Source organism: Hippopotamus amphibius, chromosome 9 (genome assembly GCF_030028045.1).
Source record: "Hippopotamus amphibius kiboko isolate mHipAmp2 chromosome 9, mHipAmp2.hap2, whole genome shotgun sequence".
Lineage (NCBI taxonomy): Eukaryota > Metazoa > Chordata > Mammalia > Artiodactyla > Hippopotamidae > Hippopotamus > Hippopotamus amphibius.
This window is the reverse complement of record NC_080194.1, coordinates 56,662,641-56,734,729: the sequence shown is the minus strand read 5'-3', so window position 1 is coordinate 56,734,729 and position 72,089 is coordinate 56,662,641. Positions and strand designations below refer to the sequence as shown.

The following is a 72,089-nucleotide window of genomic DNA, read 5'->3' as shown; positions in this document are numbered from 1 at the left end:
CAATTAAAAAAAAAACCCCAACTTCCTGAAATTTCATAATAATTTCTTTGGGGTGGAGAACTCGTATCTTTACATTATTGAGTCATCCCATCCATCCGGGAATAGATAGTTCTCTACGTATATTGTCTTTTAATGCCCCACAGTGGAATAACAGTGGAAAACAGAGTTTTCTTCAAGAGATCCTACACGTTTCCTGTTAAAGGTATGACTATGTGTTTTACATTTTCTGTAGCTGTCTCGAATGGAATTATTTACCATCATATCCTATTTGTTGAAGGCTTTAAACAGGGAAGTGGCAAGGGAGCAGCTCTTCGGGGGATGGAGAGAGGTCGTGGCCTGGTGGGAGGCAGGGAGCCTGGTCTTGTAGGGCCTGCTGTCCCCAGGACGTGCTTTGATTTTCTGTGAGCTCTGCCACTTCTGTTAGCCCAGTGTTCTCCTCATCTGCAGCTTTGTCTTCCCTTGAGGCTGCTTTGAAGTCAATGCTTCCAAAGAGTGACCCAATGCCCAGTGCTTATTTAACACACACTCTGGAAATAGGCCTCTGAGGCCAAGAGTTAGACTTTCAAGGAGGTGTGAGTATTGAGGAAATTTCAGGATGACTTTAGAACCCTTCCCTCTGACAAAGTCAGAAGGTTATTGAAGTCCCCACCCTTTTTTCCTCCTTCCTCAGACTGTAGCACAGACAGAGACAGCAGCTCCCAGGAAACAGCTTCCAATGAGTCTCGGGCTATGAGGAGACATTTCTCTGCCTGTTTCTCCAAAGGAGGCTGTTTGAAAATATGGTTAGGTGAAAAGATCACCCTGGAGAGGGAGCCTGGCAGAGGCCTCTCTCAGGAGTGTGAACACGACTGCTCTCTTCCTCCTCTCTCCCCTCCTGGAGTGCCTCTGAGAACTAGGCCAAGAGAGAACAGGACATTTTAAAAACTGAAAATGAAAAACACCTAAAAGAGCTTCTGTGTAAAAAGATTCCAAGAGCTAGGATGTCTGTGGGAATGTGATTTAGAGAAAGGTGTGAAGGTTGCATCGCACCACCACCAGCATAAACAAAATGGCCGTTTTGAAAGACAGCTCCTGGGCTGGTCCTGTTTCTTCCATGTTCCTTGGACCAATGGCCCAGCGAAGAGGGGTCTGGGGCCAATATCCCAGCCCTCAGCAGCTCCCACTAAACTCTTCTCCCTTTCACTTGCTCCACCCTCTCCCCTCATGAGTGGTTCAATCTAATTAGTCCTACTTCTAAGAAAATGTCTCAAAGACTAGACAAGCCCCACCCTGGTCTCTAGTGGACATGCCAGTTTCCAGAATCCAGCAGGAAACTGACCCAGCACGGCCTGCTCCTGTCAGGACTCCCAGGCCTCGGGTCTTTAGGGCCCCACTTTTCCACTTGGGCCTGGGTGTGTGCCTGTGCCCAGGCCTGCCCTGGGGGCAGAGGACAGCCCTTGTTATGTGCCCATCATGGTGCTAGATCCTAGGGAGAGATGCAGGCTCTACCCCTGAGATTGGAGTTATAGCTGTGAACTCTCAGTGTCTAGGTTTTGTCTACCATGCAAGCAGCTTAGTATCTCAAGCCACACTGGTACTAGAGATTGTACTATGAATGTCTCTCTGCTCTGGCCCATATTTTTTTAAAATAATTTTTATTAGTTATCTATTTTATACATGTTAGCATACATATGTCAACCCCAATCTCCCAATTCATCCCACCACCACCCCCGGCTTTCCTCCCTTGGTGTTCATACATTTATTCTCTACATTTGTGTCTATTTCTGGCCCGCATTTATGCTAGGTAACCTGGTTCCTGGCCACTGTTCACTGGACTAGCTTTGTTTAACAATACAGAGGCTTTGTTGGCCAGTGGACCTATAAGATAATGCAGGCTCCTTTCCTGGGAAGACAGGAGCATAAATGAGTGACTTCTAGGTTTTTTGGGTACAGAAATCTAGTCTTGCAGAGGAAGTGAGGCAGATGAAGAGAGAAGCAGAGTAAGAGTTGGACAGAGGAAGTGTCTTTTAACTATTGTTAAGATAAATCTCTCCGCTGACAGATGAAAGGATAAAGATGTATATACACGAATATGTACATAATGGAATATTAGCCATAAAAAGGGATGAAATAATGCTGTTTGCAGGAACATGAATGGACCTGGAGATTATCACAGTAAGTGAAGTAAGTCATACAGAGAAAGACAAATATCATATGATATTGCTTATATGTGGAATCTAAAATAGGATACAAATGAACTTATTTACAAAACTGAAATAGACTCACAGACGTAGAAAACAAACGTATGGTTACCGAAGGGGAAAGTGGGAGGAGGGATAAGTTAGGAGTTTGAGGTTAACAGCTACACACGACTATATATAAAATAAACAACAAGGGCCTACTGTATAGCCCAGGGTACTATACTGAATATCTTGTAATAATCTATAATGGAAAAGAATTCAAAACTATATATATAGGGGGAATGAATTGGGAGATTGGCATACCAAATTGTATGCTCTAAATATATGCAGTTTATTGTATGTTAACTGTATCTCAAAAAAAAAAAAACTGTATATATATAAATATATAAAATTCACTTTACCGTAACCTGAAACTAACACAACATTGTAAATCAGATATATTTCAATTACAAAAAAAAAAAAAAAGGATAAACCTTTATTTCACTTGAGTTTCCATTAGTGGGTTTCTAACTCTTAGCAACCAAGAGAAAGCAATCCCTGTTGAGGCCATACCTATCTATTTCTCGACTCAAGCTCTGAGGAGCTAGGGAACCTCTTAATTCAAAACCAGACCTTATGATAGAACAAAACAACAGGTTTTCAAACTTTTCAGCAGTTCCTGCTATATGCTAGTAGAGGCAGGTAGAAAGAGAACATGGATGAAATCTCTACTATATGCTTGCCAAATACACCTTAATTTTTATCAAACCCCCTTACTCATCACTCTTGTTACTGTTGCTTCATAGGTGAGAAGTGTCAGAAGAGCTATTTCACATGAAGAGGAAGTCAAGCAAAGCAGTTAAGAAAATGGGGCGCAAATAAAAACTTCAAGGTTTGAATCTTGGCCCTATCCTCTTAAAGATTTATGACTTTGATTTTAAATTTCTCTTACAAACTCTAATTTCCTTGCTTATAAAACAGGGAAAATAAGAATGCCTGCCTTACAGGGAGAAATGTTGATTAAATGGATGCAGTACAAGCATATGTGGTACAATGTTAGCTAGTTAGCTTTAGTGAAACCCGAGGTGACAAAGCTGGGCTTCACATCCAGGTCCATCTGGCTTCAAAGCCCTGGCTCTTGGCACTCAGCATGCGCTCTTGAAGGGATTAGTTTCCACAGTCACACCTACACAAGATGTTTTGTTAGGAAGATGTTAGCCATTTTCGCTAGGAAGGTTGTTACTGGCTTTATAAATCTGAGAGCTGAAACTGTAGCATTTATGTGTCCTTGATCTGTGACAAGTTACATAATGTCTTCACATTGGAAAATATGAGGAAAACAGATACAGAAATCACTGATGTTGGCTTTACTCTGATTCTTCCTGAAACTATCAGGCTCAAATAGGTTATCTAAAATAAGTGGATCTGGAAGTAAGGGTGCACCTAAATTGGACCCCTGGGTAGGAATTATAAGCCTTTCAGGTGCTAAAAAGTTCATATGATTAAGTGCTGCTACTTCTTTTCCTCAAGACTTTACCCATAATCCCAAGAACACGTTTTGGGAATCTAAATAATGCTTCTCACTTCTATAAGCACATTTTCACAGTTTTAAGGCACTCATACGTTGCCCATCACATATTAAGGTTGATCCAACCACTCAGCTTGAATTTCATTTCCTTAACTTTGAATAACCCAGTATTTCCTTCCTACATGTGTTGCTATGAAGAAAATTGAAAATGAATGTAAAGGCACTTTATAAATTGTAAAGTTGGAGATAAAAATGTTTCAGTATTATAAAGGCATTAAAAAAATACTAGTCAAGGTATTCAAAATTATGTGTAAATTGCTCAGTTGGGGGAAAAAAAAAGGCAGGGTTTGGTGGTCAAGACATGGGCTACCATTTCAGCTCTACTCTTGACCCAGGTTACACACAACCCGTGTGCAAGACTCCATGGGGATCCTAGAGAAAGCGGTTTAAATAAACAATGATAACACATTATTTTTACTTTAAAAGTTGTATCTTTAACCTTACCAAGCTCAACATCATTCATAGCTGAAGAATCCTATGAATGGGTCTCCACCTGCAGAAGGCTCAATTTCTGGTCTCGCATTTTCTATCCATGTGACATCCTTAAAACGCCAGCCCAGGTTTAGGGAAACTTCATTTCCCAGCTGTGTAGAGACACTCCCATGTCCCATACCCATATCCTCCAAGATAACAAACAAACAAAATTCTATTTCCAAAGGTTTTATTTCATGTATTGTTTGATGTTAAACCCTCCTAGGTTTTGCATCTAATGAGTGTCAGTGTGCAAACTTTCATTCCAGAGAAACATGGCAGTTGGGTAACTAGAACACAGGTGAATGCCACATGCTTCCTAGGCATGCTTAAGGAGCTCTTGGGCTGAGAGAGAAGAAAGGGGCACCTGCAGAAGTGAGAGGTACCCCATGCTCCCTCAGACACACACTCAGGGTGCTTCCTGTTTGATGACACTCTTCCATACCAACAGGGGGTCCAAAATGGAATATAATTTTTCATCACACTTTTAAAAGACACAGAGGAGCTATCTGAATTAACTCACTTTAAGTCAATGTTATATATATGAGGAGAAAAAGTTAATACACAAAGAAATACAAAACAAAAAAGAAAATATGCAATGTTTTCTGAGCTGCACACATTTCAGCTAAAAGCTGGGGACACAGATTTGGCTATTTAGGTTATTAAAATATTTATTACAAGCAAATTCCTTTTCCCATATTAAAAAAAAAACACATATGACTGGAAATATTGAGATAGCAACTGGGTTAAACCAATTCCCAAGTCTTTTTCAAGTAAGGGATCAATGAAGGAAAAGATATTTTGGAACTTAAAATTAGAGAAGCCTATACACAATTTAGATAGGGGGGAAAGAGAAAAACAAACCAAAATAAAGTCATATCGTTTACATTTTACAGCCTTTAATTAAGCACATAAAACTGTACTATTTAATATATTTCTCCATGAACTTTTTGTGAAATTCAGATCGCAGTGTATCATTTACAAATCTTTTGTCTTTCTTCTGATCATCTACACCTTTTGCACAGTTCTTGAAAACAACATCGTCATCCCACCTGAAAGAAAAAAAAGAAAATAGAACAATCTTATAATGCTTGTATCAAGAAACAGGAAAACAGTGTGAACTGCAAAGCTTACTCATCATACAGAAAGATGCTCAACATGTATATCATTCGATGCAGTAATTACACCCAAAAGAATAAAGTAATTCTTAAGCTTACTTTTTCATAACAGGAAGAATAATCCATTATAAAAAAAAAATCCCTATATACTTAGAACATACACAACATTCTTATTATTTCTCCAGTGTTAGAAACTGAGTTAAAAAGCAGAAATTACATAAATATTTAATGTTTTCAGGTCTAAAACAAAGAGGCAGCACCTGGTACTACTCTGATTAGTATGGACAGCTCTAGATGATAACTGGGCAATTTACTATGGTTAGATTATGTGGTTTTAAGGATTTTATACATATTCTTTTATCAGCTAACATTCAGTAATCATTCACTGTAGTATTTACAATTTAGGACAAAAGAAGAAACTATTGGGGTATAACAATTAAGGCTCATACACTGGCCTACATCTACGTTAACCACAAAGAAAGAGCAGCTTAAAAGCTTAAAGGCAGGAAATCTCTAGTTTCTCCTGGCTGGATTTCATAATGTACAAGCTTAGGAAAAAAAAACACCCACAGATGGGCTTTTATAAAGTACATATTTTATAGAAAATAAAAATTATGATTTCAAAATACCATCTAGCATATAAAACACAAATCCACATATGTAATATATAAACTCTCACAAGCATATATAAAACGAAAGCCTACATAATGTGTATGTTTGCTTGTGGACGTATGCATGCCAGAAGAAACTGCATATGGAAAATAAGCAAAGAACGTGGGCATCTTTGAAAACTGTTTTAAGTCATCACTGGTGCAGTGCAGTGAAATGTGAAAAGCTGAGCAGAGCTAGGTCAAATGTGATCTGTATATTAAGACATTACAATCTCCAATTTTATCTGCATCCAAATAAGGTAGAACTACTATATAGCTTAATACAAATATAAATCAATGTAGTTTGTTTTTCTTTATCCACTCTCTTCTCAATTCACTCCCAACATGCTTTTACCCCTCCTTCTCAGCACCAACATTGCTCTTGCAGGGTCCTAACTCCAACGGCCATTTCGCAGCACTTGTTTTACTTGTGGTGTCATCAATATCTAACCTAGATAATCACTCCCCTCCTCTTGAAACTGTTTGTGTGGCTCCAAGACACCGACCAGCCTCTTTTCATTCATTTCTTCCTCACTGGCTACTCCTTCTCAGCCTAGTTTTTTTCATTCATAATTCATTTAATCAACATTTACTGAGTACCAATATTTACTGTTCCAGGTATAGGCAGCTAATCATCTACCCAACCTAGAAACAGTACCCATTACCCCAGGCTCAGTCCTCTGATTTCCTCTCTGGCTATACTCATTCACTAAGCGACCTTATCTAGTCTTCATGGCTTCAGGAAACTTCTGTAAGTTGATAGCTCCCAAATGTATGATCTCTAGCCTGGGCTAACTCCAGAACTGTGTATCAAGCTACCTACTCAACATTTCCACCTAGATGTATATATCATTCCAAAGTTACCATGTCTTCTATCTGTCCCTCCTCCTTCCCACCTTAGCTCACATTCTTCCCCATTTCTACCCTTTCCATAGCTCGGGTCAAATACCTTGGAGTCTAGTTTCTGATAAAACGTCACCTTTCCAGCAAATCCTCCCTTGACTACGCAGTTGCCATTGTAAAGACTTGTTTTTGTTTTTTAAAACGAATGACTGAGGAAGCCACCGGATGACTGTGATCTTTTATTTTAAGAGGATCATGATGCTGCTATGTTAAGAAAAAAACCTGGGGGCGGGGATGCAGAGGGTGGTGAGCATGCAAGCAGACCAGTTAGGGGGACTGCATCCCTCCAGGTGGAGACGGCAGCAGCAGAGGTGGTGAGAAAGAATACATATGGTTTAAATGTTAAGCCTACAGGGTTTCTCCATCACCTTACATGAAATAACAAACCTCCCATGAGCACTTCCTGTAAGTTTCTGTTTTACTTCCCTGCATATCAGCGTCTGAAATTCTATACACAGGACTGACTGCTTGCAATCTCTCCCTCTTCAGCTTTCCACTCCACCCCTCCATACACACACACGCACACAGTACAGGAAAGAGTGCACATGCAGGCCTGAGACTGCTAGCCTCAGTAAGGCAGCTTGCAAGGTTGGTCCCTGGCTGGCATGTGGACACCTGGATTTCAGGAATCCTCCGTCACTGTGTCTAGACTGTGTACAAATAATGTGGTTTATGAGTGCTTGATTTTCTTCCGGAAGTCTCAATTTTGGTATGTGCTAGGCAGAGGTTGCCTGTATAAGCAGCCAATAAAAGCCCTGGGAGTCTCCAATGGGTTTTCCTGGGCAGCAACACTGCACACATGTTGCTGCATTTTCATTACTAGGGAGAAGAATGGGCTCTGTGTGACCCCTCGTAGGAGGGACAGAGCATAAGTAAACACGCACACTTCTTTCAGTGCCTTTTCCCTTTGTGATCTGGCTGTGTATCTTCACTAGGTTAGTGATGAGACCAGCTACACGCTGAGTCCCCCAAGACCTTCTAGTCTCTGACTGTGAAGGATGGCCTTGGGACCTCTGACACATATAACTACAACGTAAGCTTTATAGGGTCAAGGTTTCAGCTCACTGCTCTGTCTCTAGTACTTAAAACAATCTCTGGTACACAGCTGGTTACTGTAAATACATACTGAAAATAAGTTTATTTTCTTTCATTCTCCATTATTTCAAAATGGGATGGAGAAAAATATCAGTGGATGGTGGGAATTACAAGCTTTACATAATATAGTTTGCTATAAAACTCATAATCTGTGTGTGTGCACATATATCTATATCTATATCTATCTCCAACCCATTACTGTATAGTACCTTCTTTTAACTTTGAAGTTGGCCTGAGGCTGGGATGGGCCAGTGAGATTAAGGAGAGGGTTTCCACTCAGAATGTTTTCCATACGAATCCTTTCTTCTTCAGCCTTTTGCTCTTGTTCCTGACAGCAAGAGGGGAAGATTCATATTTACTTATATTAACTCTGGGGTAAATCTTACAACATAACTCATATTTTAAAAGACTGTTAGGATTTTAAGAGGAAGATGGGATAAGCATTAAGGTAGCATTGCTTTGTCTTTGTCTTTAAGACATACCAGAAAAGTCTCACTTAGTGAGATAAAATAATTTGGCATTTTCATTATAATATTTCATGCTTGCCATTATACATTCATTAGTCTCTTTCTGACTTTGAAATTCTTGAGTTGTATATTTAAAACTATTTTCCTTCTTGAAGTACATACAAAATTACATAATTGTTTATTTTAAGAGTATAGCAATAAACATTTTAATAATTTAGGAACATAAACATCAAAAAGACACACTTAGCAAAGCAATTATTTCAACTTTTTTTTTTTCTTAGAGGACTTGACTTGTGTAAGAAAAACTTTAATTGGTGTTGCAAAAACATCTGTATGAAGTAGAAATTGGTTTCGATAACATTAGTTCTAGAAAGTGGAGGTAAATGGAATGTAAGATCCTGGCAGCAATTTAATAGAACGGTCCCAGATGGCTAGGCTGAGGCCAACAGTTAATGATGACAAAAGCCCTGTCTGTGGGAATTCTGGATGATACCTGGGGAAATATTACACTGTGCATAAACCAAATTGTACTGTTTTCACAGGCGTTGTCAAGTTTCATATAGTAAAAGGCTTTTTCTACATGCACTTCAATTTCTCAGCAAGAGTGGCATAGAATACCTAAACACAGAAGAGAGCATTTGTGCAAGATATTTAACTCCTTGATATAATAATGCATACAAATAAAGAGCTTAAAAAATAATGCATACAATTCAAAATGATTACACTATCATTTACATCTAGGGCTTTCCGCAACTACAAGGTGGTGGATATGGAAAGCATGGCCCTTGGTATCAATATCTAAAAAGCAGCCACCACCTTCTTCTATGTGTGTTCTTTTGTGTTTTTTCTTCATTTTTCTTAATCAACTCTGCTGTTGCTGCTTCTTAGCAAAACTGGTAAAAACAAAATTGTAATCATTGAACATAGCACTCTGGCAATTAAGACGTTTAAAACCTTCAATCTTCTGGGGCAAAGAAAGCACTGTGTGACATTTAGAACTCTGATTTACAAACAGGGTGGTCACAAATTTTCCTGGCTTGAAGACTTCCACAACTTTCCTGATCAGGTCACCACAGGAGGTCTGACTTAAGTTTGTTTCAAAGCTAACATAAGAAAATTCTGGTTCTGGAGTGATGTGAATAGTCCAATAAGTTCCATCCAATTTCATTCCATTCATTGACTACCCACAAGGATTGAACAGTATGGCATCAATGACAGAACCTGGTATCTGGTCACGAATTCCACTCTCACAAGTGATACCCTTTGCAGTAACACTGTCTTTCATGTAGAACTGGTCCATAACTGCTGTGTCAAGCTCACTCATCAGAATTTCCAGGGTTTGATCTGGCTGACTGATTACCCAACTCTCTAGGAAATCCAAATTATACAAGTACCAACAAGCAGAATTCATGCGTTTCATACGATATGCTGCTCCATTTAGGAAAACTGCGTTAAGAAACTCTGTTTCTTCCTGGAAATTCTGGTGTGGGTACCCTTGGTGAGAAGGCTTCATGAAATTCTTATGAGAATAAAAGAAGCTTTGAACTGAGTCAAACCCACTGAATTCCCTAGCAAGTTTCAACAGGGGAACCAGTGCTTTCAGCAAGAGGGTAGTACCAAGTCTTCAAAATGAAACGTCTCTTGGAGACAAACACGCTACTCTCACTGAGTACATAAGCTTCCTGCTTGTCAGTTTTTGTCACACTAATGATTGAACATTGCACATCCTTCAAAAGTACGTCCCACTCAGATCTTGGGATGGTGTGAAGATCCCCACATCCTTGGTTTGCATCAGGTTGCTGCCTGGAGAACCAAACCTCCAGCAGCTTCTCCGTCTCAAAAAAAAATGTGCAGCTTCCATCACGTGAGACTAGCGAAAATCAGCAACCACAGAAAATCAGCTAAATTAAATCTCTTCTCCCGCCGCTGCCGCCAGCGCTGCGGATTGTTCCAGCTGTGTTACTAAAGCTCAGGTTTCTTTTTTGCTATAATTTCACATTAACGTTTTTTTTAAAAAGGATTTCTAAAACTCCCCCCCGCCCCCCGCCTTTTCTTTGTGAGCGAAAGCTCAACGTGAGTCTGTTGGAAATAGAGGCAGACACAGCTCAGTCTCTTGTAGTCCACTGTTTCCCCGTTAGAGAGTAGAGTGACTGCTAGCTAATGTCACCAGTCATACTGTGGGAGCCTATTTCAACTTTTAAGGAAGGGTTATATACAACTGTGATTAAAAATAATTTTATTTTGAATTACTAACAATGAAAACTTGAATCTCTAGCACTGGTGACAAGTTATTATTAACCAAGAATTATCTCCGAAAATCAGACAAACCATCATGTAAAAAATTATATTCAGTAAACATGCATTTCTACTAATTTACCTGAGGTTTATCCATTTTATTCTTATGATTTATTGTTACTTTCTATTTTTGTATCTCTCATCCGTCATCAGTTACATGCTTGTCTTTCTTCACTTTTATTTTAGCATTAACCTCTTTAAATTCAAATCACCCTGTTTCCTCCTTAGAATTAGAAATATAAAATGTCTAAAATCCTTAGCCATAACTTCTAGATCTCCCTGATTCCATGCTATCTTAAATCAAAGGCAGATCCCAATTTGCTGTGTTTGGGGGATGACAGAAAATTGATGACTTAATATATCAAAGAAAAAAGGACTTTCTGGAAGTCTATTAAAGATGAACCTGTGTCAAGCCACTTGGAAAAATAACTTGATTTTCTACACAAGTCAAAGATACTTCATTTTAATAATCAAGTGTGAACAACAGATTTCATTTTTATGAGGCCAAATAATTGGGAGGTGAGAAAATGCAATTTTCTGGGAAGTTAATAGGAAAATTCCTTTAGTTCATTTTCAGACCTTAAGCAAGCGAAAGCCAGGAGCATCCACCATAGATTAAGAACAGAGAGCATTCTAAAAATTATATACTTATTTTTGATAAAATTATATTGATGCTGAAAGTAAAAAGACATATCTCTGAGACGCTAAACAAACAGGAGCTCAAGCATACAATGTATCCAAATTTATAACAACATATGTGATGTAATAAGGTCCTGGCCATTTTATATTTGGAGTATTATTTCCTTTAGAGTTACTGGTTGATTGCCCCACACAGCCTCAAGAAAAAAAGGTGCCAACTCTTTCCATACTCAAGTACCAGGTACACTGTTTCATGCCCATAGGTATAAAGGATGGACAGCCTGTGGTTTGGTCATATCTGAACCATCTTGTTTTGTAAGTAAAATTTAACTGGAACACAGTCACATCCATTTATTTATGTACTGCCTATGGCTGCTGGTACTACAATTAGCTGAGTTGAATAGTTGTGACGGAGGCTATGTGGCCTGCAAGCCTAAAATATTTACTATCTAGCCCTTTACAGAAAGTTTCCCCAGCCCCTGACATAGGCTGACTGGTTTGAAAATATTTTGGAACACCTCAAAAACCAGCCACTAAAACCTGACAGGGAAATAGGGAACAGAAGAAATAAAACTGTCATTCAACTCCAAAAAACACCAACATATTTTTGTACAAAGAAATCAGATGAACCTTGCAAAATTGCCAAGATCTTCTAAAATGTTTATACTCCTTAAAGGTCAACCAAATGCATTTAAATGTCTCTTTGTGTATCAGTAGCTGTTAGGGAGGCCAAAAGAATTTGGAATAGAACTACTGCCCTCTTGTGGTGTGCGAGTGTAGGAATGGTCTTATAATTCTACAGGAATTATGCTACCCTATGCCAAATTTTGACAAGAATTATATTTTTAAATATTTTTCTTCTTCCAATCTGAATCCTAGCAGTCTTCAAAGCCTGTCCCAAATTCTACCTCTTTCCAGAATTCTTCCCTGACCCTACTGACCCATATGAACTCTACCTCCCTGGGTTCCAAGCATTAACCTACATCAATCATTTCCCAAGTCTTTTCCCTCATTTTTTAAACAGAACAATTCTTGGTTCAAATGAAATCTTACACAGAAGCCCATTAAGAAAAAAGCTGCTCTGTTCTGGTTGAATGTGGAGGCAGGGACTTCCCTGGCAGTCCGGTGGTTAAGAATCCACCGCAGAGAGCACGGAGTCGATCCCTGGTTGGGGAACTAAGATCCCGCATGCCACATGGTGCAGCCAGAAAGGAAAAAAAAGCAAAGTGGAGGCAGCTGTATCTACTTGAATGTCTCACAATATATCAAATTCAGCATGTTCCAAACAGAACTCATCATTCTTTTCTCTCCACTGAAACATGCCTATCTTTCTGCATACCCTGAATTAGTGTATAGCATCAACATGGTCACTTTCTCTGGTCAATCTTATCTCGATAGCTCTATCAGCATCTGTTTACTTCTCTCAAACCCAACTCCTATCATGCAAGATTCTCATAACTGCACCTGAGGATTATTGGAACAGCCCTCTAAGCAGTTATTTCCTCTACCTTCCACACCTCAGCCAGAGTAACCTTTCTAAAATGCACACCCAACCTTCCTGCTGAAATTGACTAGTTCCGCATATCCTTTGGAAGAGAGTTCAAATTCCTTTAGCATTGGTCTACAAATTTCTAGTGCTCTGACGTGCTCTTGCCTCCCAAGTTTTATCTCTTATTGTTACTACTATGGGTAATTCACTCAAAGTTTAAAGGTGAGTACTACAGATCCTACTTAATTTATCTGTCTTTGAGTTAGACATTCTTTCCTGCCATTGTGTAAATGCAGAGACTGTGGGGACTCAGAGAAGCTAGGTTATATAAAATTTATTGACAGACAGCCTCAGCAAGTGCCTGGAAAGAAGGCTGGGTCAGATGACAGGAGAGAGATAAAGATGGCCTCATTACACCTGTGGGTTCTTTGCAGGCCACTACTATATCTTAATCATCTTTGATTCTTCTGACACTTAATAGACACTTGACTCTATGTCTGTTGAACAAATAATTGAATGAAGAGCATTCTGATGAGTATGTCTGAAGCATGTCTGAACTATTTGGAAAGAATTTCTAACATAACCAGGAGACTTAGGATGTCACAGAAATTACCAGATTTATAGACCTACAGATCCTATGATATCTAGACATGGCAAGGATGATTTCTAACACAAGGAGATATTACTTGAATTAAAAAATATTTCTACTTTAGTTTATGTGAGAAGATGGCAATATTTAACATGCTGGTTTTACCTTCCTGGCCTGCTCTTCAGCTCTTTCTTTTTTAATTTTTTCTAGCTCTGCAAGAAGAGCAGCAGTATCATCATCGTCACTCTCCTCTTCAAAATCTTCATCTTCCTCTTCCTCCTAAAGAAGAATGGTCATGGCCCAGGAGATTGGAGACAAAATAGAGATTATTCATTTTTCTTCCACAAAAATAGCGCTTATCAACTCTTTGAAGCAAGATTTTAATTTTCCTAGAGGGAAAGATAAATGTACCTAAATACATTTAAAATTAGCAACCACCACCAACAACAAAAAAAACCCCACAAAAAGGCTTACGATTACTTACTAAAATGCCAATTTCTGATGTATTTTAGACATTATAACAGCAAATAGTATAATGAGGTACTTTTCAAATTTACATGGTCAAACGGGAATTTACATATTTCTAAAATCAGAAAAGGAACACTTTACACTGATACACACTACATACTTAGACTCTGGGAGTTAAAATAATTTTATATAGCTCAAAACAATTAGGGATTAAGGATAATCAAAAGTACAAATAAAGGTGCTATATTCTCAGAAGAAAATAATTTCAAATGAATAATCACTAAATCTCACTTAAAATTGAGTTCCTTGTATTGAATTACTGAGTTAATTTTTAATTTAGTCTGTCAACTCTAGAATTACTAATATATATGCTTAATTAGATGTTACCCTGGAAAAGTCACTCAGATTTTTCCTCTGTGTGTAGAAAACTGCAAATTAATGAGACTATGTAGTCCCACTAAATTTTAATGTTAATTAAAGTGCCAATCCTTAAAAACCTCCCACTCAGATCATATTCCTCCCTAAGCACAGAGGGAACCATTAAGTGCACTGAACATCTGCAAGGGGCATCACTGGCAGCGAGTATAGAAAGGCCTGCAGGGGATGCTATCCATAAACAGCCCAGTCTGAAGAGTGCCCTCTGGAGGGGAATAACTAGTCCAATTTCCATGGTTTAATACAGGTAATTATTATTATTATTATTTTTTAATATAGGTAATTTTTTTTTTAATTATTTTTTGGGGGGTACACCAGGTTCAATCATCTGTTTTTATACATAGGTAATTATTTTTTAAGGAAGCATATCTTTTAATAGATCTCTTCCTTCTTTAGCTCTCCAGAGATCAAACTTGAAGTTTGATTCACCACAAGATAATGCTTTTTGTCTTAAAATAAACTATAAAGTTTAGCATTGAAGTCAGAGCTATAATTGAATAATAGTAGGTAAAAATAAATACAAATCGCTTCGTAAAGCCAAAAGAACTTAAAAAGTACTTCAGAAAAATGGCAACTAAATCACTACATGGAGATGAGAGGAGGAAGTAAAACATACATCTGTTAGAGGGTCGTCTGCATCGAGGTTGGCAGCAGGAATCTGGTCCAACCGAGGCTTCTTTGACACTGAAGAAGAGGTGGTATGTTCTGGGGGAAAACAAACATTATTTAGCTTACTGAACCAAATCCTGTACTTCTTATAAGATTTAAGGGACCTATGGGCACAAAGAGCTTAGGTCTTAAGCATGACAGTAGGGATTATAACCACAGTGCCTGGCAATTAAGTCCTTGGCAAATATTTGTTGAATGAATAAATAAAAGTATTGACTTTAATACAGGAACTGTAGCCTCTCTCAGGAAATTCAGGAAATAGTTTACATATGCTAGAAATAAAAATGGAAGAAATTCATAGATAGAAACCATGGGGTCTCAAAAAGTCTGGCTGCTGTAAATAGTCAAAATCTCCTTGATCTCAACTGAAACAATGGTTGCTAAATACTCCCAGATCACCTAGTTCTTTCTAATACAGAAGCATAAAAAGATGGAATTGGAATCAACTTCATTATCATCTCTAATCCAATCCAGTCTAATCTAATCTAATCCAGTCCAATCTAATCTTCCAAGACACTGTTACAGCTCACATCCATATTTAAAAGCAAACAAACAAAAACAGTAATCCATTCCAACTACCACATGAAAGAAAAACTACTGTCAACATAATGTTATAAGAGAAATGTCTGGGATAGTGCTGGCACCTCGGGTTGGCCGATCTCTGTTTTTCTCTCTTGCAGCAGCTCTCTCTCTCTCTTCCAACTCTCTCCTGAAGTCACGGTTCCGAACCTCTTCAGGGGCATCTTGAGTGGTCTGTCTAAAGCAGAAACAAAACGGCAAAAATACTTCTGAAAAAACACACAGCTGTAGAAATGGAAGAAAATTCATGAAAAGCAACTTTGTCCTGAGTCCCTAAAGCATAATGTTCCATTAGGGGTAACAGAAAGATCATTATCCTAAACTGAAGCTTTTTCTAACAGGCATCCTGTGATGCCTCTAATATTTCAAGAACCTCAAACTAAATCACATACTTTCTCATAATAAGGCCGCAAGTTATGCAAAAATGTCTTTACTTTTTGTTAGTATGTTAACTCAGAGCTTGTTACAGTAACACTTTTAATCTTAGTACTGACAGTGCCTGGTCCCTCTGAAGTAATGCATTAGTTGTTGTTCCATCTACATATGGAAATTCCTGGTTAATTGGAATTTCTACTTAAGGAATATCTGGTAGCATTTTACAGTCATAGAGCATAATTTTAGTGTCAGAAACACTACTACAGTCTACTCCTATAAAAATAGAAAAGTGATAATAACCCATGCATGCTACTATCTCATGACCATGTCACTTAACAGATTTGGTCGTGCTTTGTGAAACAAGAAAAAATAAAAGGCTTCATTACCTATATTTTATCTTTGTGTGAGAGGGTAGGTCTCTGCTTGAATATTGCTTTGAGAGTTGGCTCAAATCACCTTCTCCTTTTCCTCTCCCGCCTCTTGCAGGTTCAAAAGTTGGCCTAGCTGCTGTTGTCATCTTTTACGCTTTGAAGAAAAACAGTATCAAGTTATTTCCAATATGACAAATGTTCATTTTACAAAGTATTAATCAACATCCATCCTTGTGAAATAACTTCCCTAACTTATTCCACAAAACTTATTTAAAATAATTTCAACAGTTCTGAACAAAACAAATAATGAGGCTCGGGGTGTACAAGGAACATGGCAGATATTTAGTCTGTCATGAAAATACGAATTTGTGTTCCTGCTCTCCTTCTGGCTCTGTGACCTCCAGCAAGCCACCAAGCTTAAGTTTCTGTCATTTGTGGAATGGGGATATTCCTCATAGGATTATTAAGAACTTATGAGATTTAACATGTCAAAACCCTTGTAAAATACAGTACTGCCGTAACCAAGTTTTAAAAATCTCAGTTCAGCCTTACCCCACCAGACTCCTTAAGGTTCCCATTTTATCTAAACCTCACACAGCAGAAAATAGGCTAGTAACTACAAAACAAAAACGATATCTAAGAAAATCACTGACAAAGTTATTGAGTATCCTGGAAAAAAAGTGTGCTAAACTTCGATGACAGTTACATAGGCAAAGTTCTCCAACAACCTTTTGTTGATCCACTTTTCTTCCACAGCAGCCAACGTAATATAAATCAGATCTTTTGCAAATTACAACTTAAGAAATGCTCCAAACACAGCAACCCACTCCCAAAGGTTATGTTACTTTTGGCTTTGAGCAACTAAAGAATCCAGCATAGCAGATGTGGCTACTAAAATAGCCCAAGCGTCGGAAAAGCAAGTGTCTGGGGAAACTGGGGGAAATGTTATACTTCTGTAGATTTTCAAAAAAAAAGGGAGAGGGATGTGCCCAGAGAGGGAGAAACAGGGTAGCTGGCCTTTGGGGACGCCGCCGCCTCCCACACCCCCCGGGTTATCATCACTAGCGCCGGGGGGGGGGGGGGGGGTCACTTTCGGGCTGTCACCAGGAACCCGCAGGCTTTTCAGCCCTGCCCCGCTCGGCGAGGGGTGAGGGCGTCCAGACCCTGCTTAACGCCTTCACGCTCTGCTCTCTGCGGCCGGCCCAGGACTGGGGACGCTAGACAGGCACTGAGCTCCGCCGCCCGCCCGCCGCTCCGGGGCCTCCTCGGCCCGTGCTCTAGGTTCTCCGCCTCCGCCCCCAACCTCCCCTTCCCGCCCCATTCACAGTCTGTTTCCCTGCTGCCGCTCACTTCGGCCGAGCTCCGATGCAGCTCCCTCCGGAGATCATACAGACGCCATTATAACTCTTGGCTCCCAGAAACCTCTGCGCCCAGGGCCAAACCCCAAGACCCGGAAGCAAACCCCAACCTCTTTAGCCGCCCCTCAGAGCTGGAGGCGGGGACCAATCAGCGGAGGCCAAGGTGGAAGTCGGAGTGACGACAGCAAGGGGCGGGGCTTAAACGGCCCAGGGGGCGGGCATTTGAAATAAGTATTTTAGAGTAGACCCTAAACATCATTTTATACCTTCAAGAACCAATTACTTAATGTCTCTTCCGTCTTTTCCTTTCTCGACCCCCTCCCAGACTCCTTCATTCCGGTACTGCGTGGATGGAAAGCCCCGGGTAGCCGACACCACGTCCCCGGCTAGCGAGAGAGAGCGTAGAAAAGGATTACACCAAACTGTTTAAATCCAACGGCTCCTGCTTCCTTTCTCCTGAGCTAGACCCAACAAGCCTAGAGAGTTGGGCTGCGGAAAGACTAGTGTTTTCATTTAATTGGATATGAAGAAAGAACAAATATGTACGGGGGCAACCACGATCTTTATAAAGGTACCATTCCTGCAAAAATATTAGTCTTCAAAGCAAAGGTTGTATTCGTATTGTTTGTTAAAATTTTTAATTTTTAAAAAGCCTAAGTTCTAGCGGGAGGGGAGGTATCACTACTAGAGTTTCATTATGTATTAACCGACATTGAACGTTTAGAACGGTGGGCGCAACTGCCAGGAGCACTAGATGCAGTTTTTATTGTAAGATGGCTACTCATGCGTTAGGTGAAGTTTTAATAAGGCAACGAACGAACAGGAAAACAAAAAATCACCAATCGCCCTTAGTCTTATCCCCCCAAAAAGCACTCTGGGAGCAGAGATCTTGTTCGCTTAGTTCACCTTGGTATCTAATCACATATTCCTTGGCCACAGTAGATGCTCAATAAATAGGAGGGTGAGTCAAAAATTATCCGCACTCTGGCTGTGGAATTTATAGAAGTTTTAATATAACTGGAGTGCGGATAAGTTTGGACTCACCCTCGTATTTGTTAAACAAATGAAAATTCAATTCCCCCAACTTGGTTTCAAATGTAAAGAGCTCATAAAATTGAACGTAGAAAACCTCCCCTCCGCCCCTCCTCCCCCGCAACTCTTTCTTTGAACTTTACATGAAACAAAACAGTAGAAAAATTCCCTTCCCCCATAAAGTTCAAATTGCAAATCTTGATTATTCTTAGCAAAGCTATTACTCCCCTAGTCTTACACATTTCAGTAAAGGACACTACCATCATAATAGTTACTCAAACCAAACTCCCAAGGCTCCTGCTTAAATTCCTTCACTTTTCTCATCCAATTTATTTGCAAGTCTTGCCAATTCAACTTTCAACATATACTCTAAATTTCATTCCACTGCCCTAATCCAAGCCACCATCATTTTCCACCTGGACTGTAATTGCCCCATAATGATCTTCCTGCTTCCACTTTTCTCCCACAGTCAATTTTGCACATAATGAGAGTGATCTTTTAAAATTGTGAATCAGGTAGTATTACACTCCTGCATAAAAATCCACTGCACTTAGAATAAAAGTCACATTTCTTAATGTAACCTGAGGCTTCTTAGGGTCTGGTTCCTACCTGTCTCCCTGGCTTCACTTCTAATCAATCACTGTCCTACACACTAAGCTCTAGCCATAGCCAACCCCTGATTTCTGTTTCATAAACAAGATTCCTTTGCACTGGCTTTTCTCTCTGTCTGTGCCCCAACATAGCTGTATTATCATTCTTCAAGCCTCAGCTCAAATGTCACCCACTCAGGTTTCCTCTGACATCTACATTCACACCCCCATTCCTCCAACACACAAGTACCATCACATCACCCTGTTTTATTTTTTCATAGTACTAAACACTACTGAATTTATTCTGTTCATTTTTTATTGCCTTGTTTCTTGTCTTAGAGGCAGCATAGCAAAGTCATTAAGAGAAAGGGATCTATAGCCTGACTGTTTTGGTTCTGAATTCTAGATCTGCCCTTTCCTAACTGTGTAACGTCAGGCAAGTCCCTTTCTGTGCCCTCCGTTTCCTCATGTATTAAATGAGGATAATTTCTAGTCTCTACCTCATAAATGTTATTGTAAGGATTAAGTGAATTAATACTTATGCTTAAAACTGTCTCAGCAAATAGTACTTGCTAAACAAATGTTAGTTTTTATTATTATTAATATTATTTTTATTATTATTGTCTATCTTCCTGTATTAGAACATAAGTTCCAGGAAAGCAGGAACCTTGTCTCTCTTGTTCACTGGTGTATCTTCTGCATATAGAACAGTGCCTGGCACATAATAGGTACTGAGTAAGTATTTGTTGAATGAATGAATGATTGATGCACTATGAAGTAGAGGAATGACATAACAATGGCAAGGCGGCGACACAAGTATAGAAAATACCCTGGTTTTTATGTTCCAACTGCCCTTATCAGCCCTGAGTCAATCACCTGGATTCATTTATGTCCCATTCAACCACCTAATCTTTTGATCACCCACCATGATTAAATAACCACCCCTGTAATTTCATCAACACGAACATACAGTATAATCACTCCACAAGAGTAAAAGCTTTGACTTAAACAGTCTGAAAATATTAATAAGAAAAAGAAACTAAAAAGTTTACTTAAGTGATTTTAAAGTACTAGTAAAAAACCAAACCAAGTTTTTTACTTAAATGGCTGGAAAGTATTAGAAAAAGAAAATAAAAGTAAGTAAAAAACTTAATTCACCCTATCAGGTGACAAAAAAGTATACATAACTTTCCAAGAAGCCTTATTTTAAGCCCATTACCACAAAAATCTAGTCAAGCCCTTAACTCTACCTGCCAGTCTTCTCATACTCTCCTAATTTTTTTCCCACTAGGCAATATTATAATTTCCCACATTCCCCTCTTTCTTCAAATCTATGCACCTCTTCCATGCTCCTTTCCCTCATTTTCTTTCCCAGGGATGGATGATCTGACTTCTCTGAGAAAACAGAAGCTCTTTTTCTCAGAGGACTCCTCATCTTCCCCCAGAAGATCTACCAGACTGCCTTTGACTATGTCCTTACATTCAGCTTTCCATGTGCTGGTAGACATGAGGTGACCCTAACCCTCGCCCTTGTGTTCTGGGTCCAAATCCCTCCAGCCTTCTTAGTAACTGGCATCCTGCTATATTTTCTATCTCTCATAAGCTATGAATCCACACCTTTCAGATCATTCTTGTCAGTTTTCAGATATGTATCTTTTAACCTTAAAAAGTGCTTCTTCATTTTAATATGACAAAGGTAGTATTTTAATTCAATGTGAAAAGGATTTTTTTTAAATATATATAATAACTGTGATTACAACACTGACTATTCTTATGGCAGGGTATAATGTAGGAATTCCAGCTTCAAAATTTATACAAACACTACAGCCAGTTGAATTAAACACCCAAAAGGGAAGAAAGAAATCATAAAAACCTACAAAGAAAATTTAAGTGACTATTTGTACTACTTGGGTTTGTAAAGAACTTTTGATCAAGGCAGGACACCTAAGAGCTGCAAAAGAAAACTTTTAAAATTCATCTATATAGAAATTTAATTTTATAGCAGAAGATGCCCAGAATGAAGTCAAAAGATAAATGCTAGATTAACGGGTAAATCTCCTATACTGCCTATAGCATATAAAATATTACTACTGCTAGTACTACTACTATTACTACTAATATGCATAATATAAAAAATACAGCCCAATTAAAAAAATGGGCAAAGAGTATAAACAGGCCTTTCAGAAGAAGCAATTCCAAGATAATCAACATGAATGGCACTCAACCTCTCTACTAGGAAAATGAAAGTAAATTAACAAATCATCACATTATAGCATCAGGTTGGCAGCAATTTTTAAAAATTAATAATACAGTTGGATATGATTGGGAGAAAGGGGATCCAGTCAGACGGTGAGGAATGGGCTTCCATTCTCTCACAATAAAAATTAAAGGTTCTCACAATAAAAATTAAAGGTGCTCACATGACCCATAAAGCTCTCCCCTACCTAGTTGACCTCCTCTCTTGCTCATACCTCTCTGGGCTACAAGCCTTCCTGGTGTCGTTTGAGTATAGCTCCTGCCTTCGAGCCCTTGCACTAGCCATTTCCTTGGTCAAGAACACTCTTACCTGTCTTCTAGTGTTTGGTCAAATGAGGTCAGCTAACCATGACAGCCGTAATTAAAGTTGCAACCATGCTCCTACTTTGTCCCTCCAAATCTTGCACACCTGCATCCCTTATCTGGCTCAGCTTTTATATGTAGCACTTATCATCATCCATGATCCTAAGTAATTTAGCTATGTATATTATTTCTTTATCTATCCCATGCAGAATATAAATTCTTCAAGGATAGGAATCTGTTTTGCCTGGTGAGGTGGACCAAGCATCTAAAACAGTGCCTGACACCAACAGGTGCCCTTAAACTTTTTCCAAATGAGTGAATAAATGAATGAAGGAATGAATGAGAGAGTGAATGAGCTTTAACAGGGAAAATAATCACATTTTGATGTAAAAAGTTATTGCCTTAATCTCTTCTATATTTTAAAGGAGAAAAAAGTAATTTTCATTCTGTTAGTCTGAAAGCCAGGTTTGAAATGAAGATACGCCAAGACCCATTAACATGATTTCTTTTCAAGAAAATGAAAAATCATGTGATTATCAGGCTGTATATGTATTATCAAAATTCTGGTTCAGTTAGCCCACCCCTAATCAGAGCACAGCTCTAATTTAATCAAATCTCCCTCCTCTTCCAATTGAATCACTTCCCCAATTTTAGTAAACCCCTTACTTACAAAGTTACCAGCCCATAAAGTGTGAAACTTTTGCTTGAAAATGGAGGAAAAATCCCAATGGTCACAAGTCAAAAATCACATTTTAAAAGTAAATATAAAACGGCATCTGTTTAAATTTTTAACCTGAAAATGACCAATTTTCTAATATAACAGTTGGTGCTTTAATCTGTTTTGAAAAGTGAAAAGAATAGAAAAATAAAGTAGCTTGCTTCTTACCAACAAAATTCTGTTTTTAAATGAAGATGCTCTAGAGTCCAATGATAACCACAAGGTGAATTTTGCTGATGGTCCAGGCTAGATTACTGAACAATATTATAATTGAATCACTTCTTACTTAAGCTACCTCATTAGCCGGCCAGTCTGTTATTACTAAGACAACCGAAAACAAACATATTAAAAAACAGTTAAAACTAAACAACTAAAATATAGAAAATAAAGGGATAGAAAAAGACATGCCAGGCAAATTCTAAACAACAATTTTCTGTAACAATATTAATTATCAAAAGTATTCTTTAAATAGTGTAGCATAACAAGGACATTAATATAGGCGTCTTATTGCATCACAGAAATCCACTAGGAAATTATTACAATCATGAACATTTATGCAACTAACTACATAGTCTGGAAAAAATATGAAACAAAAGTAAAGAATTAAAAGGAAAACTGCAAATCCACAATCATGGTGGGAGTTTTTTTTAGTATAAACTTCTTTCAGATTGATAAATCAAGCAGACAAGTTAACAACACTGATACACGGAAACAAGATTGTGTATTGATATGTATGCTTATTACATTTATATATGCATGTATGTTTATATTGCATTTATATACGTATATAAAATCCTTCAACCAAAGCAAGAGAATACACATTCTTTTCAATAAGCAATGAACATGTACAAAACTTAAGTATAAAACCCCCAAATAAATTTCAATAAATGCCTATGTATTCATTTTTAAATGATAATATTTAATCTTGCCAATTTTTGAACTTTATATAAATGAATCGTGTTCTTTTGTGTTTTGTTTTTTCCCTTAATGTGTATTATGTGTAGCTGTGGTATAATACACAGAATTTCATTGCATAAAAATGCATAGTATAACTTATTTATCCTGATAATTATGTTTTCAGTATGTGTGTATTACAAATAACGCCACCATGAGCATTCTTGGAAGTGTGCAGAGGTACATGCATATACATTTTGTGTACAATTTTAGCTCATCTGGTGGGTATATAGTGATAGCTAATTGAGGTCTTAATTTGCATCTCCTTGAGTACTAATCACCTTTCATATGTTTATTGTCCATTTGGATTTCTTTTGTGAAGTATCTGTTCAGTCTTTCTATTGAAATTTTTTTCTTACTGGTTTCTATGAATTCTTAATACTTTGGGCATCAGTTCTCTGTCATTTATTTGTGCTGTGCATAAATCTTTCACTTCTTGGCTTCTCTTTTGTTTTATTTTGATATTCAAAAATTAATATCAGGGTAGTTCGATTTTTTCATCTTTTCCTTTTTGCTTAGTTCATGGTATTTCTTGATTAAGAAATTCTTCCCTACTTTGAGGTTACATTGATATTCTCAGATATTATCTTCTGAAGGTTTTATTTTTTCACAGTTCTACCAGGAATTCACTTTTGTGCATGGTATAATAGAGGGGTCTTGAAATCTGGTAAAGCAAGCCTTCTTTTATGAGTGCTTTGCTATTCTCTGCCCTTTGCACTTCAATATAAAATTTAAAGTGTCATATTCTATGGAAATACTTTTGGGAATTTGATTGGGATGATGTTGAATCTGTAGATCAATTTAAGAATTGACATTTCTACAATATTGAGTCTTCAAATCTCTTAACAGGTTATGTCTTTTCCATTTATTTAGGTCTTCTTTAATTTCCCCTAAGTAGATTTATATTGTCTTCATAGAACTCTTGCAAATTTTTGTTAGCTTTAGCCTTAGATACTGCTTAATTTTTAATGCTATTGTAAATGGCATCTTTTTAAAATTTCAGTTGTCTAATTATTTGTTGCCGGTATGTATAAAGATAATTGTTTTTTTATATATTGCTATTTTAAATTTGAGACTGTTCTAAATCCTCTTATTAATTAAAATAGTTTACTCATAGATCTTTTGGATTTTTTACATATACAATCACTTCTAGGAATGACAACAGCTTTGTTTCTTTCTTTCTGATCTTTTCCCCACTCCTCCCTTTTTTTCCTTGCCTTCTTACATTGGATAAGACATCCAGGACAATGTTAAATAAAAGACGTGATCACAGGCATCCTTGTCTTTTTTCTGCTCTAAAAGGGTAAACTTTTAACTTTTAATTACTAAGTATGATGTTTACTAACGGTTTGGGGTAGATGTGCTTTATTCAATTCGAAATTTCCCTACAATTTTTGGTTTGCTAAATGGTTGGCAGATTTTATCAAACACTTGTCTACATCTAATGAGATTGTCTTTTAATCTGTTACTGTGTGTTACTATATTTATTTAACTGTCAACTAACCTTTTATTCCTGGAATAAACCCATCTTGATTATGATGAATATATGGCAGGAAATAGGTTTACTCATTCTATTTAGGACTTTTGCATCTATGTTCATAAATGAGACTGGCCTATTATTTTCCTTTCTCACGATGTCCTTGTTGGAGACTTGTACATACAATTTGTATCATAAAATATGCTGGGAAGTATTCTTCCTTTTTCTGTTCTCCAGGAAAATTTGTCTAAGATTGAAATTACTTCTTCCTTGAATATTTGGTAAAATTTGCTGGTGTAGCTATTTGGGGTCTAGAGTTTTCTTTGTGAAAAGAGTTTTGATTACTGCTTCAATTTCCTTGATGGTTATAGATACACTCAGCATCCTATTTCTTCTCATGTCAATTTCACTATTTACATTTTTCTAAGAATTTATTTCATCTGAATTTTAAAATATGTTTGCTTAAAGTGTTTTTACTATCTTTATTTTCTTTTTTATGTCTGCAGCATCTATAATGATGACCTCTTTATCTTTCCTAATATTGTTTATTTGTGCCTTCTATTTCTGGTCTTTACCATTTTCATGAGAGGTTTATTGATTTTATTAGACCTTTCAAAAAAACCGACTGTTTGTTTTGTTCATCCTCTTTATTTTATATTGGTTTTCTATTTCATCAATTTCTTGTCTGATTTTTATTATTTTCTTTGTTCTGCTTTCTTTGCTGTATTTCTAACTTTCTGTGATGGATGCTCATCTCATTTAATTTTCCAGTCTTCTTTCTTTTCTTGGATGCTTATTTAAACCTATAAATCTCCCTTTTAATACTGCTTACCAGCTTCCACTAAGTTTGAGATATAGGATATCCACTCTCATTTGGCTTAAAGTATTTTCTGATATTTTTATTTCTTTATGATTGCAAGGTTTATTTAGAAATGTCTTTTTAATTTTACAATATTGGGAGCTTTCTAGTTATATTTTTAATATTAATTTCTAACTTTATTATTTTGTGGTTAGAGAACATGTTCTGCCTGCTTTCAACCCTTTGACATTTGTTAAAACCTGTTTTATGGCCACAGTTTTCTGGTCGTTTTTGCAAAATTTCCATAGTACTTGAAAAAAAATTATATTCTGCAGTTTGGGAGTACAAAGTTCAGTATATGCTCTTTAGGTCAATTTTTAAATTGCCTCAATCAAATATTTCTATATTGCTTTTCAACTACTTGATCAATTAGTGGGGTCCTATTTTATGCCTTTCTTTCCTGGGTCTTTGTGGTTCTCAAAAGCATCTCAGATTAGGTGATAAATGATAGGATGTAATATAATGTTAAAATTGAGAACCACTCATGAAAATCTGAAACAAATGTAGAATTTCTGCTAACTCGTCAATATTCAACATTTTACTGGAGAACATATCTAATTACATAAGACTTCCATTCCTAAGCAGCTCAAACAAACAAAAGAGTAAAAATTCTATGACTACTGGAAAAGAAGAGATATAATTTTTGTATATGTTTTCAGAAAATATTATCTACATGAAAAACTCTAGAATCAATGGTCAAGCTAATAGAACTAGAAGGAAATAAGAGGTTTGAAAAGAGATACAAGATCAATTTAAAAAATTAATGGAAAAAAGTGTCCATAAATTACTAAAAACTTACACGAGAGAATTACAAAGTTCCTTAGAATATATCTGAGGAAACAGATATATACCTTTATGGATAAAATTCTGAAACTTTATTGAAATACACACAAGATTTGACTAAATGGAGGACTATACAAGTTAATGAGTGAGAATGGTATGCCTACACCAATGCTATGTCTACACCAAATTTTTATTTAACTTCATGCAATTTCAATTCAAATCAACAGGGTTTTTATAGAACTTCACAAATTTATTGTAAAATGAATACTGAGGTTTAACTTTACTAATCTAGTCAAATTCTGAAAAACATGGAAAAGGACATTGAGAAGAGCCTCACCAGTTATCAATACTAAGTATAAAGCCATAGTAATTTAGACAGCATAGTTTTGGCACAGAAATGGACAAAGAAATCAAAGGACTTGAGTGGAAAGTTTAGAAAGAGAACCATACTTATCTTGGAACTTGACATGAGAGTGGAGGATTCCAACTCAGTGGGAAGACGGTGGTAGACAATCAGACTTCTACAAAAAAACCCAACAACAACCCTACCTCCTAACAGCAGTGTTCTAAATGGGTGAAAAAAATAAATATGAAAAAGAAATTAAAAGAAAATAAAATCGTGATTTCAAAGATAAGTGGATTACTTAAGACATAAGGGAACAAAACATAATGGAAAATATTAATAAATTTGGTTACATTTAATTTTTCAAAATATCTGAAAAAGAAACCATAAACAGATTTAAGTGGAAGTGGTGGCTAGAATACGATATTTGAAATAATACAATTGACATAGAATTAGTATCCCAAACACTTAAAGAACTTTTACAGATCAGTAGAGAGAGAAAAACACTGTAACTGAAAAAATTGGTAAAGAATATAACATAATTACCAAAACCCACCAAAGGCCAATAAATCAACGAAAAAGCATGCCACCAGGAAATAGGTCACACAACATCAATATTAATAACAATATAAAGGAAATAAATTGTTTTGCCAATCAAATTACCAACAACTAAAAATTTGACATTATCAGGTGCATCTGGTGATACGGAGAAAGAAACTCTCCTAGTCTGCTAGTGACTGTATTAATTAGGAAAATCAATAGATAAGCAACTTGACATTGACTAATAAAGTACAAAATGTAGTTTCTATATCATTAAAAATAACACCAAAATGTCTAACCTAAATAAATTCTCACATGTAATTACTAAGACACACATAAAAGATTTTTAATGCAGCATTGTTTATAATAAAAAACACTGGGAGGAATCTAAGTACCCACCAATAGAGAAATGCATTAAAAAATATATTCTTATGACTATATATGTATATATATGAATATATCCTGAAGCTATTAATTTTTAATTTTAAAATTACAAAAATGTTAGCATATTTGGTATAATTTGTAGGAAATAAAAATAGCAGATACACAAAACAACATATGTGAATACACAACACACACACACACACAAAAAGACATCCACACGTAGAAAATGCACCAAATTCATGATAGTTGTTGTTTCTGGGGTTGGGGAGGGGAAGGAGATTAGGACTTGGGCTTTATATCTGAAAGGGACTTCCACTTCATCTGAAATATTTATTTCTTCTATTTGAAAGTATTTGAAGCAGGAAGAAGATCCTTCAGGATGTCTGTTCAACATTACACTGGAGAGTCTAGTCAGGGCAGTTAGGCAAGAAAAAGAAATAAAAGGTATCCAAATTGGAAAGGAAGAAATAAAGCTACCTTTATTGACAGATGGCATGAGTTTATATAGAGAAAATCTTAAGGAGCGACTAAACTACTGGAACAAGTAAGTTCAACAAAATTGCAGGATATACAAGATCAGTATACAAAAATCAGTTGATTTCTATACACCAGCAATGAAGAATCTAAAAATTAAATTAAGAAAATCCATTAACAATATCATCAAAAAAAATAAAATGCTTAAGAATAACAGAAGTGCAAGACTTCTACACTAGAAACTACAAAACGTTAAAGAAGAGCTAAATAAATGGAAAGACATTCCATATTCATGGAGCAGAAGACAATATTTTTAAGATGGCAATTGATCTATGGAGTCAATGTAGCCCCTATTATAATTCCTGCTGGTGTTTTCCCCTCAGAAATTAAAAGTTGATCCTGAAATTGCTATGAAAATGCTAAAGACCCAAAATAGCCAAAACAGTCTTGAAAATGAGTTTTAAAAATTTGGAGGAGTCACACTTCCCCATTTCAAAACTTAATGGCAAAGCTACAATAATCAAGACATTGGTATTAGGATAGCTATATAGTTTAATGAATAGCTGTATACTTGAATAGAATCAGCAAAATTTTCAAGACATTTCAACAGTGAAAGAATAGTCTTTTCAACAGATGTTTCTGAAATAATGGTTATCCACAAACAGGAATCTGAAGCTGGATCCTTACTTCACAGCATATACAAAAACTAAGTCAAAATTGAGCATAGACCTAAATGTAAGCTAAAACCATAAAACTCTTAGAACATAGGACTATATCTCCGTGATCCTGAGCTAGGTAATAGTTTCTTAGATAAAACACCAAAAGCACAAGCAATAAAGAAAACTGATAAATTGGATTCATCAAAATTCAAAACTTATTCAAAACTTCAAAAGACATCATTAAGAAAGTGAAAAGTTAACCTGCAGACTGGGAGAAAATATTTGCAAATTGTATACTCAAAAAAGGACTTACAACCAGGACATATAAAGACCTCTTGCGACTCAATTATAAGACAAATACAAAAATGAGCAAAGGGTTTGAATAGAAATTTCTTCAAAAAAGATATATAAATGGCTAATAAGTATAGTATTAAATGTTCAGCGTCATTTGTCGTTAAAGAAATGCAAATCAAAGCGATGAGATAGGACTTCACACTGACTAGAAGTGTTATAAAAAGACAGACAATAACAAGTGTTGGTGAGGATGTTGAGTAATTGGAACCCTCATATATGGCTAACGGCAATCTATGTTAAACATAGAGTCACCATGTGACCCAGCATTCCACTTCTAGGTATCTATAAAAGAAAAACAAAAACATATGTCCTCTCATAGACTGTACATGAATGTTCATAACGGCAGTATTCATAAGAGCCAAAAGATTAAAAGACCCAAATGTTATCAACTGATGAATGAACAAATAAAATGTTCTGTATTTGTAACAATGAAATATTATTCAACCATAAAATGTAGCAAAATACTGATACATGCTACAACATGAATGAACCTCAAAAATATGCTGAGTGAAACAAGCCACAAGTGAAACAAGACACAAAAGACTATGTTATGATTCTATTTATATGAAATGTCCAGAATAGGCAGATCTATAAGGTCAGGAAGTAGATGAATAGTGGTTGCCTGGAGCTGAGGGTGGAAATGGGCTGTGACAGCAAATGGGCATAAGCTTTCTTTTTGGAGTAGTGGAAATGTTTTAAAACTAGATTGTGGTGATGGTTGCCCAGCTCTGTAAATATACCAAAAATCATTCTCTTGTACACTTAAAATGGGTGAAATTTTTGTTATGTAAATTACATCTCAATAAAGCTGTTTAAAAAAAAGAAACCACTTGAAGCAAATATGACAAATATTAAGATGTCAATTGTGGCTGGTTGGAATGCAGGGTTTTCTTATATGTTCTATTTTCTCTAATTTTAGTGTTTCTCAAAAAAAATTAAGACACCATAAATTCCTGGGCCCCAGTGTCAAATGAGATAGATGCATAAATTTACAGTGTTTTGATTATACTCAACTTCAGACATTGTCAGTTGCCCCCATTCTCAAAGGAAATGACTTAGGACATTCTCAGTAAAGCTTACCAGTCATACATAGCAAACCCAACTCTTTAGTGCCTGCCTGTTAAACATAAGCCAAGAATAACTAGATATATGAGGGAAGATTTAACATGAAAAACAGAAACCAAAACCTCCTAAAAGGGTGAATTCAGAGGAAACAGACATTATGTGGAGAGCAAACGAAACTTTTAAAAATCCCTATTAATATTTCAAGAGAGAGAAGAGAAAAATCTGCAGCCATGAAAAATATCGGAAATCTATAATAAAAGGAATATTCAGAGAACGAAAGGAATTTCTGAAAATCAAAAATAATTGCTAGAGTATTTGGAAAATAAAAGAGCAAAGAGGGAAAAAAAGAGAAAACTGAAAATATGGTGGGAAGAAATTATTTTAAAAATGGAATAAGAAAATTTCTCAGCAATGAAGAATATGAATCTACATCAGAAGATCTAGCACAATAGTTGACAGAAAAGACATACCAATCATACTTTAATGAAATCTCAGAAAATAAGGAGCAAAGGAATAATCATAAAAGTGTTCAGGAAGTGAAAATAGGTTGCACAAAAAGCATCAGAAAACAGATTGGTTTGGGATTTCTAGAAACTAGAATTCAATGCAACAGTATCTTCAGAATCCTGAAAGAAAAACGTAAACGTAGAACACAGACATTTTCAGACATGTAGACTCTGATAGAGAGTTGTTACATTTGTGGCCAATAACTTTAGAATTCCCTTTTTATATTTGAGGAAATTCCCACATTATGACCCCTGCCCTGCCAAGGCTGAAGTCATAACTCAGTTATCCAGCATCTATTGCAGCAAAAAGAGGCATATGACCTTGGCTCTTCCAGACATTACCGTGGAAGAGCTCAATTTGAAGAAATGTGTGGGAGTTGATTTTGCACAGGATCTGTCCCTAGAGGAGGGTGGTGAGAGCTTAAACTTTCAGAGGCAGCAGTGGCATAGGTTCCAGTTGTTAATGTTGCTTGCTCAGGGTCTTTGGTGCCTTTGACCAGAAGAGGTATAGGAATATTTTAATATAGATGGGTGCATAATTTAGGTGTTGTTCCTGGATACACAGTCACCAAACCCTATTCTCTGGTCCTCCTGGAGGTTCTGTGAGCTACTTCATCATATCTAATGAAGCTTCCAAGGATGCTCCTGGTGGATATGCCGCACCAACACAAGGGAGTAAACCAAGAAAGAAGACTGAGATGGATGGGGAGTGGATTAGGGGATCTAACCTAGTAGGGAAAAAGAATCCCCAGGATTACAGTGGATACAAACCCCAGGATGCAGGCTGTGCAACAGCCTAAAGACTAACCAATCCAGATTCAGTTAAGCATATGGAGGGCTCCAGGAAGAATATTTCTGAAAAGAGAAATTGGATTTAGTACTTGTTGTGTTTTATGTATTTAGAAGAGATTCACACTGCTGGAAATGAATTTGGAAGTGAATTATATGTATAAAGCCAAGCAAATGAAATAAGACAATTATTAATAGGATAAATAAAATTTTCTATATGAAAGGCGGTGCAATCATGGTACACTACATGACTCAGCTGTATCCAATATTACATGGTAAAAATTCAGGCTTGATTTAACCAAAAAAAATTGATATGAGAAGATGGGGTAGGGGAAGTCTGTGGGTGCTGGGATGGAGCATAAGATCACTAGATCCAAGTCTCTTATAGTCTGCGTCCACGATATCTAAAACTGAAAAGTGTGGAAATACCAGAAAAACAAAACACAGGAAATAGCTAAAATATGTAAGAGTGATTGCCTTTGAGGAGTGGGAATGAGGGAGAGGAAGTATATTTGTCAGGGTTCTTTATTTGCATTCTACAGAATTTACTCTAAAGCAAAAGAGGTTTGTTCTGTTTTGTTTTTAGTTTAAGTGTTATGTAGTTTATGGAATCTCTGGGAAAATTTCAAGAATCAGGATTATCTGCTACTCAAGAAATGTATTTAAAATTCATTTACAAGCCAAAGAAGCATATGTTAGAAGTTGCCTTAAAATTCGAGTGGCTGTGTCTTAGAGATATGGGTTCAAGAAGACTTCTGCCTATCTTCCAGATACCACTGTGGCTGCCACAGTATCCATGTAAGAAGAAAGTAAATAGAAAATCTCTGAGGTTAATGTTCCCAGGCTCAATTTATTATATGTCACAATGAAATCATTACGTGACATTTAAGTTTCTGATTTAAAGGCCAAGTCCTCGTCTTTGTCATGATTTAATTTATGCTGTTCAACTGTATCAGGATTTAATCTGTGCTGTTCATGCCTCACACTTCCTGCCATGTGTCTTTCTCTTCTATAGCCACACTCCTGGACGTTCTCAACTAGGGAGTCCACATAAAATATTGATGTTTGAGATAAAAAGGGTGCAGGAAAAGGCACTTTTTAATCTTCTCTTTTCCACTCAGCTTCTCAAGAAGGGAATGTTGAAGCTTCTGGAGCAAAAACATGCAGGTATCTTAGAGAAAGAAGCAAACACATCTCATTGAGGGGTTTATTACTTTAGACAAGTGCCCATTAGAGTTGAAAGCTAGCTGTCAAAACAATTGGAGAGTTCCCACATCAGCAGTTTGTTTTAAGCACCAAATAAATGGTCCAGGCAAATAGTGCTCGTGGAGTGTAGAGGACGGTCTTTACCGAGACCTAGGGTTTGTAGAGTAGGATCCCTCAAATAGAAGATTCGTCTGGAAGCCAGGGATTATAATTTAGGTAAGAGAAGAATAAAAGAAAAGTAAGGGAGGAAGTGCATGGAGTCAGGGACAAAGACTAGACCTATTTGACTGAAGCTGGGAGTTTGTTTAAGGAACTATCGGGAGAGACATTTGGGAAAACAAGAAGAGTTAAAGATGGTGGTTTATACACAATCATTTACTTTGTTCCCTCCCAAACTACACTGGAATGATGACAACAGGATTTTTGCTTTTAGAAGTAATATACAAAGAAGATGGTAAAGGAGATAATATAGTAGCAAAATTTGAAAACAGCTGGACAAGTAGAAACTGATTTCTCAAACCCTGGAAAGTTGAATCCTAATTGGCAGTGAAGAAAGCCAAGAAGCAATACAATTGCCTCTTAGCCTGAAAGGCTTAGGATTTCATGGCACCAGGTACCTCCAGATGTAGCAGTTCAAATGCGGCTAAGGAGGATTTGTTGAAAGTCTGTCTTAGAAGCAGTTAGAACCTCAGGTCCCCTCCCTTTGGGCAGCAGGGTAAACTGCTCTCTCACCGTGACAGAAGACTAAGCTTCATTTTCTAAAGTAGGTGAAAAGGATGGTCTTTGGACTGGGAATTTAGAGGAATCGTTGAGAATGTGGTTGTCATAGGGAAAACCAGTTGATTCAGTGAACTTCCCAAGTTGGATATTGGAAAATTCAGGCCCTATTTTCTGTGTGGTGGGGAAGCCAGGCCTTTCCCCTCAGGAGGAAGATTGGAAGATTCTTCACTGTTGAATATCACCCGTCGCAGAGATACCAGCACCAGGGTTTCAGCCAGGAGACAGCGCAGCAAGATCATCAGGCAGGGAAGCGTAATCACCAGACCCATCACACACCATAGCTTCTCCTCACTTCTTTGTGCTCTACTCTTATACTTGAGCCAACTGCTACAGATTATCAGACATTTGAGCAAAGCCTTAAACCTCAAAGACAGAAACCAAAACAAAATTATTATAATAAGTTTCAAAGAAACAGACTATGCAGGAGGGAAAAATATCTCCAAAAGCTGTTGACATTTTAGTACTTTCTGAGAGATGAAATGTGTACCCATGAAACAGAAACAGGGCAGTGGTGGGGCAGAGTGGGGAGAAAGGAAACTATACACACATGAAAGAGGGGAACAGAAATGAGTTGTTAAAAGTTAAAAGTTTGATAGTAGAAATGAAAAGGACAATGGAAGTAGGTTTGGAAGATAAAGATGAGAAAAAATTTCAGAAGATAAAGCAAAGTGATAAAGGGATAGAAAATTGGAAGAAGAAAAGATACAAAAATTAGAGGTTCAATCCATGAGGTCTGATAGTCAAATACAGCAGTTAATGTACAGAGGGCAAAACTAGAGGAAGTTGTCAAAGAAGTAACTAAAAAATTCTCCTAAAACTAAAGAACCTGAATTTTGAGATGGAAAAAATTTAAGAACACTGGGACAAAGAAACTCTTCTATAAACTAAGAGAGAGGAACACAACAAACTAGGACTAGGGATCATATTTACATCTCCCTTATTCCTCATACAATACTCACAAAACAATAAAAAAAAAGTAAAGAAACCAAAAACCCCAGTTAGAATTAAAGGTACAATTAAAATCAGAATTAAAGTTATAATTAACATGTAAAAAGGAAAAACCCCATAAGATAATATTTATATGCCTCTGGATGAGGAAATAACTTTCTAAACGTAAAGGCCATAAAAGGTATTGCAAAGGAGAAGACCAACTCAACTTTTAATATATTGAACTGAAATATATGCCAAAACCATTTAAAATTAAAATTAAATATAAATTAAAGAAATGGAAAACTGGGGAAAAGCTATGCACAGCTCCAACAAAGGGTTTAATACATAAAATATTCACATGAGTAATTTGTAAAATGTTCATATACTATGTAAAATATGTAAATATTCATATATATATAAAATTTTCCTATAAGTAGATGAGAAAAAAAACACTAGAACCATATTAGAGAAAAATGGGTAAAGGATATGAACCAGTGCAAATGACTAGCATTCATCGACGAGAAAAAAACAATCTTAGTAGTAATCCAAGAAGTATAAATTAAAATTTGAGCTACACTTTATCACTTACCAAATTATTGAAGATTTTTTTCAAAGTTAATGGTAAAGCTGTAAAGTGATATCTTTCTGGAAAATTTTGACAATATGTGTTAAGGATCTTAAAATATTTAAATCCTGCCATGTGGTAATTCTATTTCTAGATATCTAATCCAAGGAATTTCATTATTTAACTAGTATTTTGCTGTATGTACAGATCTAGGTACTGAAATAGAGGATGTTTATAAGGGATTTAATTGTGGAAAAGTAGAAGCAAAATAACTGTCCAATAATAGGGGGAAAGTTGAGTCACGTATCTCCATCAAATAGAATTTAGTTAGCTGTCAAATATTATGGTTATAATTATTTGCAATAAATGGTAAGTAGACTTTCTAACTTGAGAAGTTTATTAAAGACAGCATTTAGATATTGACTTTCAGCTAATAGCTGAGGCAACAATCCCCATTTAAAATAATAGCTTTGAAATATGTCCATAACATGAAAGACAAGAAGACTTTCCTGCTGTCCTGAAATTGTTGAGCAATCCGGACAATGGCCACAGTGAGGGGGCTACTTATTAAACTTAGGTCACTTCTCACCTTCCCCAGTTTAAAACACACACGTACACACACACACACACACCAGGATATCTTGGCGGAATTATTTTTAAAAGACATAGAGGAAAGACTTCCTAATTTCCAGAAATCCATCAAGTCTAACCATTCTGATAAAAATACTTTTCTTCAGTTGTCAGAATTGTCAAGTTTCCTTAGATGAAGAATTTCTGTGTTCCTGGGGATACCATGAATAAGGGTAAAACGGAAGAGTATCCGAAATGAAAGAGTACTTATTCTCAACTAGTACCTGTGGCTCCAATTGAAAGAAACATGGAGGCAGTCTCACAGTAAAAGCAACTATCTGAGATCCACAGAGAAGACATTTGTCCCCTGAAGAATCACTGTCATTGTACCTAGCAAATTCTGAGAAGTTTTGATTTGAGCACAGAGCTACACTTACAAAATCAGTGTTTCCTTTGGATGCTGAAGATCTGAAGACTAATGTGTATATAAATTATTTTATATAGATAGTAGCCTGGCCTTAAAAATGTAAAAAGGAAATAATTTAGTTTATAAAGCAAATTCAGGGGACTTCCCTGGCAGTCCCGTGGTTAGGACTCTGTGCTTCCACTGCAGGGGGCACGAGTTTGATCCCTGGTGGGGAACTAAGTTCCCGCATGCCGCATGGCACAGCCAACAAAAACAAAAACAAAGCCCTCAACTCAAAGCTCATTTTAGTTGTCTACTAATAATTCAATAAGAAATGAGGGCCTGTGTAATATTCATAATCAGCATTTTATTGTTTATTACGGGAAAGACCCTTAGCATGGTATTTAAATTTTTGACATTAATTCTCCTTCTAAATTGTTCCCTTTTCTCTTTTCTTTTCATTTCTTTAGAGGAAGTTTTCAGATAGAAAGAATGAAATATTTGATTATATATTTAAAAAATATAGTTTTAAATAAAATCGTTGTAGAAGAATTTTTAAGATTAAAACATTAGGTTGAGATGGAGAGATTGTCACATGACACAGGTGATATTGGCACTTGTAGATCCTCAGGGTCTAGCTTGAGTGGTGACAGCTGTAAGTAGGAGAGGACGGCACGCTGGATCCTTGGGTTCTTATATAAGAAAGGAAAGCACAGGAAATCTCCCTGTGGTATACAGATGTCCCTGGGACTTCACAGTAGATTATTGTGGGATCCCCTGACATCACTAACTATATGTCTAGGGAGAGGGAGATGTAATGGCTAACGGTAACTAGGATAACTGTATTACCATCCTTAGGAAAAAAAGACTTCTAAAGGAGGAAGTTAGTTTCAGGAGAAAGATGATCAATCTGTACTAAACAAGTTGATTTTCAGGGGCTCAGTGGCCATCCAAGAAGGAGAAAAATTAGAAGCTTAGGAGAGAATCAGTGCTATTAGATAAAGCTATGGCAATAAATAATATCTTTTAAAAGAGAGAGTGCAATACTAAAGAAAGCCATGAACATAAAAAAGTAAAGGGAGAAATAAAAAGAGTTCCAAGAGAGATGAGAATGGAGCTTGGAAATAAGACTGCATTTGTGTAGTAGAAAAAGGAATAGAACCCAGGAAAAAGAAAAGAACCAGAGAGTTAAAGAGGATTATCAGTGCCCTGGAGGTCAGAGATATTTTAGGAGGAAGAGGGAGGTGTTCATTGAATCAATGATGTCGAGAGAGAAAGGGTAACCCCTGGAGCAGTATTTGGGTGAAAGTTTGATAATGTACAGAGATCGATTTTAATGGAGAAGTGGGGGTCAGAATCAGAAGACGAGAGAGATGGGGAAATCTGTGAACGTAGATTATTTTTATGTTTTCAAGATGTTTGGTATTGAAAGGAAGGTAAGAGAAAGGACAGTAGCTTAACTCAGGAAAGAGACTGATAACTGATGGTTTAAATCTTTACAAAGGTGATAGTGATCATTTGGAATGAGAGAGAGGTGTCCATTTAAGGAGTTTAAATGGCAAGATTAGCTCCAGAGAGGGAGAGTATCTTCTCCCCTGAAATAGCAGAGTAGGAAGAAAGATGGGGTGTAACCAAGAGGAGAGAGGCTGCAGTGTGTGCCAAATGATTTTACTTAATTATTTTTTAATAAAAATTTTTGGAGTGTGCGCTATGTAAAGTACAAAGATCCGTTGGAAAGTATGATGATGAACAAGACATAGACAATGCTCTCAAAATATTTTTATATGGAAGATAAAGACAAGTACAGAAATGATTCTAGAGATTGAGAACACAAGCTATTAAGTTAAATATAATTTTTTATACCTCAGTTTCTTCCTCCATAAAGTGGGAATAATGATAGCACCAGCTATGTTTCAAGCATCCCATTCTCTTTCTAGCTTACATTTCCTAATGTTCTAATAGAATTAGTTGACCTAATGGAGACATTCAGCCTGTGAATCAAACACTGTTTCATTCTCCATCATTGCCCTCACGTTCTCATTTCCTTTTTCACCCAGGATAGATTTATTGGCTCATCATTATAATCACTCTCTTGTCCCTCCATCCAATCCATCGAGACCCTTGTTCCTCTCTCCTTGAGAAATGCATGCCTGGAAAACCCTAACCCTGATGAAACCTTACTATTTGCTTTCTTCCCATCTTTTGAGTCCACTTATCTATGGAGAAAAATTCCACAAAGTCATACAATATGAGTAAAGGAAACACATCAAGACCAAGGCGCACACAGGCTCCTCATTTCTTCATCATCTTCAGGGAGAAGCATCCCATGCTGAGGAGGGCTTTGTTCTAGTGGAGGCCCCTTCCCCGTTGCTCTTCCTTCTTAGAGGGCTTTGATGACAGCAACTTTATTAGGAAAGGGATGTTCAGACTGCTTGAGGAATTAAGCTGCCTAGATGTCATGCTAGCCACTTACAGGAGCTGTCTGGGAAAGCCAGCAGCCCTGTACTTTAGGAGGCACCTGGGGGGACCTTGGGCCCTTTTGGATGCTATAGGCCTCCAGCCATGGAAGGAGTCTAGGCTAGCCTATTGTTCAGGCATTTTAGGATGAACATCTAGGGTCATTTTTGAACAATGCTACTCCTTCATAATAATCTGTCCCTAAGACTCTGAGTGCTCATCAGGTGTATCTGAAATAGGAAGCAAGATATTATTTGACGTCCGCTCGATCTTTAGAGGCTAAGTGAACTGCACTTGTCACACTCCCTCAAGGACGAGCTAGGTTGTCAACCACTTCCCCTCCCCACCATTTAGTACCAATAAATTCTATAGAGACCTCGAGATTGTTTCTTTCATCCTTTGACATTAAAGTTGGGAAAGGAGAGGAGTGTATTCATCCTCCATAATCCACCTTCTGCATATTCCATGGTGCATGAGGCTCTAGGGCAGAGGTGCCAAGAGCCACTACTACTCACTCGAAGCGCCTCTGCTGTTAGAGTTCCGGTCTGCAGCAAACATTTGTTTGATCCGCTCTTACAAAAACTGCCAGCAGAGGTCACAGAGAGCAAGCCCCCTCCTTGGCTATTTTTTTGCCCCAGATCCCAGACCCAAAGGAAAAAGGTTTTATGTTTATCACTGAAGCCAGATTGTGGTGACCTCTCTGGGGATAGGGGCGGTGGAGGATTGGGCCCTAGCCCCAGCTTCCTCTTGTCTTGAATGGAACCCAAATAAGATACAGGGACCTCTGGCACCTCTTGCAGACCACAGGAGATGTGGGGGGTTTCTATTACTTTGAACAATGACAGGCAAGCCGATCTTTTGTAATCTTACTGGGGAGACTACAAGGTGAGGAAGATTAAATGGCTTGATCTCTAAAGGCATTTCAGCTCCTCCTCACCCCATTTCTTTGGCATGGTTTTCTTCTCCTCTCCCTGGTTCTTGTGCAGACCTGATACTAATAGTGTTTTATGCCCTGACAACTGTGCTAGCTCCTCCCATTCTGGCAGGTTTTCCAGGGAAATCTTTCTGTTCCTTAGAAGGACGCTTAAATTTGTGTAACCTTCAGATACCATATATTTTCTTGTAAGAATTCTCAAAGGGAAAATTTAAGGCAAAATACCTGTGTTTTGTGAGCTGATAACATTAAAAATGAGGCCTTTTACTAGACAGTTGAAAGAGATGATTGGATAACTGAATGGATTCAATTGTGATGGGATCAGGAATCATGGAATTAGCGTGGAGCTGATTTGAGTAGAATTTGGAAGAGATATGTGGGTACTGATCACCAGTTCGTGTTTCCTTTGGAAACATTTTCTTGAGAGAGTAAGTGTTTCCTTGGAAGGAAAATCATCTCTAATTTTATCCAGAGCAAGACAATCAAAGGAGACTTCACTGAGAAGGTGATGTTTGGGCTGAGACTTGAGAGTTGCCTGGGTGCAAAGACCATCAGGCAGGAGTATACTGGCATTTTTTGAGACAGCCAGGAGTGTGTTTGGAATGGAAAGAGCAAGGGGTAGGGTAGAAAGGGTTGCAATCAAGAGGTGATGGTGGGCCAGATCACTTAGGGACTTTAGGACATTCGAAGGATTCTAAGTGGGGTGGAATAGGTGTGCCTGAAGTTTGAGGACAGGGGAAAGTGAAATAGAATATTTAGAGGGTGGAAATTAGGGGCGCTTAAGAGGATTAAGAAACAGTATTAAGGGAGCACTCGAAATTGGGTTAATGAAATAGTTTGCTGATGCATCTTTTTTTTTCCAGACTTTAATGAGAATGTTACTTTTGTTTCACTGTTAAGAATGATCCTTGCTATTTTTTACATTAAAATTCTTTATCTTACAAAAGAAGTTTCTCTTGATGCTTTGCAAATGAGAATTTAAAAAAAAAAATAAATTTATTTACTTATTGGCTGTGTTGGGTCTTCATTGCTGTGCGCGAGCTTTCTCTAGTTGCGGAGAGCTGGAGCCACTCTTCATTGCAGTGCATGGGCTTCTCACTGCGGTGGCTTCTCCTGTTGCAGAGCACGGGCTCTATGCACATGGGCTTCAGTAATTGTGGCACGTGGGCTCAATAGTTGTGGCCCACAGGCCCTAGAGCACAGGCTCAGTAGTTGTGGTGCACGGGCTCAGTAGCTCCTCGGCATGTGGGATCTTCCTGGATCAGGGCTCAAACCCATGTCCCCTGCATTGGCAGGCAGATTCTTAACCACTGTGCCACCAGGGAAGCCCCACAAATAAGAATTTTAAAATCATGAATGAATTTTCATTTCATGAAATGCTTTTTTGGTACCTATAAGATGATATTTTTCATTTACTTTGTTAATATCCTGAATTATATCATTAGATTTTCCAATGTTGAATCATTGGAATGTCAACCTAGAATGTTGAATTATTCTATTTGGTCGTGATGTATTATTCTTTTTATCAAACTGCTGTATTTTGTTGGATAATATTCTGTTTTATGCTTTCATCTATCTTACAAACCAAGCTTTATTTTTTGTTGTCCTTTTTCTCATTTTGCTATCAGAGATCAGAATAGCCTTATCTGAGTACCTTTCCAACTTTTTCTATACTCTGAAACAATTTGCATAATGAGTTGACTGTTTCTTGAAACTTTTCTAGATTTCACGTAGAAAATGATGTGTCTCCTGGACTTTCAGGGGTCATACTTTGAACCAGATTCTTATACTGGGGTATTCAAGCTTTCTAGTTTTTCTTGGATCCATTTCGGATATGTTTCCTCTCTAGAAAATAATTCTTTTATCTTTTGAAAATTTTGCTGTCAAATTTCTCCTAAGATTCTCTTTTGAGATTTTAAAAATTCTTTTGTGCACTATTTCATTCCTGGTAATTTATTTTCCCCTTCTTTCTTATGCTCTGTTATGCCCATGGTTTGTTGCTATTATTAATGTCTCCAAAGGATATTTTTGGTCATCAGCATTCTATCTTGTATGTGTTATCTTTCATTAACTTCATCGTTATTCTTTGTTATTTTTTTACTCCACTCCCGTCTTTCTCTTCTATTTTCTACCTTCTTCAATTGAATGTTTAGTGCATTTCTTTTCAATCACCCTTCCTTTTCCTTCTGATACAATGAAATATGTCTCTTTTAATGCTTTTCACCCTAAACTATACTTTAAAATAAATTTATTTAAGTAATTTAAATAAATTTTTAAAAATTTATTTCACAGAAATTTGTGAAAATCATCATAGCTTGATGAATTATGACAATTAGCCATTCTGATGGCTGAGTAACCAGCACCTGGGTTCAGAACAAAGTATTCACATTACTTTAGAGACTTCCTCTTAGCCCTACTCACAACCTCTCTCTTTCGCAAAGGTAACCACTACTCTGACTTCTTACATAGATTGCCTCCTTTTTATCTTTATATAAATGGAAGCATAGAATAGGTATTCTTTTGAGTCTGCATAATTTTGCTGAGTATTATGTTTATAGAATTATTCCTATATTTTCACGTAGTTCTTGTTTATCTTCATTGCTGTATTGTATTCTGTTGTATGAATATACTACAATGTGTTTCTCCATTCTAATGTTGATTGGCATTTGAGTTTTGAGTAGTTTTCAGTGTTTGGCTACTAGAAATAATGTTGTTCAGAACATTCTTGGACTTAACTTTCAGTGTACAAACATACACATATCCTAGGCATGTGGTAACAGTTGAATCATAGCACATGGGTAAGCTCAATTTTAGTAGCTACTGTCCAAATAGTTTTTCAAAGTGAATGTAATGATTTCCATTCTCCTTACTAGAGTACAAGAATTTCCATTGTTCACAGCAGCACCATTTCTTGTATGTCAATCTTATGAAATTTTAGCCTTTATTTGAATATGCAATTATATTCCATGGTGGTGTTTTATTTGTAGTTCCCTAACTACTTCTTGCAAACATTAGTTTTCAACCTTTCTGTATCCTTTTATATATTTATTTATTTTTTAGGTTTTGTTTTCGACACCACCCTGAAGACACTACATTTGGGATACCCACCCAGGACTGGATGATTCTCTAGCTCTCAATAGGACAGAGCCAAGTGTCAGCCGAGGACATCGCAGACCTGCAGGCTCAGCCAGCATCAGTCCTGGCCAAGCTTCTGCCCAGGTGGAGTCCCCTGCAGAATCAGCAAGCCTAAGAATTATTATCAACTCATTGCTTTCAAGTCCACTGGGTTTCCTGCTGACTCATAGATACTCAAACCCATTTTTGAAAAAGTAGTGTTTTCCAGCATCCTCACCTATCCAGAACATAAATAAAAACTTGGGAGTTTGTTGCTTATTAACGGAAGCTATGAAGTCTAAGTCCAATTTGGCCCAGAATCCAAGCTGTAGCATAATGATATTTCATCCAACCAAAGAAGAGTTTAATGATTTCGATAAATACATTGCTTACATAGAATCCCAAGGTGCACACCGAGCAGGACTGGCTAAAATAATTCCACCCAAGGAATGGAAAGCCAGACAGACCTACCATGATATCAATGACATCTTAATAGCTGCTCCCCTCCAGCAGGTGGCTTCTGGGCGGGCGGGTGTGTTTACTCAATACCACAAAAAGAAGAAAGCTATGACTGTGGGTGACTATCGCCACTTAGCAAATACTGAAAAATATCGGACTCCACCACACGTAGATTTTGAGGATCTGGAGAGAAAATATTGGAAAACGCGCCTCTATGATTCACCAATATATGGCGCGGACGTCAGTGGCTCCTTATTTGACGAAAACACGAAGCAGTGGAACCTTGGACACCTGGGAACCATTCAGGACCTGCTGGAGCAGGAGTGCGGAGTGGTCATCGAGGGCGTCAACACCCCCTACCTGTACTTCGGCATGTGGAAGACCGCCTTCGCCTGGCACACGGAGGACATGGACCTTTACAGCATCAACTTCCTGCACTTCGGGGAGCCCAAGACTTGGTACGCGGTGCCCCCGGAGCACGGTCGGCGCCTGGAACGCCTGGCCAGGGAGCTTTTCCCGGGCAGCTCGCGGGGCTGTGAGGCCTTCCTGCGGCACAAGGTGGCTCTCATCTCGCCCACGGTCCTCAAGGACAACGGCATCCCCTTCGGTCGGGTCACGCAGGAGGCTGGAGAGTTCATGGTGACGTTTCCCTATGGCTACCACTCTGGCTTCAACCATGGCTTCAACTGCGCCGAAGCCATCAATTTCGCCACCCCGCGCTGGATCGATTATGGCAAAGTGGCCTCGCAGTGCAGCTGTGGGGAGGCCCGGGTCGCCTTCTCCATGGACGCCTTCGTGCGCATCCTGCAACCCGAGCGCTATGAGCTGTGGAAACGCGGGCAGGACCGGGCGGTGGTGGACCACACGAAGCCCACGGCGCCTGGCAGCCAGGGGCTGAGCGCCTGGAGGGAGGTGCGTGCGCCTGCAGGAGCTGCGCTTGGCCCGAGGCACCCGCAGTCCCGCAGGGCCCCGCGCCGTGGTCGGCCTGTGGCTGCGAGCGGTGGGACCCGCCACGGAGCCCCTGTGCATTCTGTGTCCCTGCGCCGCTTGCCGGCCCGGGGTTCTTCCTCTGCTGCCCCGTTCGGGGCTTCAGCTGTCCGCTATTTCCTGGAGCCTGGCCGGACCCGGCCACCGACCCCAGGTCCATCAGTCCCTGAGGTACAGCCAACTGGCAGATGCGGTCCTCGTCGTCGTTCTTCGGAAGAGGGGACTCGGGAGCCGACTGTCCAGGCCCGAGCTAAGAGGCGGCTCTCGGTAGACACAGCTCAGGACCCCGAGGCTCAGGCCCTGCCTGAGGAGGCACCTCGGAAGGACAACCCTGCCCCGCTCAGCCCTGGGCTCCAGCATCCCGCTAAGGCTTCCATGTGTGGCCGTGGCCCTGTCTCCTAAGCCCAGGGGATGCCTTTGTACCCCACTGCTCTTGTGTGTGGAGGATCCTTGAGTCTGGTCACATTTACTCGTCAGAGCTTTGGGTGTGTGCAGGTCGCTAGTCTTGCATGAGAGTCCCTCCTGTGCTGCCGCTGGACATGCTGGGTCCATGGGGTTTCCCAAATGCTCCAAAGTTTGTTCTTCCTCCCAAACCCTGGAATCTTTGGACACTGCTGACTCCTGTGTCACCGACTGAGGTTTCACCCACTGGACACTCTAGTGTCTCTGCAAGCTAGATGCTGCTGAGGTCGCCAGAGCCCAATCTACCTCAGACTCCCATCCTGCGGGCCAGCTCTGGATGCTGCTGAGCTTCTGCAGAATCCTGGGTGTTGATGCCCCTCCAGTTCTCTCCCCTTTTCCTCTTCCCCTTCCCTTCCCGCTTTTCTTGCCAAACTAGGCCCTTTTGACCAATTAGGTCAATAGAGGCTCAGATAATCATTTATAACCTTTTTGATGCATTGAAAATGTGTTCTCTGCCAGCATTTGGTCGCAAATATATTAAAGGTAATCAGAATGTTAAAATCTGACTTTATTTCTTGTGTTGTTCATTCCGTCAACTGAGAGGTGGTCATTTTTTCTGCCCTTTTCATGAAAATTATATCAAAACATTTCAAGCAAACTCATTTTTATGAGCTTGTGGCATAGTGTGGTGTCCATGAATGAGTTTGGGGGATGGTTGCTGGGTTCTGGCTGGCTGGCTGGGTTGAGGGGTTTGGCTTGCAGCCATATCTTAAGGATGACTTGGTGGAAATCACCTGGTACTTGGCTGACCCCAATTGCTAGGAGAGGTGAGCAAACCTAGGACCAAAAGTGCCATCATCTGGAAATCTTCCCTCCAAGTCTCCACTGCCGTTCCATGCTATGTGTATATTTCACATGGTTGTCATTGATACATCCCAATAAACAAACTCACAAAGAAATGGACAAGAACATTTCTAGTGGCCATATGTTGTGTGAAGAGATTAAAGGGGATGGGGTGAGTGAGCAGAATGGGCAGGGTGGTTCAGGTGGTCAGGGAATACTTCATAGAGCAGGAGACCTTTCTGAGTCCCAAATGACAAGAAGGAAGGTCTGGAGCTGATTTCCACTTGGAGGAAACTGCAAGTGTAACCCACCTAACATACAGCTTAGTGTTTGTGTTTTTCCACGGATAGAAAGGAAGCTCATTTGTGTCTGGTGCCTGGAGAAGGGAGAAACAGGATCCAGAGTGTGTAGGACCTTGAAGCTCATGTTAAGTATTTGAGTTTTTTCAACTTGAAATGAGAGGGCATTGGAAGTTTAAAACAGCACTGGACGTGCTGTAAGTTGCATACTTAAATAATCACCTTAGTTATTCTGTGGACCATGTGGGGGCAGGAGAAGTAGTTAGAACATGTATTAATACAGGCAAGAGTTGATGGTTACTGACTTAGGCCTTAGTGTTGAAAATGCACAGAAGTGGCCAGACTCAGAATAAATTCTGGAAATTGAAAATGATAGTTTGGATGCAGAAGGAGACACTCCGGAGAAGCAAACCACATCGCTCTTCCGTCCAGCCCTCCCCGACAGAATTTCAGGAAGACTTTGGACTTTGAAGCCCCATGTAAAACTACAGGCAGGAGCAATGAAAAAGTAAGGCTTGTTGGAAGCTCTGATTGAGGAGACACAAAACCCCATGTCTCATCACTGTCACCATGCAGCCCGGCAACTTTGTGGTAGTGTATTCTGTGGAAAACCGAAGCTGAGAGACTCAACGCAGGATCCTCAGTGGAGGATGGCAGTGAGATGCTTAGCTGACAAGATGACTAAGCCCTGTATTGAGATGGTGGAACCATGTGATAGAAGCAGACTAGAATTACTGGGAAGGCAGCAGCCCCAGAGAGCAACTGGACCATCACAGATCTTACAGCAGCAAGGAGGAAGCTTTCATGTGAAAAGCAACTGAGATCTTGCAGGGATTGGTCCTTTAATTTAGGGCAGTGTGGATGTGGCCGTGCAGAGAAATAAGGGAACCCTGAAAAGTCTCTAGGAAGATGGTAGTCTGGCTCATATTCCTATTTTAAATTTTAGAAACTGACATTCTTCTCCTTGTGATATTTCAGGAATATCACAGTCTCGTCCCTGGCAGATACATGTCCCAGAGAGCCTAGGATAACCAAATTGGGGGTTTTGAAGGAAAAGAAACAAAAGCAATTTTCAGAAAATATTGCTCCCATTGTACTCCTTATGTTTTCACTCAGTTACCTTCATACTTAAAAACAATTCCCTTGGCCAATAAGGACAAGCAGTGTTAAGAATACAGTTTAGCTATACCAATATACTGGTTCCTCCATTAGTTTTCTTGAGCTAAGTAGGCATTCTCCACCGAAGATATACAAATGGCCAACAGGCACAAGAAAAGATTCTCAACATCACTAATTATTAGACAAATGCAAATCAAAACCGCAATGAGGTATCACCTCCCACCTGTGAGAATGGCCATCATCGAAAAGTCTACAAATAATAAATGCTGGAGAGGGTGTGAATAAAAGGGAACCCTTCTACACTGTCGGTGGGAGTGTACATTGGTGCAGCTACTGTGGAAAACTGTATGGAGGTTCCTTAAAAGTCTAAAAGTAGAGCTACCAAATATTCCAACAATCCCACTCCTAGGCATACATCTAGAAAAGACAAAAACTCCTATTCCAAATGACACATGCACCCCAGTGTTCATAGCAGCACTGTTTACAGTAGTCAAGACATAGAAACAACCCAAGCACTCATCCATGGATGATTGGTTTAAGAAGAAGTGGTATACATATACAATGGAGTATTACTCAGTCGTAAAGTGAATTATATTGTCACTTGCAGCAGTATGGATGAACCTAGAGAATATCATACTAAATGGAGTAAGTGAGACAGAGAAAGACAAATATATCACTTACATGTGTAATCTAAAAAACAATACAAATGAATGTATATACAAAACAGAAAGAGACTCACAGACATAGAAAACAAATTTGTGGTTAGCCAGGGGAAAGGGAGCAAGGGAGGAATATAAAAGGGGTATGGGATTAACAGATACACACTACTGTACATAAAATAGAAAAGCAACAGGGTTTACTGTATAGCACAGGGAACTATATTAAATATCTTGTAACAATTCATGATGAAAAACAATCTGAAAAATATGTAGATTTATATCAATCACTTTTCTGTACACCTGAAACTAACAATATTGCAAATCAACTATACTGTACTTTAATTAAAAAAACAAATTAGTCTTCTTGAAAGGATCAGGAGCTGGGAGTTGTTATGAAGGGGGCTCATCAAGCAATTCTAGTGAAAATTCTATTTTACTTCATGTTGACTGACCCACTCAATTTGGATGCTCTCAATCTGGACCATTCTTCTCAGGAAAAGATGCCCATATCCAGCTCTTCCTCCATGTCCAATAAGTGTTTGCTATACTTAATCTTAGAAAAAGAAGGCATATTGACAATGAAAATTACATAAAGGTGGGACTTCCCTGGTGGCGCAGCAGTTAAGAATCCACCTGCCAATGCAGGGGACATGGGTTCGAGCCCTGATCCGGGAGGATCCCGCATGCCTCAGAGTAACTAAGCCAGTGCGCCACAACTACTGAGCCTGTGCTCTGGAGCCCTTGAGCCACAACTACTGAGCCTAGGTGCTGCAACTACTGAAGCCCGCATGCCTAGAAGCCTGTGCTCTGCAACAAGGGAAGCCACCACAATAAGAAGACCACTCACTGCAATGAAGAGTAGTCCCGCTCGTGGTAACTAGAGGAACCCCGCGTGCAGCAATGAAGACCCAACACAGGCAATAAATAAATAAATAAGTAGACAAAATTTATTTAAAAAAGAGAAAAATATATAAAGGCAAGGATAGAGCCATCTTTGTTCTCATTGCCACGATCTCTCCTAGGCCTCTCTTCACTTCTGAGAAATAATAATCACGTGTTCAGTGTATATTCATCAAGAGTATAGACAGAAGTCTACGAAACAGAAGGTAATATGTTGTGTGGTCTTATCAGCTTAGCCCCACCATCATCTTTTTAAAAAGTCAATATTACAGTTATAAGACCTAAAGACTTTGCTGTATATAGATCCTAGTTAGTTCAACAAAGTCAACTAGATCTGTGTAATTTACTTATTTTTTTCATTCTGCTGCTGATGGACAACAAGGTTATTCGTAAATCTTTGTTTATTCAAACAAGGCTTTACAGAACAGCTTTGTACATAGGATTACTGGGTTGTATTTATGTTAATTTTCAACTTTTTAGGAAAAGTCAGATCACCTTCCAGTTTCCATCTCTGTTGACATTGTGAGAGAGTTCTTGTTTCTCCATATCTTGACTAATTTTTTTATATTGTCAGACCTAAGCTAAATGGGCAAAACCTTGTATCTCATTGCATTTCCCTGATTACTAGTGATCCTACACCTCTTCTTGTATTTATTGGCCATTTGGATTTCCTCTTTTGTGAATAACCTATTCTAAGGCTCTGCCCATTTTTTTTGGTTTGACTATTTTTTATTGCTGTTATGTGGTACTCAGGATACTAATTCATTGTCTGCTGCTTGTATGGTGAAAAAATTCTCCTAGACTATACTTTCTTTTAATTTTTTATGTAATTGTATTAGTCAGGGTTCTACAGAGCAATAGAACTAATAGACGATATATACAGCTCTTATCAGAGGAGCTCATTCATGTGTTTAGGGAGTACAAGAAATCCCATGATCTGTCAGATGGATCATCTTCAATATGGAGAATCAGGAATATGGTCTGGGTCTGGGTTCAAAAGCTTGGGAACTAGGAGTGTTCATGGCAGATGTCCCAAGGCAGGCAAAGACGGATGTGTCTGCTCATCAGAGAGAGTAAATTCACCCCTCGTCTGCTCTTTTGTTCTATTCAAGCTTTCAGTGGTTTGGATGATCCCACCTGTGGTGGTAAAGGTGATCTTTGCTCAGTCTACTGATGCAAGTGCTACTCTATTCCTGGCACAGCCATGTAGACACACCAGAAATAATGCTTTACCAGCTATCTGGGCTTCTCTTAGCCCAGTCCACATGTAAAATTAACCATAACAGTCTTAGTTTGGAATCGGTTACATATATCAGACATTTCCATCATGGTGCTTTTGGTTCTTTAAGACATTGTTCCACCCTGAGTTCATTAAGACATTCTTCAATCTTTTCTCTTAAAAGTCTGTGTTACGTCTGTCTATAATCCACCTCAAATTTATTTATGTAAGTGGTTGTGAAGTCAAGCTCTGATTCTACCCCTCAAAATAGCACCAATGCCACTAATGAATAGTCCATCCTTCCCCATTGGTTTGGCAAGCGGCCTCCATCATATGCAGATTCCCACATGTCCATGTATCTGTGTCTGGCCTCTCTGTTCTGTGTGTAGATATATTTGTCCATTGCAGCTCAAGCATCACAGTTTGGTGGGGGAAAAGTCACCCCTCCTTGGTCTTCTCTTAAGGAATCATCTTGGAGATTCTTGGTTGAATACATCACTACTTACTAGATCTGTCACCTTGAGCAAGTTTCTTAATATCTTCTCGACGAAGTTTCCTCATATGAAAAATAGGGTTAATAGGATTTCCCTCATGGGGTCATTATGAAGATAAGGCATAAATAAATTATTCTATGCAGAGTGCATAGAACAGTGTCTGGCATTATAGGGTCACCATATTTTTGCTACTTTTAATAATATTTTTTTCTGTTAGAGGTAAAGAGAGACTTCTGTTCATCAAAAGACATGAAAAAGTGAGTGCAAAGACAAACCAAAGAGTGGGAACAGATATTGTGTTACTCATATCCAGTAAAAAATTAATAAGCAGAACATATAACTACTACAAGACAGACAACCCAGCAGAAAGATGGACAAAATACTTGATGAGACTCTTCCTAAAGGAGCACCTCCAGTCAGCCAATAAGCATCAGAAAAATTGGTTCATCCTCATGAATACCTGAGTAAATGCAAATCATTGTGAGGTACCCCATACCCTCACCTAATCGGCTAAAACTAAAAAGGCAGATAATCACCAAAGGTGTGCAGAAGTGAAGGGTGATGAGCACCTCTGCATGCAGCTCGTGGGTAAATTGGTAAAACGTGTTGAAAAAGCTTGGCGAACTTAAGCGTACATATTCTAGGGCCAAGAGATCCATTTGTAGGCATGAGTGCACGTGTGCTCCAATATACATGTCAGAGAATTTCCAGAGCAACTGTGTTTGTAAGAGGTCAAAAGTGGAAACAACCCAAAGCCCCATCAACAGTGGGAAGTTTGTAAGGTTGAATACTTTACAGCCCCGAAACAGACAAGTCCAGCTACATGCAACAGCGTCAATGACGAGAGAATGTACACAGAAGAACACGCTAAAGTAGGTGAAGACAATCGTATTTCTTCACGCTTATACAGCTTTTTCAAAAATGGACACAGTTTTCATTTTATAATGTTTACCGAAATTACGCTGCGAATAGTTAGGATAAGCCCAGTCTAGGAGGCAGAGGAGGCTGTAATCTGGGAAAAAGAACACAAGTTAGGCTGCCTGGCTCCTGGCAAGACTGCATTTCTTGACTTGGGTGGTGGTTCCATTTTTGTTCACCCTACAGTTATTTGTTAAAGTGTACATATACACTGTATAGATTTCTGTACACACTGCATATTTCCTAATTTTAAGATACTTTTAAAACACTACTATGTGTAAAACAGATAGCTCGTGCGAACTTTCTGTATAGTGCAGGGAACTCAGCTTGTGCTCTGTGGTGATCTAGATGGGTGGGGAGGGGGCGGGGAATGGGAGGCAGGTCCAAGAGGGAGGGAATATATGTACACACATAGCTGATTCACTTCATTGCACAGCAGAAACTAAACAACACTGTAAAGCAACTATACCCTAATTTTAAAAAATGCTCTAAAAAATTGTCACTAGTGGTTCCTAGAATCATTTGGTTTATATTGTGTTGTACTATAGCCTGTTTCCAAAATCCAGATCATGTTTCTAGTTTTTTTCATTCTAATATTGTTTGTGAATGCCTTCTGTTTATTTATTATTTATATTATTATATTTAGTATACCCATTTTGGGGGGCAGTTTTAGATTTAAAAAAAAATGAGCACGTAGTTCAGGGCTTTCCCACCACACCTTACTCACATTTCCCCCTACTATTAATATCTTAATTCTGATGGTATATTGATTACAATTAATGAACCAATATCAATATGTTATTGTTTACCAAAGGCAATAATTTGTTCAGATTTCTTCACTTTCTGCCCTTTTTCTGTTCCAAGATCTCATCCAAAATAACTTTACATTTAGGTTTTATGTCTCCTTAGGTTTCTCTTGGCTGTAACAGATTCTCAGACTTTCTTTGTTATTGACCAAATGTTTGCATAGAAACATGATGATTTGGGGAAATCCTGGTCAGGTATATTGTAGGATGACCATCTATTGGAATTTAATGCTTTTCTTATGGTTAGCTCAGTTTACGTATTTTTTGGAGGAAGATTACAGAGTAATTTTATCACATTTTAATCACGTCATATCAAGGACACATACTGTCAACGTAGCTTATGCCTCTTGATGTTGACCTGGCTGAAGCAGTGTTTGGCAGGGTCCTCGTCTGTAAAATTACTACCTCTCCCTCGCTCCCATCCGCATTCGTCGCTCTGTACCTGCTGCTCACACTTAGGGAGCAGAGGATTATGCTTTCTTCATTTAGGGTGGAGTACTACATAATTATTTGCCCTCTTCTGCAGAAGAGATTGTTTCTTCTCTTCAATTTTAATCAACCATTTATTTATATCAGTATGAGCTCATAGATATTTACTTTACACTTTTGGTTATAATTCAACACTGCTTTCATTATTTTGTTGCTGCAATTGTTTTCACTTTGGCCATTGGGAGCTCTTTCCCCTGGTTCCTTGCCCCTTTGATGTGCCCCCATCACTGTGTCTGTTTTTAACAAGTCTTTCATTTTGAGCCCTGCAGGGTGCTCCAGACTCATGTTGTAGATACTTTGTGCTCCAGTCCTGGAAACTTCATTTCCTTTATCAGTATAGCCGTTTCTTTTTTCTTTTTTTTTTTTAAGATTTTTTTTTTGATATGGACCATTTTTAAAGTCTTTATTGAATTTGTTACAATATTGCTTCTGCTTTATGTTTTGGTTTTTTGGCTGCGAGGCATATGGGATCCTAGTTCCCTGACCAGGGATTAAACCTGCACTCCTTGCATTGGAAGGCAAAGTCTTAACCACTGGACCACCAGGAAAGTCCCCTAGCTAGTTCTTTATTATTTTATTTAAGTATCAGATTTCTATTTTATTAATCATTTCTACTTTTGTACGTGGTTGTTCTCCCTTTCGTATTTTTAATCATTCTATCATTCTTATCTTTTGAGTAATTCTGAGGGGATTTTTTTTGGTTTTGTTCTTACTACTTGGATTGAACATAAAAATCAATAGATTTTTAGATATTATGTGGGCATTATTATAGATGTTATGTGGATATTCATTTTTTAAGTGAATATGGTTGGCTTCAGTTTTTTACTTGTTGACTTTCAATTTTATTTCATTGTGGTTAAGATTGTGCTTAATACATTGATTCTGTGGAGTTTTTATCAATATTTATTTTGTGGTCTTATAGTGGTAAATTTTTGTAAGTATTTTATATGTGTCGACAAGCAGTTTGCATTTTGCTATGCTGTGGGTTATATAATCAAAGTTGTTAAATTTGTCGTTTAAACTTTTATAGCGTTATTACTCTTTTTCTCTGCTCTTCTATCAGTTTCTGAGAGAATACTGTTTTAAAAAAATGTCTCCCACCATGATGACAAATATGTCAGTTTTACCTTATAATTCTCAGTCTTTGTGTTCTATGTCTCAGGCTATGTGCATAGGTGCATAAAGTGCATAGTTGTAATGTTTCCTAGTGAGCGTCTCTTTTTGATAACTATAAGCTATGCTTCTTTTATCTTATAAACACATTTGTGATTACTTGCTGTTAGACCAGGTTTCTTTTGTTTAATATTTGCTTGCTTGGACTTTCCCATTCCTTTTATTTTCAACCTCTTAGTTTGCTATAAGATTGGTTTAAAAAATCAAAAGGGCACAAAGTGGGCTGACTAACCAGAGCCCTAGTCACATGATTACTGTTGATTGGTGCTGATGAAATTATACCTTTGCACAGGTATAAAGCCAGAGCCATCAGGACATGGGTCTGCATTTGGAGGCCAGCTGCCAAAACAACACTATCTCTCTCTGGGTCCTTGAATATCACCAAGTGGAATCAGGATTTCGTTGGTAGAAGGTAGGTCACTTTATTTCTATTATTTGTGCTTGTGAGCAAAAGAGTTGTTTTTGTACCACAAGTTTTAAAAAGTGTTGCGTTATATGTATATATACACACATATTTTTATGAGGAGGGGGGAGAGAGAGAGAGAGAGAGAGGGAGAACTATATATTGGGATATCATTTCCTTGAGTTTTTATCTTTAAACTATTTTCCGACTTGTGGGGTTAATTTGTTTTTAATATTTTCTTGGTAAAAATTGCAAAGATTTTCAGGAAAAAGCACCTCATTTAGTGAACTATGATCCAATGGGAATAAGAGGGTTCTACAACTGGGTAAGGAGTGAGTCAATTGGAAGGGACTTGAAAAATATGTGGGCTCAAATTAGAGATTTTGATTGAATATGAGGGTATTAGAATTGGGGTGGTGCTGACTGAATTGAAATTGGGCTGGGCCATATCTATGGGACTTTAAGCACAGCCTGTTTCATTTAGAGGCTGAATCCTTCAAGGAAACCATTTTCTGGGTCCTAGTGTATCATCATTTTGAATTAAGATTTCAGACTAGCAGAAGGCAAGCATTTTTTTGCCTTTTTTTTTTTTCTTTAAAGCATAAAGATGAAAAGAATGACATACGAAAACCAACTTTATTTCGTGGTAAAATTCTCATTTATTTTTGCACTTGAAGTACAAGTATTACATGCATATCATTTTTAGGTTTCTTCATTGGGACCATGTATTTCTGTTGTTAAAGGGATTGAAACCTTTTTACTATTTCTCTTTATAATTGATTGTAAACTGGAGTATGGGGTTTATGGATTTTGTATGCTAATAAGTGTCTAGAAACTTGGTTGAACCCTATATTTCTAATAATTTGTCTATCAGTGCCAACTAATGATTAGATTTCAATTAGAATGTTTCAAACATTTACCCATTAAGTATAATGCTTGCTAAGAATGTGTGCATTTCTGTTCTGTACTTTTTTGCCTGCTTTTGTTTACATAGGCCCCCTATCTATAATGGTAGCTGTGGTTTTTAGCTGTGTCCCCTATTTGATCATAACGTGATTTCCTTGTACTTTTCTCTCTTTTCTCTTCATACTTATGTTTCTATACTTTTAACGGTCTGCAAATTGTGTTTTGGTTTTGGTCATCGTTTCTATTGGGTGCCATGTTTTCTTTTGCAGTTATTTCAGTTTAAATTTTTGTTTCCCTTTCCCTAATTTATCTTTCAGGTTAAGCCATCCAGTTTCTTGAGCTGAGTGCTTAACTCATTTATTTTCAAGCTTGCTTAATTTCCTTTCAGTTCTGTTAGATATTCCTCTTTTTCTGTCTTATGATTGCCCTAATTCTTTATTTTTAAATTTCAGCTTTATTGCTGTATAATTGACATGTAAAACTGTAAAATATTGAGAGTGAACATTATGGTAATTTGGTATACATTGTGAAAGGCCATCCCCCCCCTCCCCACCCCAACTAGATAATTAGCACAATTACCTCATGTACTTACTTTTGGGGGGTAAGAATATTTAAATCCTACTCTTCCAGAAAATTTCATTATACATTACAGTGTTACCAACTATAATCAGCATGCTTTACATTATACCCTCAAACGTTATTCATTTCATACTCTTTTAACTCCATTCTCTGTCCCCACAACCGATTTTCTACTCTGATTCTGTGTTTTACTTTTTTTTTTTTTTTAAAGATCCCACATATAAGTGATACCATGCCATATTTGTCTTTCTCTTATTTCACTTGGAATAATACACTCCAAGACCATCCATGTTGTCGCAAATGACATAATTTCATTCCTTTTATGTCTGAGTAATATTCCATTGTATATATATACCACATCTTCTGTATCCATTCAACCATCCATGGACACTTTGGTGGTTTCCATTATGAATAATACCTCAAAGAACGAGGGATGGCAGACATCTCTTTGATATTCTGTTTTTATTTCCTTTGGATATATACCCAGAAGTGAGGTTGCTGGATCACATGGTACTTCGATTTAAAATTTTTGAGGAAGCTCCACACTGCTTTCCATAGTATGTACCATAGCTGCACCAATTTACATTCCTACCAAAAAAAAGTGTACTTTATGCCCTTAAATTTGAATTTTGAAATAAAGATTGTTATACAATTTCCTTTAACTTCATGTTAAATCAGTTTCTTTTGTCATCCACTTATTTTCAAATATTCTGTATTTTCTTTAGGTTTGGCTTTGAAACTTCCAAGAAGAGACCTTCTGCTACAGTGAGGTGAGAAGCCACCCAGGCACTCAAGACTGTGAATCCCAAGAGGCCTCAGAGGCACTTATACTCCCAAGAGAGGGAACTCACAGAGCTGCAAGCTGAGGTGGGACTTGGCTCAGACAGCCCTCTCCTCTGGGAAACACTCTATTTCCTTTGGCTCCAAAATGCTGACAAGAGTGGAATCCTTCTGATGGATTGACAAGACTGGAAAAGATACCTCTTCATTTGTTTAAGAGTTCAAGTCTGAGTTACTGCCCCTCAGGTATATCACAACTGTTTTAAGGAAAGTATAGAGAGGAGGTTACTCCCCAGCATTCTCAGCTATCCCAAGCATACCTAAGAACCTGGGAGGCCGCTGCTTATTATATTGCAGCCATGCAGTCTAAGCACTTTGGTTCCCAGAACCCAAGTTGTAAGATTATGACCTTCCACCCAACCACGGAAGAATTTGAAGATTTCAACAAGTATATTGTTTACATGGAATCGCGAGGGGCACACCGAGCTGGCCTAGCCAAGGTAATTCCACCCAAAGGATGGAAAGCCAGACAGACCTACGATGATATCGATGACATCTTAATAGCTGCTCCCCTCCAGCAGGTAGTCACTGGGAAGGCAGGTGTGTTTACTCAATACCACACAAAGAAGAAAGCCATGACCCTGAGAGAGTATCGCCGCTTAACCAACAGTGAAAAACACCAGACTCCGTTCTACTCTGATTTTGAGGATCTGGAGAGAAAATATTGGAAAACGCGCCTCTATGATTCACCAATATATGGCGCGGACGTCAGTGGCTCCTTATTTGACGAAAACACGAAGCAGTGGAACCTTGGACACCTGGGAACCATTCAGGACCTGCTGGAGCAGGAGTGCGGAGTGGTCATCGAGGGCGTCAACACCCCCTACCTGTACTTCGGCATGTGGAAGACCGCCTTCGCCTGGCACACGGAGGACATGGACCTTTACAGCATCAACTTCCTGCACTTCGGGGAGCCCAAGACTTGGTACGCGGTGCCCCCGGAGCACGGCCGGCGCCTGGAACGCCTGGCCAGGGAGCTTTTCCCGGGCAGCTCGCGGGGCTGTGAGGCCTTCCTGCGGCACAAGGTGGCTCTCATCTCGCCCACGGTCCTCAAGGACAACGGCATCCCCTTCGGTCGGGTCACGCAGGAGGCTGGAGAGTTCATGGTGACGTTTCCCTATGGCTACCACTCTGGCTTCAACCATGGCTTCAACTGCGCCGAAGCCATCAATTTCGCCACCCCGCGCTGGATCGATTATGGCAAAGTGGCCTCGCAGTGCAGCTGTGGGGAGGCCCGGGTCGCCTTCTCCATGGACGCCTTCGTGCGCATCCTGCAACCCGAGCGCTATGAGCTGTGGAAACGCGGGCAGGACCGGGCGGTGGTGGACCACACGAAGCCCACGGCGCCTGGCGGCCAGGGGCTGAGCGCCTGGAGGGAGGTGCGTGCGCCTGCAGGAGCTGCGCTTGGCCCGAGGCACCCGCAGTCCTGCAGGGCCCCGCGCCGTGGTCGGCCTGTGGCTGCGAGCGGTGGGACCCGCCACGGAGCCCCTGTGCATTCTGTGTCCCTGCGCCGCTTGCCGGCCCGGGGTTCTTCCTCTGCTGCCCCGTTCGGGGCTTCAGCTGTCCGCTATTTCCTGGAGCCTGGCCGGACCCGGCCACCGACCCCAGGTCCATCAGTCCCTGAGGTACAGCCAACTGGCAGATGCGGTCCTCGTCGTCGTTCTTCGGAAGAGGGGACTCGGGAGCCGACTGTCCAGGCCCGAGCTAAGAGGCGGCTCTCGGTAGACACAGCTCAGGACCCCGAGGCTCAGGCCCTGCCTGAGGAGGCACCTCGGAAGGACAACCCTGCCCCGCTCAGCCCTGGGCTCCAGCATCCCGCTAAGGCTTCCATGTGTGGCCGTGGCCCTGTCTCCTAAGCCCAGGGGATGCCTTTGTACCCCACTGCTCTTGTGTGTGGAGGATCCTTGAGTCTGGTCACATTTACTCGTCAGAGCTTTGGGTGTGTGCAGGTCGCTAGTCTTGCATGAGAGTCCCTCCTGTGCTGCCACTGGACATGCTGGGTCCATGGGGTTTCCCAAATGCTCCAAAGTTTGTTCTTCCTCCCAGACCCTGGAATCTTTGGACACTGCTGACTCCTGTGTCACCGACTGAGGTTTCACCCACTGGACACTCTAGTGTCTCTGCAAGCTAGATGCTGCTGAGGTCGCCAGAGCCCGATCTACCTCAGACTCCCATCCTGCGGGCCAGCTCTGGATGCTGCTGAGCTTCTGCAGAATCCTGGGTGTTGATGCCCTTCCAGTTCTCTCCCCTTTTCCTCTTCCCCCTTTCCTTCCTTTCCCTTCCCGCTTTTCTTGCCAAACTAGGCCCTTTTGACCAATTAGGTCAATAGAGGCTCAGATAATCATTTATAACCTTTTTGATGCATTGAAAATGTGTTCTCTGCCAGCATTTGGTCGCAAATATATTAAAGGTAATCAGAATGTTAAAATCTGACTTTATTTCTTGTGTTGTTCATTCCGTCAACTGAGAGGTGGTCATTTTTTCTGCCCTTTTCATGAAAATTATATCAAAACATTTCAAGCAAACTCATTTTTATGAGCTTGTGGCATAGTGTGGTGTCCATGAATGAGTTTGGGGGATGGTTGCTGGGTTCTGGCTGGCTGGCTGGGTTGAGGGGTTTGGCTTGCAGCCATATCTTAAGGATGACTTGGTGGAAATCACCTGGTACTTGGCTGACCCCAATTGCTAGGAGAGGTGAGCAAACCTAGGACCAAAAGTGCCATCATCTGGAAATCTTCCCTCCAAGTCTCCACTGCCGTTCCATGCTATGTGTATATTTCACATGGTTGTCATTGATACATCCCAATAAACAAACTCACAAAGAAATGGACAAGAACATTTCTAGTGGCCATATGTTGTGTGAAGAGATTAAAGGGGATGGGGTGAGTGAGCAGAATGGGCAGGGTGGTTCAGGTGGTCAGGGAATACTTCATAGAGCAGGAGACCTTTCTGAGTCCCAAATGACAAGAAGGAAGGTCTGGAGCTGATTTCCACTTGGAGGAAACTGCAAGTGTAACCCACCTAACATACAGCTTAGTGTTTGTGTTTTTCCACGGATAGAAAGGAAGCTCATTTGTGTCTGGTGCCTGGAGAAGGGAGAAACAGGATCCAGAGTGTGTAGGACCTTGAAGCTCATGTTAAGTATTTGAGTTTTTTCAACTTGAAATGAGAGGGCATTGGAAGTTTAAAACAGCACTGGACGTGCTGTAAGTTGCATACTTAAATAATCACCTTAGTTATTCTGTGGACCATGTGGGGGCAGGAGAAGTAGTTAGAACATGTATTAATACAGGCAAGAGTTGATGGTTACTGACTTAGGCCTTAGTGTTGAAAATGCACAGAAGTGGCCAGACTCAGAATAAATTCTGGAAATTGAAAATGATAGTTTGGATGCAGAAGGAGACACTCCGGAGAAGCAAACCACATCGCTCTTCCGTCCAGCCCTCCCCGACAGAATTTCAGGAAGACTTTGGACTTTGAAGCCCCATGTAAAACTACAGGCAGGAGCAATGAAAAAGTAAGGCTTGTTGGAAGCTCTGATTGAGGAGACACAAAACCCCATGTCTCATCACTGTCACCATGCAGCCCGGCAACTTTGTGGTAGTGTATTCTGTGGAAAACCGAAGCTGAGAGACTCAACGCAGGATCCTCAGTGGAGGATGGCAGTGAGATGCTTAGCTGACAAGATGACTAAGCCCTGTATTGAGATGGTGGAACCATGTGATAGAAGCAGACTAGAATTACTGGGAAGGCAGCAGCCCCAGAGAGCAACTGGACCATCACAGATCTTACAGCAGCAAGGAGGAAGCTTTCATGTGAAAAGCAACTGAGATCTTGCAGGGATTGGTCCTTTAATTTAGGGCAGTGTGGATGTGGCCGTGCAGAGAAATAAGGGAACCCTGAAAAGTCTCTAGGAAGACGGTAGTCTGGCTCATATTCCTATTTTAAATTTTAGAAACTGACATTCTTCTCCTTGTGATATTTCAGGAATATCACAGTCTCGTCCCTGGCAGATACATGTCCCAGAGAGCCTAGGATAACCAAATTGGGGGTTTTGAAGGAAAAGAAACAAAAGCAATTTTCAGAAAATATTGCTCCCATTGTACTCCTTATGTTTTCACTCAGTTACCTTCATACTTAAAAACAATTCCCTTGGCCAATAAGGACAAGCAGTGTTAAGAATACAGTTTAGCTATACCAATATACTGGTTCCTCCATTAGTTTTCTTGAGCTAAGTAGGCATTCTCCACCGAAGATATACAAATGGCCAACAGGCACAAGAAAAGATTCTCAACATCACTAATTATTAGACAAATGCAAATCAAAACCGCAATGAGGTATCACCTCCCACCTGTGAGAATGGCCATCATCGAAAAGTCTACAAATAATAAATGCTGGAGAGGGTGTGAATAAAAGGGAACCCTTCTACACTGTCGGTGGGAGTGTACATTGGTGCAGCTACTGTGGAAAACTGTATGGAGGTTCCTTAAAAGTCTAAAAGTAGAGCTACCAAATATTCCAACAATCCCACTCCTAGGCATACATCTAGAAAAGACAAAAACTCCTATTCCAAATGACACATGCACCCCAGTGTTCATAGCAGCACTGTTTACAGTAGTCAAGACATGGAAACAACCCAAGCACTCATCCATGGATGATTGGTTTAAGAAGAAGTGGTATACATATACAATGGAGTATTACTCAGTCGTGAAGTGAATTAAATATTGTCACTTGCAGCAGTATGGATGAACCTAGAGAATATCATACTAAATGGAGTAAGTGAGACAGAGAAAGACAATATATCACTTACATGTGTAATCTAAAAAACAATACAAATGAATGTATATACAAAACAGAAAGAGACTCACAGACATAGAAAACAAATTTGTGGTTAGCCAGGGGAAAGGGAGCAAGGGAGGAATATAAAAGGGGTATGGGATTAACAGATACACACTACTGTACATAAAATAGAAAAGCAATAAGGAGTTACTGTATAGAACAGGGTTCAATATGTTGTAATAACCTATGATGAAAAATAATCTGAAAAAATATATATATATAACAATCACTTTGTTGTACACTTGAGACGAACACAATATTGCAAATCAACTATACTTCCATTAAAATTAAAAATTAGTCTTCTTGAAAGGATCAGGAGCTGGGAGTTGTTATGAAGGGGGCTCATCAAGCAATTCTAGTGAAAATTCTATTTTACTTCATGTTGCCCGACACACTCAATTTGGACACTCTCAATCTGGACCATTCTTCTTAGGAAAAGATGCCCATATCCATTTCTTCCTCCTTGTCCAATAAGCCTTTGCTATACTTAACTTTGGGAAAGCAGGGGACAGTGACAGTGACAATTGTATAAAGGCAAGGATAGAGCCACCTTTGTTCTCATTGCCATGATCTCTCCTAGGCCTCTCTCCATTTCTGAGAAATAACACCGAGTTCAGTGTATATTCATGACGTTTGCAGACAAAAATCTATGAAACTGAAAGTAATATGTCATGTGGTTTTAGCAACTTAACCCCACCATCACCCTTTTAAAAAGCCAATATTACAGTTCCAAGATCTAAGACTTTGCTGTATATAGATCCTAGTCAATTCAACAAAGTCAACTAGATGCGTGTAATTTTAAAAATTTTATTCATTCTGCTATGGATGGACAATAGGGTTATTTGCAAATCTTTGTTAATTCAAACAATGTTTTACAGAACAACTTGGTATATAGGATTAGTGGGTTGTATTTACGTTCATTTTCAACCTTTTAGGAACAGCCAGATCGCCTTCTAATTTCCATTGCTATTAGCAGTGTGGGAGAGTTCTCGTTCCTTCACATCTTGACTCACTTTTTCTGTATTTTGACACCTAATCAAAATGGGCAAAGAATAGTGTAGCACCGCATTTCTCTGATGACTATTGATCCTGCACATCTTCTTGTATCTATTGGCCATTTGGTCATTTATTTGACCATTCTCTTTTGTGAATTACCTATTCTATAGCCCTGCCCCCCTTTTTTGGTTTCACAATTTTTTGTTGTTATTATGTAGAAGTTATGTGATATTCAGGATGCTAATTCATTGTCTATTTCACGTATGATGAAAAACTCCAAGACTGTAATTTCTTTTAATTTTTTATGTCATTGTGTTAGTCAGGGTTCTTCAAAGTAACAGAAGATAGGAGATACATATAGCCTTTATTAGAGGAACTCGCTCACATGTTTATGGAGGCCTAGAAATCCCATGATCTGCCGTCTGCAAGATGGAGATCCACGAATACGGTCTGGGTCTGGGTTAGAAAGCCTGGGAACCAGGAGTTCCCATGTCAGGTGCCCCATGGCAGGCAAAGACAGATGAGTCTGCTCATCAGAGAGAATAAATTCACCCTTACTCAGCTCTTTTGTTGAATTCGGGCTCTCAGTGGTTTGGAAGTTCCCACCTATATTGGTGAAGGTGATCTTTACTCAGTCTACTAATGCAAGTGCTAATCTCTTCCTGGGACAACCGCGCAGAACACCCAGAAATAATGCTTTATCAGCTACCTGGGCATCTCTTAGCCCAATCTACATGCAAAATTAACCATCACAGTCTTTTGTTTATAATTATTTAAGTATATCAGACATTTCCATCATGGTGCTTTTAGTGCTTTATTTTTTTTTTAATTTTATTTATTTATTTATTATTTTTTGGGGGGTACACCAAGTTCAATCATCTATTTTTATATACATATCCCCGTATTCCCTCCCTCCCTCAACTCCCCCCCCCACCCTCAGCTTTTAGTGCTTTAAATCCATTGGTCAATCCTGAGTTCAGAAAGACATTCTTCAATCTTTTCTCTTAAAAGTCTGTGTTACGTCTGTCTATAATCCACCTCAAATTTATTTATGTAAGTGGTTGTGAAGTCAAGCTCTGATTCTACCCCTCAAAATAGCGCCAATGCCACTAATGAATAGTCCATCCTTCCCCATTGGTTTGGCAAGCGGCCTCCATCATATGCAGATTCCCACATGTCCATGTATCTGTGTCTGGCCTCTCTGTTCTGTGTGTAGATATATTTGTCCATTGCAGCTCAAGCATCACAGTTTGGTGGGGGAAAAGTCACCCCTCCTTGGTCTTCTCTTAAGGAATCATCTTGGAGATTCTTGGTTGAATACATCACTACTTACTAGATCTGTCACCTTGAGCAAGTTTCTTAATATCTTCTCGACGAAGTTTCCTCATATGAAAAATAGGGTTAATAGGATTTCCCTCATGGGGTCATTATGAAGATAAGGCATAAATAAATTATTCTATGCAGAGTGCATAGAACAGTGTCTGGCATTATAGGGTCACCATATTTTTGCTACTTTTAATAATATTTTTTTCTGTTAGAGGTAAAGAGAGACTTCTGTTCATCAAAAGACATGAAAAAGTGAGTGCAAAGACAAACCAAAGAGTGGGAACAGATATTGTGTTACTCATATCCAGTAAAAAATTAATAAGCAGAACATATAACTACTACAAGACAGACAACCCAGCAGAAAGATGGACAAAATACTTGATGAGACTCTTCCTAAAGGAGCACCTCCAGTCAGCCAATAAGCATCAGAAAAATTGGTTCATCCTCATGAATACCTGAGTAAATGCAAATCATTGTGAGGTACCCCATACCCTCACCTAATCGGCTAAAACTAAAAAGGCAGATAATCACCAAAGGTGTGCAGAAGTGAAGGGTGATGAGCACCTCTGCATGCAGCTCGTGGGTAAATTGGTAAAACGTGTTGAAAAAGCTTGGCGAACTTAAGCGTACATATTCTAGGGCCAAGAGATCCATTTGTAGGCATGAGTGCACGTGTGCTCCAATATACATGTCAGAGAATTTCCAGAGCAACTGTGTTTGTAAGAGGTCAAAAGTGGAAACAACCCAAAGCCCCATCAACAGTGGGAAGTTTGTAAGGTTGAATACTTTACAGCCCCGAAACAGACAAGTCCAGCTACATGCAACAGCGTCAATGACGAGAGAATGTACACAGAAGAACACGCTAAAGTAGGTGAAGACAATCGTATTTCTTCACGCTTATACAGCTTTTTCAAAAATGGACACAGTTTTCATTTTATAATGTTTACCGAAATTACGCTGCGAATAGTTAGGATAAGCCCAGTCTAGGAGGCAGAGGAGGCTGTAATCTGGGAAAAAGAACACAAGTTAGGCTGCCTGGCTCCTGGCAAGACTGCATTTCTTGACTTGGGTGGTGGTTCCATTTTTGTTCACCCTACAGTTATTTGTTAAAGTGTACATATACACTGTATAGATTTCTGTACGCACTGCATATTTCCTAATTTTAAAATACTTTTAAAACACTACTATGTGTAAAACAGATCGCTCGTGTGAACCTGCTGTATAGTGCAGGGAGCTCAGCTTGTGCTCTGTGGTTCTAGATGGGGGGGGCGGGGCGGGGAATGGGAGGCAGGTCCAAGAGGGAGGGAATATATGTACACACATAGCTGATTCACTTCATTGCACAGCAGAAACTAACACAACACTGTAAAGCAACTATACCCTAATTTTAAAAAGTGCTCTAAAAAATTATCACTAGTGGTTCCTAGAATCATTTGGTTTATATTGTGTTGTACTATAGCCTGTTTCCAAAATCCAGATCATATTTCTAGTTTTTTTTTCTAATATTGTTTGCAGATGCCTTCTGTTTATTTATTATTTATATTATATTTAGTATACCCATTTTGGGGGGCAGTTTTAGATTAAAAAAAAAATGAGCACGTAGTTCAGGGCTTTCCCACCACACCTTACTCACATTTCCCTCTATTATTAATATCTTAATTCCCATGGTACATTGATTACAATTAATGAAACATTATCAATGTTATTGTTTACTAAAGGCCATAATTTATTCAGATTTCCTACTTTTCACCCAATGCCCTTTTTCTGTTCCAAGGTCTCATCCAAAATACCACATTACATTTAGTTTTTATGTTTCCTTAGGTTTATCTTGGCTGTAACAGATCCTCAGACTTTTCATGTTTTTGACCAAATGTTTGCATAGAAACCTGACAGTTTGGGGCAATACTGGTCAGGTATATTGAAGGAGGCCTCTCTATTGGAATTTGATGCTTTTCTTATGATTAGCTTTGGTTTACGTATTTTTTGGAGGAAGATTATGGAGGTGATTTTATCACATTTTAATCACATCATATCAAAGACATAGAGTATCACAGTAATTTGTGATTTAGGACTTTTTAAAAAAACTTTGGCCGTGCCTTGTAGCTTGTGGGGTCTTTGTTTTCTGGCCTGGCTGGGGATCTAACCTGGGCAGTGAAAGTGCAGAGTCCTAACCACTGAACAGCTAGGGAATTCCGAATTTATGACTCATTGCCCTGGCTGTAAAATTACCACCCTTCCTCCACTCCCATTCCCACTTGCCACACTCTGGGAGCTCTCCTTTCTGTTAGTGCAGAGTGTTATGTAGTTCATTACCCAGTTCTTTATTTATTTTGTTTTTTAAGTATCCAACTTCTGTTTTATTAGTCATTTCTATTTTTGTATATGGTTGTTTTCCCTTTAGTTTTTTAAATCTTTCTATCATTTTTAATCTTTTTTTCCTTTCAACTAATTCTGAGCTTTTTTGGTTTTTACTAACTACTTGCGTTGAACATAAAAATCAATAGATTTTTGTAGCTATTATATGGATATTATTGTAGATGTTATGTGGATAGTCATTTTTAAAAAATATGGTAGTGTTCAATTTTTTAATTGTTGACTTTCAATTTTATTTCATGATTGAAATAAAAGAGTGATCAAGACTGTACTCAATAAAAAAAAGTGACAATGTCCTAATAAAAATAAAGAATGGCTGGCAAGAGTGTCTGAGCACACACACAAAAAAAGACGGTACTCAACATGTTGATTCTATGGAATTTTTATTGAGATTTATTATATGGTGTTTTATAGTGGTATATTTTTGTAAATGTTTCATATGTGTTGAAAAGCATTTTGCTTTGTGGTTGCTTCAGGTTGTATAATCAAAGTTGTTAATTTTGTTTTTAAACTTTTATAGCATTATTCATTTCCTCCTCTGCTCACCTATCAGTTTCTGAGAGAATGATGTTAAAAAACAAACAAACAAAAAAAACCCCACCTCCTACCGTGATTGCAAATATGTCAGTTTTACCTTACAGTTCTCAGTCTTTGTGTTCTATGTCTCAGTGCTATGTGTCTAGGTGGGTACAGCGCATCATTGTAATCTTTCCTAATGAGTTTTTCTTTTTGATAACCATAAGATGTCCTTCTTTTATCTTACAAATACATTTGTTATTAATTGCTGCTAGACCAGGTTTCTTTTGTTTACTATTTGCTTGGTTTCACTTTCCCACTCCTTTTATTTTCAGACTCTTAGTTTGCTATAAGATTGGTTTAAAATATCAAAAGGGCACAGACAAAGTGGGCTGACCAACCAGAGTGATTACTGTTGATTGATGCTGATGAAATTATAACTTTGCCCAGGTATAAAGCCAGAGCCATCAGGACATGGTCAGCATTCAGAGCCCAGCTGCCAAGAGATCACTGTCTCTCTCTCTGGGTCCTTCAATATCTCCAACTGGAATCAGGATTTTGTTGATAGAAGGTAGGTCACTTTATTTGTTATTTGTGCTTATGAGCAAAGAGTTAATTTTCTATCACAAATTTTAAAAAGTGACTGTAGTTTTGCACACAGACACACACACATATATATACATATATATACATAATATACGTGTGTTTATATATATGGAGAGAGAGGGAACACTATAACTTGGGGTATCATTTTCTTGAGTTTTTATATTTAAACTACTTTCTGACTTGTGGGGTTAATTTGTTTTTAATATTTTCTCGGTAAATATCATAAAGATTTTCAGGAAAAAGCACCTCATTTAGTGAACTGGGATCCAATGGGAATAAGAGGGTTTCTAGAACTGGGTAAGGAGTGAGTCAATTGGAAGGGACTTGAAAAATACGTGGGCTCAAAATTAGAGATTTTGATTGGATATGAGGGTATTAGAATTGGGGTGGTGCTGACTGAATTGAAATTGGGCTGGGACATATCTACGCGACTTTAAGTACAGCCTGTTTCATTTAGAGGCAGAATCCTTCAAGGAAACCATTTTCTGGGTCCTAGTGTATCATCATTTCGAATTAAGATTTCAGACTAGCAGAAGGCAAGCACTTTTTTGCCTTTTTCTTTAAAGCATAAAGATGAAAAGAATGACATATACAAAAAGCAACTTTATTTTGTAGTAAAATTCTCATTTATTTTTGCACTTAAAGTACAAGTATTACAGACATAACATTTTTAGATTTCTTCACTATTTCTGTTATAAAAGGGATTGAAACCTTTTTACTATTTCACTTTATAATTGATTGTAAACTGGAGTATGGGGTATATAGATTTTGTATGCTAATTATTTCTAATAATTTGTCTACCAGTGCCAACTAATGATTAGATTTCAATTAGAATGTTTCAAACATTTACCCATTAAGTATAATGCTTGCTAAGAATGTGTGCATTACTGTTCTGTACTTTTTTGCCTGCTTTTGTTTACATAGGCCCTCTTTCTATAATGGTAGCTGTGGTTTTTAGCTGTGTCCCCTATTTGATCATAACGTGATTTCCTTGTACTTTTTTCTTTTCATACTTATGTTTCTATACTTTTAACGGTCTGCGAATTGCGTTTTGGTTTCGGTCATCGTTTCTATTGGGTGCCATGTTTTCTTTTGCAATTGTTTCAGTTTAAATCTTTGTTTTCCTTTCCCTCATTTATCTTTCAGGTTAAGCCATTCAGTTTCTTGAGCTGAGTGCTTAAACTCATTTATTTTCAAGCTTGCATAATTTCCTTTCAGTTCTGTTAGATATTCCTCTTTTTCTGTCTTATGATTGCCCTAATTCTTTATTTTTAAATTTCAGCTTTATTGCTGTATAATTGACATGTAAAATTGTAAAATATTGAGAGTGAACATTATGGTGATTTCATGTATATTGGGAAGGGATTCCCACGATTTACTTAATGAACAAAGTTACCTCATGTACTTACTTTCGGGGGGTAAGAATATTTAAATCCTATTCTTCTAGAAAATTTCAATTATATATTACAATATTATCAACTATAATCACTATGTTTTACATTAGATTCTCAGACTTTATTCATTTTATACCCTCCCTTCCCTGCCCCCTCCAACCAACTTTCTACTCTGATTCTGTGTTTTACTTTTTTTTTTTTTTTAAAGATTCCATATATAAGTGATACCATGCCGTATTTGTCTTTCTCTCTCTTATTTCACTTGGAATAATACACTCCAAGACCATCCATGTTGTCGCAAATGACATAATTTCATTCCTTTTATGTCTGAGTAATATTCCATTGTATATATATACCACATCTTCTGTATCCATTCAACCATCCATGGACACTTTGGTGGTTTCCATTATGAATAATACCTCAAAGAACGAGGGATGGCAGACATCTCTTTGATATTCTGTTTTTATTTCCTTTGGATATATACCCAGAAGTGAGGTTGCTGGATCACATGGTACTTCGATTTAAAATTTTTGAGGAAGCTCCACACTGCTTTCCATAGTATGTACCATAGCTGCACCAATTTACATTCCTACCAAAAAAAAGTGTACTTTATGCCCTTAAATTTGAATTTTGAAATAAAGATTGTTATACAATTTCCTTTAACTTCATGTTAAATCAGTTTCTTTTGTCATCCACTTATTTTCAAATATTCTGTATTTTCTTTAGGTTTGGCTTTGAAACTTCCAAGAAGAGACCTTCTGCTACAGTGAGGTGAGAAGCCACCCAGGCACTCAAGACTGTGAATCCCAAGAGGCCTCAGAGGCACTTATACTCCCAAGAGAGGGAACTCACAGAGCTGCAAGCTGAGGTGGGACTTGGCTCAGACAGCCCTCTCCTCTGGGAAACACTCTATTTCCTTTGGCTCCAAAATGCTGACAAGAGTGGAATCCTTCTGATGGATTGACAAGACTGGAAAAGATACCTCTTCATTTGTTTAAGAGTTCAAGTCTGAGTTACTGCCCCTCAGGTATATCACAACTGTTTTAAGGAAAGTATAGAGAGGAGGTTACTCCCCAGCATTCTCAGCTATCCCAAGCATACCTAAGAACCTGGGAGGCCGCTGCTTATTATATTGCAGCCATGCAGTCTAAGCACTTTGGTTCCCAGAACCCAAGTTGTAAGATTATGACCTTCCACCCAACCACGGAAGAATTTGAAGATTTCAACAAGTATATTGTTTACATGGAATCGCGAGGGGCACACCGAGCTGGCCTAGCCAAGGTAATTCCACCCAAAGGATGGAAAGCCAGACAGACCTACGATGATATCGATGACATCTTAATAGCTGCTCCCCTCCAGCAGGTAGTCACTGGGAAGGCAGGTGTGTTTACTCAATACCACACAAAGAAGAAAGCCATGACCCTGAGAGAGTATCGCCGCTTAACCAACAGTGAAAAACACCAGACTCCGTTCTACTCTGATTTTGAGGATCTGGAGAGAAAATATTGGAAAACGCGCCTCTATGATTCACCAATATATGGCGCGGACGTCAGTGGCTCCTTATTTGACGAAAACACGAAGCAGTGGAACCTTGGACACCTGGGAACCATTCAGGACCTGCTGGAGCAGGAGTGCGGAGTGGTCATCGAGGGCGTCAACACCCCCTACCTGTACTTCGGCATGTGGAAGACCGCCTTCGCCTGGCACACGGAGGACATGGACCTTTACAGCATCAACTTCCTGCACTTCGGGGAGCCCAAGACTTGGTACGCGGTGCCCCCGGAGCACGGCCGGCGCCTGGAACGCCTGGCCAGGGAGCTTTTCCCGGGCAGCTCGCGGGGCTGTGAGGCCTTCCTGCGGCACAAGGTGGCTCTCATCTCGCCCACGGTCCTCAAGGACAACGGCATCCCCTTCGGTCGGGTCACGCAGGAGGCTGGAGAGTTCATGGTGACGTTTCCCTATGGCTACCACTCTGGCTTCAACCATGGCTTCAACTGCGCCGAAGCCATCAATTTCGCCACCCCGCGCTGGATCGATTATGGCAAAGTGGCCTCGCAGTGCAGCTGTGGGGAGGCCCGGGTCGCCTTCTCCATGGACGCCTTCGTGCGCATCCTGCAACCCGAGCGCTATGAGCTGTGGAAACGCGGGCAGGACCGGGCGGTGGTGGACCACACGAAGCCCACGGCGCCTGGCGGCCAGGGGCTGAGCGCCTGGAGGGAGGTGCGTGCGCCTGCAGGAGCTGCGCTTGGCCCGAGGCACCCGCAGTCCTGCAGGGCCCCGCGCCGTGGTCGGCCTGTGGCTGCGAGCGGTGGGACCCGCCACGGAGCCCCTGTGCATCCTGTGTCCCAGCATCTCTCGCCAGCCCGGGGTTCTTCCTCTGTCGTGCAGTTCCGGGCCATGGCCACTCCAAGCTCCCCGGTGCCCGGCCTGACCCCGCTGCAGACCCCAGGTCCATCTGCGGCGCATCTCCACCCAACTAGCCGATATGGTTCTAGTAGTCGTCGTCCTCGGGAAGAGGGGACTCAGGGGCCGACTCTCCGGACACAGACTAAGAGGCGCCTCTCCTTAGACACAGCTCACACATCTCTGGACCTCGAAGTTCAGCTTCCCTCTTTTGCTGGTGAACCCTTGATGGACAGCCCTGCACTCCTGAGCCGGTGTCTCCAGCATCCTGCTAAGGCTTCCGGGTGCTACTGTGCCCCTGATCTTCAACCCTTAGGACCCCCATTGGATCCTGAAAATCCGATGCACCCTGGCCCGTGCCTGCTATCTCTGGAGGGTATTACAGCCAGTTTCCTTGACAGTGTCCCGCTGATTCCTCCCTATGTCATTGGGCCTCTGAGAGTGTTCCCCAGGGATGGTGCTGGCAACTGCAGGGCCCTCATGAACTTCTGTGAGGTTGTAAGTCTGGACCACTCTTATTCCTCTAAGGGTCTTGTCCCAGCTGCTGAGACCAGAGTCCTCTGCACCCTTGACTGTGATCCCCTGGGGCTAAAGGTAGAGGCAGCTGCATCTCTTGAGTCCTGGGAGGTGTTCCCCACTAACGGATGGTCTTCAATCTCTGAGCCCATGACTACTGAACAATTTGCCAAATGTGACTTTATCTGACCCTCAACCCCAGAAACCACAGAAGCTCCCAGCCAAGCAGTAATCTGGGCTGGGCCTGTCCTCAGTGGAGATGCTTTATCTCTAAGAAATGACACATTTCCCAAGCTACCAAATGATTTCTCCTATCATGATAACCAGGGCTCCCAGCAGCCTCTGACGTGGACCTTCCCATGAAGACAGCTGCCATGGAATGTTGTACCTCTCAGGAATTCTCATCCTACTCCTGAACCTTGATGGGCCTTTGGCCTCTGCCTTCACCTAGATGCCATGGGCACTGCTTGCTTTTGATGGCACCCTCAGGGGGCCTCCGTGCAGTGGTGTGCCTCTAGTCCCCGTAATAATTTGGGGCAACTTTGAATGATTCTGAGAACCTGGCTGACTCCCTTCCATCCCCAAGCTTCATCTGGGCCTCTGAGTCACTGACCATGGTTTCCAGTTGATAGTACTGCAACCACAAGCAAGCCTCAGGAGCTTCTCACCCTCCTGTGAGTCTGACACCCCCACTTCCCAGGCCACTGCTCACAGCCTAAACTAGACCTTTGCCCATTTGGGTCTGTTGGCTAGTTTTGTCTCATGGGTTTTTGTAACTTTATTGGTGTTTATTAAAGTTGTTATCCCGATGTGTATCTGCAAAACAAAGAAAGGTAACATCCTCAAAGTATTTTTAAAA

At 39.2% G+C, this 72,089-nt stretch overlaps 4 protein-coding genes and 1 pseudogene across 5 annotated transcripts; 3 read left to right on the top strand and 2 right to left on the bottom strand.

The window, feature by feature from the left end:
* Positions 1–4,393: 4,393 nt before the first annotated feature.
* Positions 4,394–17,806, bottom strand: CWC15 (CWC15 spliceosome associated protein homolog). 2 transcript variants are annotated; one of them, XM_057695359.1, is made up of 7 exons: positions 17,686–17,806; positions 16,376–16,514; positions 15,680–15,792; positions 14,983–15,071; positions 13,629–13,742; positions 8,194–8,312; positions 4,394–5,270 (listed from the first exon to the last, which is right to left on the bottom strand). In XM_057695359.1, exons 2-7 carry the CDS (start codon positions 16,504–16,506, stop codon positions 5,141–5,143), a joined length of 696 nt encoding a protein of 231 aa, XP_057551342.1. In that variant the 5' UTR covers positions 16,507–16,514; positions 17,686–17,806; the 3' UTR covers positions 4,394–5,140. The 2 variants fall into 2 exon arrangements, with proteins under 2 accessions (XP_057551342.1, XP_057551341.1); XM_057695358.1 differs by having other exon boundaries at positions 17,711–17,806.
* Positions 8,319–10,317, bottom strand: LOC130829135 (S-adenosylmethionine decarboxylase proenzyme 1-like; annotated as a pseudogene).
* Positions 17,807–42,990: 25,184 nt separating the features above from the next.
* Positions 42,991–45,151, top strand: KDM4D (lysine demethylase 4D). Its single transcript, XM_057749768.1, has one exon. The coding sequence runs from the start codon at positions 43,058–43,060 to the stop codon at positions 44,612–44,614; it is 1,557 nt and encodes a 518-aa protein (XP_057605751.1). The 5' UTR covers positions 42,991–43,057; the 3' UTR covers positions 44,615–45,151.
* An 11,406-nt stretch (positions 45,152–56,557) lies between these two features.
* LOC130860886 (lysine-specific demethylase 4D-like) lies at positions 56,558–58,117 on the top strand. The gene has a single exon (XM_057749431.1). It carries the CDS (start codon positions 56,561–56,563, stop codon positions 58,115–58,117), a length of 1,557 nt encoding a protein of 518 aa, XP_057605414.1. The 5' UTR covers positions 56,558–56,560.
* Positions 58,118–69,448: 11,331 nt separating this feature from the next.
* LOC130861678 (lysine-specific demethylase 4D-like) lies at positions 69,449–71,419 on the top strand. The gene has a single exon (XM_057750768.1). It carries the CDS (start codon positions 69,452–69,454, stop codon positions 71,417–71,419), a length of 1,968 nt encoding a protein of 655 aa, XP_057606751.1. The 5' UTR covers positions 69,449–69,451.
* The last annotated feature ends 670 nt before the right edge of the window (positions 71,420–72,089 follow it).

What these genes read in the sequence shown, in the direction of transcription:
- LOC130860886 (XM_057749431.1), top strand. Translation starts at nt 56,561, where the DNA reads ATGCAGTCTAAGCACTTTGGTTCCCAGAACCCAAGTTGTAAGATTATG.
- KDM4D (XM_057749768.1), top strand. Translation starts at nt 43,058, where the DNA reads ATGAAGTCTAAGTCCAATTTGGCCCAGAATCCAAGCTGTAGCATAATG.
- LOC130861678 (XM_057750768.1), top strand. Translation starts at nt 69,452, where the DNA reads ATGCAGTCTAAGCACTTTGGTTCCCAGAACCCAAGTTGTAAGATTATG.
- CWC15 (XM_057695359.1), bottom strand. Translation starts at nt 16,506, where the DNA reads ATGACAACAGCAGCTAGGCCAACTTTTGAACCTGCAAGAGGCGGGAGA. An exon ending in CAGACGACCCTCTAACAGAT is followed by an intron (nt 13,743 to 14,982) that starts GTATGTTTTACT and finishes ATTCTTCTTTAG; the next exon opens with GAGGAAGAGGAAGATGAAGA. An exon ending in AACTTCAAAGTTAAAAGAAG is followed by an intron (nt 5,271 to 8,193) that starts GTACTATACAGT and finishes TTTTTCTTTCAG; the next exon opens with GTGGGATGACGATGTTGTTT.